Source organism: Hirundo rustica, chromosome 1 (assembly GCF_015227805.2).
Source record: "Hirundo rustica isolate bHirRus1 chromosome 1, bHirRus1.pri.v3, whole genome shotgun sequence".
In the NCBI taxonomy this organism is placed as follows: Eukaryota; Metazoa; Chordata; class Aves; order Passeriformes; family Hirundinidae; genus Hirundo; species Hirundo rustica.
In genome coordinates this window covers 148,239,329-148,305,342 of record NC_053450.1, presented here as the reverse complement: position 1 = coordinate 148,305,342, position 66,014 = coordinate 148,239,329, and the positions used below count along the sequence as shown (strand labels likewise).

The 66,014-nt window shown below is 43.4% G+C and overlaps 1 protein-coding gene across 1 annotated transcript; it reads right to left on the bottom strand.

Annotated features, from left to right (window-relative positions):
* Positions 1-8,496: 8,496 nt before the first annotated feature.
* Positions 8,497-18,363, bottom strand: SHH (sonic hedgehog signaling molecule). The gene is made up of 3 exons (XM_040073124.2): positions 17,846-18,363; positions 12,781-13,042; positions 8,497-9,302 (listed from the first exon to the last, which is right to left on the bottom strand). Exons 1-3 carry the CDS (start codon positions 18,152-18,154, stop codon positions 8,596-8,598), a joined length of 1,278 nt encoding a protein of 425 aa, XP_039929058.1. The 5' UTR covers positions 18,155-18,363; the 3' UTR covers positions 8,497-8,595.
* Between the last annotated feature and the right edge of the window lie 47,651 nt (positions 18,364-66,014).

Below are 66,014 nucleotides of genomic sequence, written 5' to 3'. Positions count from 1 at the left end.
GGTTCTTAAGACTCCCAAAAGCCCCAAGCAAGAAGTCTACATTGGGTGATTGTCAGGGGAAGCCTCCTTCCATGCCTCCTTGCCTTGGGGAGCAGATGGTCTTGGTCTCCTGTTATCTCTCCTGGAAACACATCAATTCTCCCCTTCCACATTGCACACACGAAGGGGAATTTCTTTCCAGGAACAGCTCTCCATGGTGCTCCCTCAGCCCCCCACAGCACTGCGTGTCCCACTGTTGATCACATTAAGCAATGTGATGAGCACCTCTCCCGTGAGCATCTCTCTTCTCCCTTCCTTCCCCCAGGGGAAAAGTGAGTGGGAATAGTTTTAATTAACTACGTTGTATGTGCACGGTGTTTATACCTACGCAGGCAAGGCTGAACAAGTGTGCCTTGCTCTTGGAAAGAGAGGCACGGAGGTTTGTGGCCTCTCTGAAGTTCTAATCCCACAGTGGAGAACCAGCTCCAGAGAAAGCTCTGGGTTTGGACTACGCTGGGCTTACCCCAGCACAGAACAGAGAGAGGGGCGGATGTCTGGGCCCAGAGCTTGGTCACTCTGCAGAGCTAAGGAAAGACTATGTGCACCCCACACCAGGACCACTGGATGAGACAAAGATGCTCCAGATGTAGCCTGGGACCTCAAGGGGAGCCTCTGCAGAAGGCTGATGTGACATTTTAGGCAGGATTCAGAAGTCAGGACAGCTACGTTCAGATGTGTTTGCAGCTGTGTCTGTGAGCTCTGGGTGTCTCAGCTCACTCGTTAGTCCAAAGAGACCTTGTCCAGCCAGACTCCTCCAGGCAGCAGGGATCTCCTCTCCGTGGAGGTGCATGGAGACACAATCAGAAGCCAAAATAATTTCTTAGCCTTGATCTGGCTAAAGCCTTTGGGGTCCTCCTTGTGATGTATGTGTGTGATGCAGAGTTTAACATCATGCAAAAAGCCAGCTGTCCTCTTTTCCAAAGGTGTTTAGAATGGACTTAAAAATCCGGTAGGAAGCATGCTTATTTTATGTATAAGGATGCCTTATACTGGCAGCTGTGAGACATCTAGAAATTAAATGAATTTTTTAGCAATGTATAAATTAAGAAGGCTTTCAAATATTCTATCTGTCAGTAAAGGTTTTGACTAGTCCCTGCATTTCACCATGTGCCCACAGAGGAGATCCCTCAGAGTGGCACATGGGCAGTAGGTGATATCTGATTTGTTGTGTTTCTCATCATGTTGACACAATACCAGTGGAAAACTATCCTCAGAGATGTTTTTCTGCCCATCTCTGGTAAAATCATGGAGACAACAAGCTACTTGTTCAAAGTCAGAAGAAACCCCATCAAAGGGGAAAGGACCAAACCTGGTCCACTCAAAGCCCAGCATTGTTCTGGCAACTTGTTTGTCTGTAATAAGGAATATTTTCTTCTACTCTTTTCTCCTTCCTACAGCTGTTTGTAATTTCAGTTCATAACCACTGGTTAATATTCTCAGTCAAGCATGTGGTCATCCACACAGAAGATGTGACATTCTGCTGTGCTGCCTAAGAAGTGTTGCTCATGATATTCAGGATCATTCTGCAAGGATCAGTGGGGAGCTGTTGGCAGAGGGCAGGAGAGGTGCCCTGATGCCTTGGGAAGAAGCTCTGGGTGAGTTTGTAATGCTGTTGCCTCTCCTGAAGATGCCCCGTGTTGAATTTTCCTGGATATATATATATATATGAATTTAATCCCCCTTTTCAAAGCACAGTGGAAAGTTCCTGAATACACGGGTTAAAACTTACTGCAGTCTGGATCTAAGACTGGTATTTTGTGCCTCCTCCTGTGCTGCTGTGCAGTGACAAAGTTCCTGGTGACTTAAGTGGGAGAGAGGCTGTGTCCTGGGAGACAAAACTTAATTGAGTGTAATACCACAGGGCACGTAAAGTAGGACAACACAGTCTGACCTCATTTTGCCCATACATAACCCTGCTGACATCAGTGGGAGCTGCACATATGCAGTCAGGAGGTGACATGTGCCCACTCTTGGCTGCTCTAGGAAATTCTTGCTCGCCTGATAAATTCTATTATTTCATGGTGCAATATGAGAGCGATGGATACACCAGGTAAAGCTGAGCAAACACAGCTCAGCTCCCTGCCTGTTTGAAGCTGTGGAAAGACTTCTTTTGACGCTGGTGGTTGTTGGATTGAGCCCACAGTACACAGTGATTCATAATCATTTTCCTCAATGAAAGCAACCAAGTTGGTTTGTTGTTATTTGTGGGATCATATACTCTTTATTTGCAAATATTTGAGTGGCAGTTGGACTTTCTGATGCCTGTGAACCCCGCAGCTTCCACTGGCGTTAGCACAAAATGGTTATTCACACAAATACCGTGCCAGAACAGACTTGTTTGATACTGTACATTTATTACACTCCTGTTTCCAGAAAAGCTTTGCTGAGTAGAAAGGGCACCATTTGGCAAAGCCAACAAAGCTTACACTAAACCGGTAACTATTCCAAGAGAATTGTTCATGAGCAATCCTGAGACTAATATTTATTTGCATTCATCACTGTCTAATAATTAAAACCAGTTCTTACTGCTGTAGAAAACAGGACGGGGCTGACTTACAAGGAAGAGGTGAGCTGGGTGAGTGAGGTTTCAGCTCTCTGCTCAGGGCAGGCTGCAGGAGCAGCAGCAGAGCTGGGCAGAGCTCCGAATGTCCCAGATTCTGAGTCTGGGATTTCTTAAAACTAATCTTGTTTTAACTCCTTTGTCTCCTTCCACACAGAATAAATGCAACGAAAATTTAAAGGAAGATTCTTGATAGATAGGATGCAAGGCTGCTGTATTTAGGAAAACTGTTATCTTATTTAAAAACAGCAGTTACCCAGAGGGATGGAGCCCCTCCACCCTTGCAGACATGTGGGACCAAACAGAGGGTGGCCTCCAGCAGCTTGTTCTAAGTGGGCCCAGGATGGGCTGAGATGAGACCTGAGACCACCAGAGGCTGCTTACAGGCTAAACTGCTCAAAAAAGAGCCCATCAGGTGCCTTAATGCTCCAAACTAGCCAAAGCCTGACCTGTATCCTGCTTGTGAATAAGCTTCCTTCCACCCAGTGAAAGCCTGCGACAGGTCTGTGACAGTGTCTGTCTGTCTGTGAGACCAAAAGGAAACGGCTGTAACTGCACACAGATCTATCATCCACTCCCTTGCAGAGAATGCCATCAAAAGTCTCAAAACTTGGAATGATACAGCACTCCCAAGTGTGGTTTCCCTGTGAGCACACCCCCATTCCAAGGGAGACATCCTGGTGTCCCAGAGCCCTGGCAAGCTTTGTCCCAGGGATGGGCTGAGGAAGAAGGGGTCCCTGTGCCATTCCCAGAGTCCAGTGGGCTGGGCAGAGCTGCATGAAGCACACGGTGTTCTCAGAGCATCCCTGCTCCCCTGTCCATGTCCAACCCCTCCTGCCCTTGGGCAGCAGCCTGATGTGAGTTTGGTGGCCACGGAACCCTCTGCGGTCACGCCACACAGAGCATCCCTTGTCACCTCTCCTCCTCAGTAATACAAACGGACATTTGTTCACACCAAGCTGAGCAAATCTAATATTTATTTCACATTTAGGTCACAGGACATCAAAACAAATATTTTTATCCCAATCAGATTTCCCGATCTTGTGGTTTCACTCCTGATTTGCAGTAATATTTGTCTGAAGAGATGTCTTGCTCTCAAAAATGAAAGGAAAAGAATATATACAGGGTCCTGCATTCAGCTTTAAGGTGCACAACTGCCTGTGGACCCAAATCACCTCTGGATGCTGCTCTTGATTTCACTGGAATGAAGACAAGATCATTAAACTCATATTTCCTGGATTTGTTCACTTCTTTTCATCCCTGAAAACCAAAATTGTTTAAATACTTGAGCCTAAACACCCCAAATGCAAAGCATTAAAAATTATATTTAACAATCTTGGCACAAACAGTGGCTGTGGGGCTCCTATCAAATCTGAGACAATCCCATCGCTTGTACAGACGCATTTTTTAAAGAGGCTTTTTTTTCCCTTTCAACTCGTGTAGGCCAAGGATCGTATTAACACTGCTCCTTTGAAAGCTCTGAAGGGCTCTGTACATGGAAAATTGACCCTTTTTTCAGTTAAGTTTGAACTAATTTTAAGGCAGAAACTGCTGAAGAGAGAATTTCAAAAGCTTAAGAAATCTAGTGGTCCCTTATGGCTTGCAGTAATGAGTAAGATAAAATGCTCTTTCTGGTTTCCTTCCCCCTGTAATTGAAATAGATGCTGTACTGGGGCTGCAAAACTGCTGCCCAATTATCGCCCAACCAGGCTGATTTACATCTCCTTCTTGGCCTTGGTATGGTGTGAAATGCTCAGGAGGGCCAGTGTAAACATATTTATATCCTGGTGGGATGTGCTGAACTCCTAATATCAGGATAATAATACTCTATATGTATACATATACGTGCATGTATCTGTCTAAAGATCCAGCTAGGCAAACTTTCCCATGTGAGGGCACAAAGAGCTGCTGGCTGAGGCACAGCACAGCTGCCTGGCTGGGAAACACCTGGTTTACCCCAGTGCTTGCCTTGCTTTTAGTTGCACTGTGGATGTAATCCTCTTTTACTGGAGCATCCAAGGTTCCCTTTGGAGGACTTACCCGGTGTCTAAGCACCAGGGCACTGCTTGAACTATTGGCCAAGTAAACACCAACTAGTCCCAGTCTCATTAGGGTCATTTCTCACATTGGCTTGGTTGGAGGAGGCGGAGAGGACAAGCAGCTGCTGGTGGGCTGCCCTTCAGGGCACCTCTGCCTCCTAACAGAACCCCTCCAAATGAGTTGGCTTTGCAGAGCCACGCAACATTTCACAGGTGAATGGCAGACTGCCTATGTGGCTGTAGGTGGGAGGAGAAGGAGGTTGTGGCCGCCACATGAAGCCGCAAAAGACACAGTTCTGGTGTGTTTGAAGAGTCCAGTACCAAATCCCACAGGATCCCAACTCTGCATTTCAACGTTATCAGGGTCAAATCCTCAGAGTGTGCGATAGGAATGCCATCACACATCAGACATTTCAGGAAGTCTCTGTAATTTCTTTAATTATTCAGACAACAGAGCACAAGGATAATAGCTTCAAGTACATTCTTATACATTATTTTGACAGTAATAGATATGTATTTAGTCATAAACTATTCTGTAGCCACCACTATGTGTACATTTTATACAAACTATTGCCATACTCGGACCCTGAAAATGGAAAGTGACGTCTCCTAGATGTTTTGCACAAGGTTATGACAGTACATCCTTCATACAAGAGCTGTGGCTATGGGTTGGATTGGCCCATCTAAGGAAGCACTTCTAACACACCACGGAGGGGAGATCCTGATGAGTGGCGCCGGAGGGAGAGGTGGAATTCAGACATGGTGAGAGGAAGACATGAAGCTGCTTGGAGTAAGTGCGACGAAGAACATGGCACAGCATTTCTCTGCTCGGTGGAACAGGCTGATCCTGGTGTAAGAGCATCTCAGCTTCTCTCACACCACAAAGCTCTGAGCTCATCTTGGCCTTTAGGTGAAGATTGAATGAGGCAATGTCTGGTGTGGTCCCGTCCGGGCTTGTGCCCTGCCCTGACAGGAGTGTGGGCTCTGGTCTGATGATTCTTTAACATCTCAGTTGTGATTTAGGTTGAAGCCCTCCAGCCAGTGGCTTTAAGTTTGATCATTGACGTCCCTAAACACCTCCACCACCCGACTTCTGGAGAGGGCACCTACCAACACGGTCATTTCTTTGAGTGCAGAAGCCTTCAAAAATGTCAACCACCTCTCAGAGACCTGGTGAGAGAGCTCAGACACCCAGATGCTGCTGTGCTATGGCCAGACTCTTACAGCAGAGACTTGTTACATGATCACATTCTCACATGCCCCAAATCACCCGGGTTTGCAGCCCTCAGCACACCCCAAGGAGAGGGAGGTGACAGAGTCCAAGCTGGGGTGGGCAGCAGGTCCTCAGCACCCACCAGGCAGTTCACAGTCCCCCGTGATTCCTCTCGCCAGGTAGGTATGAGGGTGGCTTGGTTCCTCTCCCGGTGCTGCAGCACACTGCGGTCACTCCAAAGTCTCATAACCCTGGCCATGTCCGAGTTTTGGAGGTTGGAAGTGGGTCTGGGCTAGAGGCTGACAGGAAGGAGAGACCACATCCATCTGTCGGGGCTTCACACAGCAGTGCTCATGCATGGAGCTCGGCCACCAACTCCTGACAGCGCCCCAGAAGCTCCTAGGATTTCAGCATGGAACAGCACGGTCTACACTCTCTGGAGATGGCCCAGGAAGGGACATTCTGGGGGGCTGTGGAGCTGCCATCCTTCCCAGCAGAGAACATGGCTGTGTCCCTGGAGCAAAAGGCCTGGTGGATGAACATCCTAGACTGGTGAGTAATGGAAATCAAAGGAAAGGTGAGAAGACATTCAAGGCAAGCTCCCTTCCGGCACGGTCCCGTCGCAGGCGTGCACACACATGCACACACAATGTTTTGCAAAAATTTTTAAAGGGATCCTGGAAACCCTCCATGGAGGAGCATGCGGCGCAGCAGAACCTCACTGATCAGCACCTGTCAAGGATGGTCCCCTGGGGGTGGGCTGGGGCTGGGGACACAGCGCTGGCCCCACCACTCAGCTCCTAAAACACAACTCCAGCACATTCACCCGTGGGTGGCTCGGGATGGACTCCTGCATTACAGCTAAGGAATGTCTCTCAGAATAAATGAACAAATCTTTATCCTTTTGTTTGTTTTGCAAAGGGTGTTTTGCTCTGTTCTCAGGGGCCCCAAGCCCTGTGCTGTTACTCAAAGCAGCCAATGAAATCTGGTGGCCATCTCCTTCTTCCAGCATCAGCCACGTGAATCCCTCTAACTCACCAAAGTCAATGTCTCTCCCTCAGATTTCCATCTTCTGGGCACCCAGATTGAAGCCCACTGAAATCCCGGTGTTGCCATAAGGTGAAGGCAGATGCCTGCCCTCTCATTAACGTGCTTCAAAGGGAAAACTTGATTTAGCATCCTCAGAAATCAATTTGAAGAGCCATCCACAGTCTCCAGACCAGACTGGGAAGTGGACATGGAGTCGGGGCTGGAGCTGGAAGAGAGGAGCATCCCCTGAGTGGGAATGGGGAGCCAGGGCTCTGGCAAAGGGAAACCCGTCTGCCGGTTGCTCGTGCAAATAAGTGAGGTTCTACTGTCAGTACAAGAGATTCCAGGTTATGCACAGATGTGATGGACTCGTTTCCTTAATTAAAGTACCAAAATTAATTGTTACAAGCAACACATCTAAATAAAATAATGGGCACTCATTTAGGCATCATGTTTCCTAAACCAATAAGCAAAAAGGAAAAAAAAAAAATAAAATGGGATGCACCAGGAACTCTTAGTTATTATATACTAACCAAACTGTGCATGGCACATTTTATTTCTATAAAACTATTAAAACTATTACAAAATATTCAAAAATACATTTTAGTAAATTTACAGCAGTTATTTCTCAATTTATTAATGCAAAACATCCTTTTCCCCCCTCTGTACAAACTACCATCTCCATCGTCCCAGAATTGCCGCCATGTGCGCTTTTTAAAAAATATTATTTTCTAATAAACTTTTTCTGAAGTTAAAAATAACAAAGTTTCTTACGGTTTTTGCAAATAAAAAGTTTGTGTAACAGTCTTGACTTCCATGAACGTGGCCAAATGATGTTTTTACAAAGCAAAACATGGAAAACAATACAGGAAATGATGTTACATTTGAAACTATTTAAATTAAAATAATATATTCTCATATTTTACACTATTTCAAAAAACGAAATGTGATTCAGTTAAGTATTGATCTCTCAAAAAAATCTAATTTACAATTCTGTGTATAAAAATATAATTTACGGACCCCCATGAAGTTTGTCTTTTTTGTGTGTGTTTGTTTGTTTGCTTGCTTGTTTTTTAGACTTGCGGAAATGAAGGAGCAATGTAATGGAGAGATGGGAAAGTACAGAATTTTGCTTTCTGAAAGTCAGGACACACATGACATGTAGAAAAATAGACTCTGCGCAGTGTTGCTTGGCCTCACAAAATAATTTTTTCCCCTGTGAGTACAGTTCACATGATAATAAATTATCAAAGAAACTATTTAAGGCTCTTGAAGGTCCGGTTCATATCATTTAAAACATCTATTCAAAATACCAAAGAAATAAATATCCAGGAGAGGAGAAAAAAAAAAAAAACAAACAAAAACAACCAACAAACAAAAGAACAAATAAAAATATATATATATTTATAAACTAAACAGAACAGAACTTCCAGGGGTCTTTGTTTCCCTTTAAGTCTACTTTGGACTGTCCTACTTAATTATTATTATTTTATTATTATTAATTTTAAGTCTTAATCCGTGCTCTCTTTTAAAAATATGTATTTTTTTCTTTTTTTTTTTTTTTTCTTTTAGGTTTTTCTTTTCTTTCCTTTTTTCTATTTTTATCCTTTCTTCTTTCTTTCTCTCTCTCTCTCTCTCTCTCTCTCTCTCTCCCCCTCCGTGTCTCTGTCTCTCCGTCGGAGCCTGGCGGGCGGCCCGGAGGACGCGGGGTCCCCTCAGCTGGATGACACCATCATGCCCAGCGGGTGCAGAGAGTCACTATCCAGCACCCAGCTGCCGATGCGGTAGAGGAGCCGAGAGTACCAGTGGATGCCGGGGGCCTCGGGATCTCCCATCGGGGACCCCTCGGCGGAGGGGCAGAGGGCGGCCAGCAGGCCCTGGAGCAGGCGGAAGGGAGCGAAGGCCCAGTGCGCCCAGCTGTGCTCCTCGATGACGGCGTAGCACGAGGCCAGCACGCGGTCGATGAGGATGGTGCCCTGGGCGGTGAGCGGGGCGTAGGCGCCCGACGCCTCCTCCCGCAGCGACACGCGGTGCACGGCCGCCGGCAGCAGCCGCTGCCCGCCCTCGCCCAGCACGAAGATCCGCTGGCCCGGCCGCACGCGGCTGGCGAACAGCGCCCGGCTGCTGGCGGGCCCCGCCTGAGACTGGTTCTGCTGGGGGGCCACAAAGAGCAGGTGGGCGGCCGTCAGCAGCAGCCGGGCACGCGGCTGCCGAGTCTCGATGACGTAGAAGAGCTTGTGGGAGCCGTCCTCGCGGTCGAGGAAGGTGAGGAAGTCGCTGTAGAGCAGACGGCCTTCCGTGTCGGCCACCAGCACCCTGTCTCCAGGCCTCAGGTCCTTCACCAGCTTGGTCCCGCCTTTCTCCAGGTGCACCGTGGCCGAGCCGGGGAAGCAACCCCCAGATTTGGCCGCCACTGAGTTTTCTGTGCGAGGAGAGAAGCACAGCAGGGTTAGGGGAGGCACATGCTGGGCTGGGGCATGGGGGCATGCGGGAACTTATCACTTCCCCAGGCACCCCAACCCACCAAGAAAGCACAGGACACAGCCAGACTCCCCTCTGAAATTCCTCCACCCTCATCTACGAACACTCCCCATTTGCACGCAAGTGAGAAGTCCCTTCAGCCGGATTTGTGCAATATCTCCTCTGGGTTAGGAGTTACAAGAGTGATTTGTCTCATAAAGGAAATGAGCCAAAATATTTCCACTGAGGAAACTGTTCCAGAACAAAATCTCTTCTGGAAGAACTTCCCATCTGGCTACTGTTTACCCTGCACTGACACCTGATGCCAGATAACTTTCAGGTTTTCAAAGCTGAGTGGTTTTGCTGGCATAAAGTTTCTTCTCTAAGCAAGTGCCTGTGCTCTTGATGCTCGGGGTCCCCACTCAGCTCTTACTCAAGGAGCACATCTAGGGCAGCAAACCACAGAGAACAGGAGGAGACTTTGGGTGCACACAAATTTTGCCACTGTAAAGCAATAACACAAATTTCCCAAATTCCCCTCCATAGTGCTATGCAAGGCCCCATGCTGCCTCCAGCCTTCCTGCTCCTCAAGGCGGCTGCTGGGGCATATCCCAACCTCATAGAACCCCTGCCTGGCACTTCCATCACTCTGCTTCAATCCTCTTTCAAAAAACCAAAAATCCTCTCCCCCATCTCCTGGAAGAAGGATGCTCTTCCCTGTCTCAGAGTGTGTGGTCCCAGAGCAGCCCTACACCTGTGCCAGGCTCAAGCAAATGCCTCCTCCACCTCCTCCAGCTCTTGGGAGCTACTCAGAGTTTAGAGCAGCTGTTGCTGCTCTCCAGTGCTTCTGGGAGGAGCAACCTCAGACAAAGAAAGCAAAAGTAGCAATGAGACTCTGAGTCTCTCTTGCAAATCACTTTTTGAAAGCTCAGCCACCTGTGGGGTGGTGGTAAAAAAATGTCTGCTGTATTCCAGGCTGATCTCTGTCTCAACAGAGGGACTTGCAGTGTTCCCGACCACTCTGGCTTTTTAAATACTGGGTAATACCCCATAGTGTCATGGTAGCAAGTGTCTTTACCACAGCTGTTGAGATTCCCCATCTCTCACTTGCCTTTTCCTGCTTTCTCCCAGTTACTCCCTATACCAGTTAAGAGATCTGGTGATTTAGCTCCTAAAGATGGACAGATTTTATATTTTGCCTCTGTGGCTGTTGCTGAAATTCCTAGGATTTAAACAAATCCTTGGAGTGTCTCCTAATGACTTTCTCAGGAAGGAGAGGAAGGGTGAAAATTAGACCCTTATTGATTTGCTAATGACTTTATCACTTCTCCTTCAGAAATGAAGCAGCAAGATCTCCAAAGCCTCCCTCTTCAGGGAGGACATGGCAACAAACAAGCTATGTGCTTTATATGGAGGCCTCTGCTAGCAAACTACACCTTCCTACAAGCTGGCGGTAAAGGTCTGGCTAGAGCTTTGTTTGCATATTCAGGGACTTGATGAATAGATGTAGTAGTGTAGCAGCTCTACAAACATGCCAGTGAATTGGCAGAGGTGTGAAAATCTGCCTCTTTGAGCAGTGCTTGTTTGGGTTCTCTAATTAAAATCCAATAAAGGATCAGCATTGTCATTCTGATTCATGTAATAAATGCAGACACTCTTGGAAGAGAGGACACTTCCATTTTTTTCCCAGCTTCTTCCCCCCCTTTTCTCCCCCTCCCTATTTGTTCAGGTGCAGAAACCCTATGTGCCAATTCACACACATACTCTCCAAAAAACCCAAGACCTTCCAAGCACTATTTGCACAGCAGAGCCACTTTTCCAAGGCACTCAAGATCTGTATTTGAATTTTAAATGTAGGAGCTTGCTCTAAATACTTGCTGTAGCGCATTATCAACGTCCCTTTTACCACCCCTGCCTCTCCCTCCTTGTTCTGATGACAATAATTCAGGCCTTGGGGGAACTCTTCTTTGCATTCCAGTCTCCTGGATCATACTTTTTGCAAACAGAGATCTAGATAAAGGATCTTCCTGCTGGCATTATGGGATTTAATCTTCTCATGAGATGCTCTGTCATGAAATGAGGTTTGGACAGTTTAAGATCCGGCTGAGAGAGTGGAATTCAAGCCTGCTCCCTTCAGCCTGCCTCGTACAGTCACACGACCCTGCCTGACACCCTCCAAATATTGCCCCCAAGTCCTTGTGCGCCGAATCCCAATGAGCAGCTTGGGGTGGCTCCTCTCCTATGAAACACCCCCGGGGTGGATTAGGAGGTGCTCCTGGGCTAAGGTCACAATCGCCTTGCGCTACAAAGCCCATCTTGCCCATTGAAAGGGGTGTTTTGGATCTCCACACAGCTGACAGCTTTGCAGGGCCTCTTTTCGGCTAGAAAGGACCCAGGAGCCGAACAAAAGCCGTCGCAGGCTCTGAGGACAAAGCTCACATGGGTCAGGAGAGGAGCTCAGCCCCTGGAGAGCTCCAGGCTGGAGTGGAGGACATGAACCCCTCCTGCAGGTGGGCACGGCAGGGCAGGGCTGGCTTCGCTGCCGTGGGGCTGCTGGGTTCGAAGCAAACAGCTATATTTAAAGAAAGCCCGCTATTTTCTTTTGCAGCCAAGTGCTTCCTGACACATCCAGCAGGTTGCTGGGCTAGAGTATGCTCTTAAAAAGAGCTTTAGATGTCATACATCTGGATGGAGGGAGGCGGCGGAGCTGAGGGCTGGCACTCGCTAGCAGATTTACTTCCCCCAAAAAAGCGTCAAGTGTCAAGAAAAGGAACTCTGCGAGTCGGGGATTTCTTGGGAGCTGTTCCCGGGTTGAGACAGCGTGTGGCGTTGTAAGCACAGGGGAGGGGAGCGAAAAAAAAATATGTATATCCCTATCTGGGAATTTCCTAGCGGCTACCGCTGAGGGAGGCTGGGGACCACGTTACTTATTTATTTTCCTGGCCGGCTCCCACTCGGAGATTAGCGCTCGCGAGTAAGGCGTGCAGCCAGCGGGGCGGCTGGAGACGGCCACGAGTGTTTGTGTTGAACATGCCCCTTGGATGGGGAAAGCATCGGACCCCACGGGGGGAGGAGAAGGGTGTGTGGCTGCGACGCAGCTCTCGTGGGAAGGCTGGCCAAGAAAATCGCCCAAATAAAGGTGCTGTGAAATACTGCTGCAGCTGGCTGGGCTTTTTTTTTTTTTTTTTTTTTTTTTTCCTCCCCCCCTTTCGCCCTCACTCTTTCTTTTTCCCCCACCTCTGCTCCGGCGAGGTCTCTAAGAGGCGGGGGAAGGCCGGCTGTGCCCTCGGGGCTCCGCTCCCATCCCCGCGGGAGCCCCGGCGGGGCAGGCCGGGCGATGGGGACCCTGCAGAGCCCGGTGGCAGAGACAGGGCACAGAGAGCTCTAGGACGCTGAGTCTCCCTACCTCGGCACGTCTCTGGGCAGGCTGCCCGCCTTACCTGCTTTGACGGAGCAGTGGATGTGCGCCTTGGACTCGTAGTAGACCCAGTCGAAGCCAGCCTCGACGGCCAAGCGGGCCAGCATGCCGTACTTGCTGCGGTCCCGGTCCGAGGTGGTGATGTCCACGGCGCGGCCCTCGTAGTGCAGGGACTCCTCGGAGTGGTGGCCGTCCTCGTCCCAGCCCTCGGTCACCCGCAGCTTTACCCCGGGCCATTGGTTCATCACCGAGATGGCCAGAGCGTTCAGCTTGTCCTTGCAGCGCTGCGGGGATAGGGGCAGACAGGGAAGGGTCATTATGGGGGGTGCTGCAGCCAAGGAAACACCCCCCCCTTCGCTATCTATACCCCCTTGGGCCGCATCCTGCTCTCCCTCTCCAGCCAAGGAGGCGGCGTTCCTGCGCTCCCCGCCAAACGCGCCCCAGGATGGGCTCAGCCAGAGCTGAGCATCTTCTCCCCCTCTGCCAGGGAGGGAAGGGGAGGCAGGTGAGGAGGAGGAGAGTGGAACCTGGGGGCACAGGATGAACAGAGGATAAAACACCACGAAGACCCACGGGGTCGGACCTTTCCCCTCCCCTGGCACCTGCTGCGGGGACAGGGGGACCCCCCCTCTGCCGCACCGCCGGGGCTGGGGTGTGAGCGTGGAGATTCAAAGCCACCTGCACGGAGCAAATTCCTGCCGCTAAGTGCCCTGTCCCTTCCCGAGAGCAAAGTTTCTGCCCAGAACAAACACTCGCCATATAGCTCAGAGTCACGGATTCCCCCCCGGAATGTCTCTGCGGGTCTTTTCAGCTTAATTCTGTGTTGAAAAGGGTATCAATACATGTTAACAGCCTTTATGTGCTGGAGGGAGGGGTGGTTTTTTTCTTCTCTCCCTTCGCCCATCACTCATTAGAGCCCTCAAAGCTGCATGGGCTGGGAGCATTCACTCTGCTTCAAACATACATCGGCGCTTGCCTACAAAGCCGAGCAAATCCATACAATAATATAGCTCTTAGTGGGAAGATGAAAAGCAGGGGAGGGCCAAGGAGGGAAGTTAAGCGGAGCAGGGATACTATGCAAGCCAGGAGTCCCTTTGTGTGGAGTGAAACCCTTCCAACTCCGTGGGGAAAGTACTGCAGGGTTTTTCATTGACCCTCCAGAGCTACCAGCCTTCCCGGGGCTGAACTGGGCCCAGCAGCACCGGGAGCACGTAGGGACCGAGTAATGAGTGGCACAGGATGGGGGAAAGTGAGGAAAAGAGGTGAGCTAAAACCCTGAAAGTTTTGGAGAGATTCCCATCTTAGCCAGGTGGGGAATGGACACAGAAGCGACGGGGGAAAAGGCTCTCAGCCCGGCAGAAACAGGAAATCAGCACCGAAAGTATTGAAAAGCGCTTGACTAAAGATACAGCGTTAGGAACACACAGGTTGCCAGCTTTCTTCCTCCTTTTTGAGAGGAAAACAGCTCGTGGATGTAGCCGATGCTGTTCCCTTGCCGCAAACACTGATGTAGCTGTAAGCCACGGCGGGATGCAGTGGGCTGCTCTCCCCACACTGACTGGTGTGCTTGGCCTTCTGCAGGACCATTCTCCCCACTGTGCTCACAGCACAGCCAGTAACAGACCACAGAGCCCCCGTTTCACAGCTCCCAGGAAGGCAAAGCCCCTCCATTACTCCGACGACGCTACTTTTAGTGATGTGACAAGGTTGCTTAGAGAGGAAGTTCCCATGCGTCCAGCAACAGCCATAAAAGTGATTCCAGCAACACACAGGTCCCCAAGAGATATAAAACACACTCGTGAGCTCACTTTGGACTCTCCGGCCTACCGTTTTATGGAGAGAGACGGGTGTTTGGGTTTCGGCACTATTCCCGGCAGCAAAGTGCAGCAGCACAAGGAAGTTGAGTTTGATTTATTTTTATTATTTTCCCCTCTCTCCCTCACACACCTGAGTGGATAGATATGCTCCTTCACTGATTTAAAGGAAAAGGGGGAGAAGGATCAAACATCTCAGCTGCTGCTAAGGGGACAGCACAGCGCGACACGGCGATGTCTTTTCCCGCACGAGAGGAGCGGGCGCGGGCAGGGACGCGGGCAGCGCCCAGGGGCTCTGGCCGCTCCGGCCCTGCCTGCACCACTTCCCGGCGAAATAAAGAAGAAGAAACGGCCTCCTAAAGGACTTTTCTCCCTTTTATACTGCCTGAGCTGGATTGTCAGAGTCAAAAGCCGTGAAGCCCAGACTATTTATTAATTCATCGGGTCGTGTGCCACAAATCAAGCCCAATTCTGTTCAGCCACCGTGAAGCTCAGCAGGGCTGCCTTCACTAACGCTTTGTGTGGAGGCAAAGTTGTTCAACAAGCCCTCTCCTGCCAGCTCCTAATCTCTTCACAAATGAATTGCTTGAAGGAAACACTTAACAGGTACCTGTCAGTGTAAACAACCTGGTGGGCTTCCTAAATGCCAAGGTGATCTCTAAATTCCTCACATCACGCACCGGTTGTGTGCCTGCATTACACGAGATTGCTATTTTATTTCATACAAATTCCAGCTTTATCATACTGACCTGGCCTCCTTATCTCTCTCCCGAATCCAGCCAATGGCCAGGGTGAGGGGGGGGGGGTGGGGGGGGGGGAGGAAAGGGAGGAAGGGGGAGCCCTTAGCAAACTGCTGGTGTCACCTGCAAAGTTGAGAACCTGACTTACCTACCTCTGTTTGCATTCCCCCCCCACCACCCCCGCCCTTCTGGAGTTAATATTAACTAGCGGCTAATGCATTCGGCAACCACTCTGCAAGTTTAACGATTCTGTCCATGAAAGATCTCTCCATGGTTGAAGGGCTCCCGAAGCCGGCGTTTAAAGGCTGGCATTTAACGAGAGGTTGCCGGCCGAGGGAGAGAGGGAAGGAAAGGAAAGCGAGGCAGGGAGGCCAGCGGTACGACCGCACCCTGGGTCGCCGAGGACCCGACAGTGCCCGGGGAGCGCGGAGCAAGGGCAGCCAGTCCGCTCGCTGCCCGGTCCCGCTCCGCTTCCCCTCTCCCTGCCTGGCCCAGGGGCGCCGAAGCCCCGCTCGCTTCCCGAGCCCGTTCCCTCACCTCGCTCCCCTCTTTGCCGCCGGGTACCCGGCCCTGAGGCCTCCCCGGCCCCGCCGCTCTCAGCCCACCTCCCCCCTTTGTGTCTAAGGCACGGGAACAAGCGCTGAAGGAGAGCGAGGGGGCGGGAGGGGGGGGGGAAAGTATTTGTTTTCGTTTCGTTCGTCTGAGGGAAGTTGACAGAAGGTCAGGAGTTCAGACGCTGCCAGCTAATGCAGCGGGAGCGGCCAGCCGCGTAGCCGGCGCGGCGTGCCCCGGGAGAGCCGCGGGGCCGGGGTCAGCGCGGCCCGCCCCCGGCCCGCAGCCCACCGCTCCCGATCGTGCCCCGGCTGCCCTCTCCCCTCCCCGCCGCCCCGCTCCGCTCCGCTCCGCTCCCCTCCGCTCCGCCGCGCACACGCACCGGCGCAGCCGCGCGGGGAGGGATGCGCCGAGCCCCGGCGGGAGCCCGTCTCCCACGGAGCCGCCGCTGCCGCCGCTGCCGCCGGGCTGCGGAGGGAAGGGTGAAACCCGAGCCGCCGCGATCGATACGCGAGGGGAGTAAGTGGAGCTGAAAATGCGAGAGATGCAGCTCCGGAGGCAGCGGGGGCGGAGGACCGCGGGTGCGCGGAGGGGCGCGGGCCGCACCCGAGCGGGGACCGCCACCCGCTCCGCTCCGCTCCGCTCCCCAGCGCGGGGCGGCGGCGGCGGCGGGCGGAGGCGCCGCCGCGCTCCGAGGAGCGGTGCGATTTAAGGTGGTCGGGAGGAGATGGTGGCGGCCGCCGGTCCCTCGCCCCGGGAGACCCGGCAACGTGCGGAAAATCAGGCCGAGGAACGGGGAGAGTTTGGGAAATTCCACCCCCCAGCCCCCCTTCCCCGCGTCCACTCCCCGCCTAGTCCTTCCAGGCGAGTCCTGCTCTAGCACTGAAGGTGGGGCTTAAATGTATTAATATTAAAAAAGCGCTGTTGACCTATATTTGGAGGAAACCCATTTCCAGTGTCTAGATTGCATGTAGTTTCTGAAACTCCGGGATTGGCAGAGCAATTGACTTCACCGAGCTCTCTGTTGAGCATGAATTATAATTACGAGGTGACTCTCGGAGCGGTTCTCTCTCTCTCTTTTTCTCTTTCTCTCACCTTTATCTATTTTTTCTTTCTTTCTTTCTTTCTTTCTTTCCTTTTTCTTTTTTTTCCATAAAATGGTTCCGCAGCCCGATTCCACCCGAAATCCAATATTTGTAAACATTGTGCCATCAGATTTTTAAAAACAGAAGGTGATGCAATGCCGATAAGTTGCAAGTCCCTCCCCTATGGAAGTACCAGAGCATTGGCAGCGAGCATCCTTAAAGAAATATCAATATATTTACGCTCTGATGGTCACAATTGCAAATGATGGTATTGCAATACGAGCTATATAATACGGAATCAGATGAGGAATGGTCGATCCGGCTTCAGCTGCCTTTTGTGAGTGCACGACTGCATGCCTACTAAATTTAGAATATGCTCGCGAGGAGAACAATAATAATAATGACGGTTAAAATGAAATTAAAAGAAAAAAAAAGAGAGAGAAATCAAATAAATATATATATATATATAAAATCAAGTCAGCAGGCGCAGCAACCGCGGACTACGTTTGTAATAATGAGTGGGTGGCCTGGCGGTCACTATACACTTGGGGTCCTCTGAGCTGTATGCAATTCGTTTGATCAAAGTGCATCCTTGGGGACGAATGCAAACAGCAATCTCTAACCAAGTTACAGGGAACGCCATGGCACGGTAATGACTGTAAGTATCACACAGATTCCCCCACCAAATATCTAAATAGCTCCAGCTCCAGCCCCTGCTAACTTGGCTGGATAGATGGTATTTACATTCAATGGGGAAACTAGTCGAGTTTGGAGGGGCGGGGGGAGGAGGGGGAGAGGGAAAGGAGGGGGCTTTCAAAAATACTAAGACAGATGCGTCCTTTAGGATTGCTCAGAGAGGTTAACAAACACAAATACAGGTATCTCCGTGGCTCTACCTGAGTCATCAGTCTGTCAGCTCCCGTGTTCTCTTCATCCTTAAAAATAATGTCAGGGTTGTAATTTGGGGTTAGTTCTTTAAATCTCTCGGAGTTTCTTGTGATCTTCCCTTCATATCTTCCACTGGCCCCTAGGGTCTTCTCTGCCACATTGGGAATAAACTGCTTATAGGCTAAAGGGGTCAGCTTTTTGGGGTGTCTCCTTTTTCCAATGCCCCTGCCTGGTCCACAAGTCAGCCCAGAGGAGACTAAAAGAGCGCAGATGAAGCCCACCAAGAGAATTCTTGTCAACAGCAGCATTTCGTCCATTGAATCCAATTACTTCAAAGCTCTCTGTGCCTATCCCTGGCTGTCTCTCTAGAGCTCTCTCTCCTCCTATGTCCTTGTCTGCTTTCTGAATCGTATACTATCCACCGATCCCTAGCAAGACAGGTGCTGGAATGGCAGGCTTTAGGTCGCTGATAACGGAACACATCGGAGTTTGGTCGGGAGACAGCAATCGAGAGACAAAAAAAGGGTCTGATTTTAATGGTAGCAAAGCAAGACGCTTGTGAGAGGAGTCTGCCTTTAGTTCTATATTATAGCTGCCAGGGCCGAGAGCTGATTGGCCAAGGCGAGACAAGCTTGTCTTCTGATGTTTTAACCCTCAAAAAGGCAACAAATTCTTGAAAGATTTTTTTTTTCCTTTTACCTGAAGGGCTTGGAGCTGAGAGGGGTGGAGATCGTGCTTTCTTGGGATAACATCAATTACACGCCTTTTTTTTTTTCTTTTTTTTTTCTTTTTTTTTTTTTTTTTTTCTTTTTTTTTTTTTTCAATTTTTTTTTTTTTTCCCATTCCCCCCCCCCCCCCCCCCAAAAAAAAACTTTCTTGGCAGAATCGTACATTTGTCAGCAAGAGGAACAGATGCCTCTCTGAAAGAGGGGAAAAAATTAAGATTAGCAGGCTTCTTCAGTGCAGTCAAGTTTCTAAGGGCAGTTGTGGTTAAAAAAAATGCCGAATTATCGGGGAGCTGTGCAAATAGGAACATACTTAGGTAATATTAACGCCCCGGGGGGGAATAATGCCATTTCAGAGCGCACCCACCTAAATGTCTTTGTAACAGGTTTCTTGTCCCTGAAAAGGGAGATTGCTCTCCCTCCCAAAGACATACATTTTTAAACACACTCGCCTTTTAGCTGATAAATGACCACTTTACTAGCAGAAACAGGTCTGATTTGAAGCGGCAGTTAAATGAAGTTAGTGTCTGACTTGCTTATCACACAACTGCAATGTGGCACTATTTATTTGTTTGTTTATTTATTTATTTATTTATTAAAAATAAAATCAGGACTATCACCCAGTTTAAAATAACGTTGTGTCTTCGGACGTGCATGACTAGTCAACTGATTAAAAATAGATAGTCTCCTGAGCACGCTATATTCTTTGTTTCTTTGGTCAAAGTCGGAGAGGAGCGTTTTAGACTCTTACACCTCCTTGCGGGGTGTCATTAAGTTTTTAAGAAAAAGCATAGTGTTAAAAGCATCCGCAAACACAATTAACAGATCGATCCAAGCAAAGTGAATAGAAAGGGGATAAGTTTAATGTTAAATTAATTGTTATCTCATGCAGCGTGGCAAGTGATGTCTTTATCCCGATCTCCAAAAGCTACTAATCAGACAAAGGTGTTGAGAGACGAGCAAAATTGCAGAGATGAGGCTGATAGAGCAGGTTAGACAGAACAGCAGAGTCCCATATGAACAAACACTTTTCTGCCTGCAAAGTGCTCATTTGCTTTTGCTTCTAAGAAAATATTGTCCTAGGATTTAGAAACTTTCAGGAGTTTTTTAAGCGTTCTTAAAAATTCCAGGATGGTGTGATGAAGTATTTCAAGGTCCACTTTCTCAGAAAAACAAAACACATCCAAAATAATAAACTTTATTTAAGTCGTGGGGTTTTAAAAAAGACAAAGAGAAAAACAGAAATAAAAAGAGCTCTTTGGGGTGAAAAATTATATGAGAATTTTCCGGTCTGTGACACTGAGCTGAGTAATAATCAACTTAAACCTTGAAAATGGATCTTAAAATCAGTTTTTAAGTGGTAGAAAAGTTGTATATCCGTAAACTGCAACAAGCAGGTCAGCACGGACTTTTCAAGGGACAAAGTGATCTTTTCAGGTAAATTTTAGCAAAGAGCCGAAAGAAGTGGTCCGAAATGGTCTCACGCCGACTCTAACTGGCTCTTTCATCTTTTTTAGCCTATGCTTTTCTTCTGCTATTTGTGTTTCTTTGTGAAGTTTCAGTGGGTCATCGATTTCTCTTTCCGACCTTTAAATTGAGGAGTTTTGACTTGGAAATGGGTAAAAAGTTAGAAAGTCAGCAGCTTGGCTCCTAGGTTGTTATCAACCAACTTAGTTGCAGAAACAAGTTGTATAACAGCTAAATACCTGCTTCATGCTATTAAAAAACAAACTTAAGTTTTATCTCCCCGTCTGCGTGCATGCGAGAAGACAGATACAAGGAATATATAATTTATACAAAAGAGGGTATGTTCTTTTGATGTGGTTGCTTAAACAGCATGACTTGATATAACAGTTGATTAAACAGCTCCAAGGAATAAAAGCTATTCTTAATGGTGTGGAATACTGCAAAACTTTTATCACCCCTCTTACCTTGTCCCCCTCCCCATGGAAAGAAGATCGATATCCCAGGCACTAGATGGGTGGACATCGCAGTGAAGACGTCTAGAGAATAAGGACAAACTCCCTCATTATCAGATTGCCATATGTACAAAGCAGTCGCCCAAAGATTAACAGGGAAGGAAACGCAAAGAAGGAATTAATTAAATGCAAGTAATAAATGCGAGAAGGGGGGGGGGGGGGGGGGGGGGGGTGGGGGGGGAGAGAGAGAGAGAGAAATCAAGAAAAGTTGTAACTGTGGGAAGCTCGAAATCCCCCTCCTATCAAATTAGATGTGAAAGAAAGCAGAGCTGGGGGAGCGGGCAGGCTCTGCTCAGCCTCAGCGCAGGCTGGAGCTGGCGGCGGCCCCGCCGGGAGCCGGGCGGGGGGAGCCGGGGGGGCGAGGGGGACACGGGGGAAGCCGCGGGAACCGGGCCGGCGCTCCCGCCCGCCCCGCCGAGCCTCCGGGATGCGCCCTGCCTCTCCTCCCCGCCAGGAGCTTTTCTTCTTCCTTTTTAATTATTATTTAAATGCCACAGCTTCTGGGAAAACAACAGCCCCCGAGCCCCCCGCTCCGCACTGCCAGCGGCACGGGGGGCGGGGGGGGGGGACCGGGTCCTGCCCCTGTCCCGCCGGCCCCGGCCCCGGCCCCTGCCCCGGGCTGCCGGGGGAGCCCCGGGCCGAGCCCTGCCCGGCCCTGCCCGCACCTCAGCTACAGCAAACACCCCAAAGCAGCGGCAGCCCCGGGCCGGCACCGACGCCTTCTTTGGAGGGTCCAGAGCCCACTGCCACTGCTGTCGCCACGGGCCGCGGGGTCCCTCAGGGCAGCCCAGCGGGAGGGTGCCGGAGAGGCCCCTCAGCGAGGCCCCTAGGTGGAACTGCCTGGCTCCACTGCCCTGCCCACAGCGCCAGGTCCATTCTGGAGCTGCCCTCAGGCTCCTCATCAGGCCCCAGATCCCTGGTGGAGTGTCGGGCCCTTGGGTCATCCGGAGCCTGATGCGCACCACAGCCTCGGGAGCATCCAGTGCTGACCCCAGTGAGTCCTACTGCAAGCCCCCGCCGAGCCCAGGGCCCAGCACTCCTCGCTGACACAGGCTGCTCCAGGGGCTCTGCAAACTCCCTGGAAGCTCCCGCTGTGGTGGCATGGATGGGGACATGGGGCAACGCTGTCCAGGGCCGTGCCCATCCAGCCTGGGCTGCAGAGGGGCGGTGATGGATGCACCCAGCCTCCAGCGGAGCTCTTTGAGACTCGGACACTATTTATCCTCTCTTTTATGAAATCTGGTTTTGCTGATGGCTGTGTGCTCTGCATAAATCCAAGGAAGGGTTCAGACTGCGCAAGACGAGCTGCTCATTGGCCGTTTGAAGTTTTCAGATTTTCCTTGTGCTGATGTATTATGGTTGATGAATCTCAAAATACAGAAAACCGCACATGCAAATGCTGTATGACTTTTAAATGGATCTTAAATATTTAGCATCCTTAATATCTAATTTGTCCTCACGCTTAATACATATATTTTTTAATAAATTATCAATTTATGGAACATGAAAGCTTCATTCTTGTAGCCTCTTTGCACCTGTGCTGCTTCCTAAGAAATTTGGGATCACAGCGATCACTGCCAGAGGAACTGGAATAACTTAGTGAAAACAGAGGTTATACTAGAGTAAAACTGGCGTAAATGGAAGGAGATTCAGGCAGGATTTTCACCTGAAGTTTTGTTTGATTCTTTTATATACCCCACCCTCCTTCATGGCAGTGTTAAACCATTTTCTTTAAGGGAATTGGTGCACATCTCTGTTGCCCGTCCTTGTGGTTTTGCAATACCTATCTTGAAAATCAACTTTGAAATTCCAGTTCAGAATTACTGTCTAGCTGGCAACTACATCTTTATAATGACAAGAAGAACAAGTCTAGTTCTTTGGATTTTTCTTCCAAAACCCCCCCAAACCCTGGCACCAACAAGAAAAATTAAGCTTGTAGTTTTCCATGCATTTTGGTTTGACAGCAAAATTCAGGGAGCCATGCAGCTGAAACCAGGTATAGCTTTGCTGTGCCCTTAGTCTGGCATTAGTCTGTGAGCATTTTTGCTATAAGAAAAAAAACATTTTGTGTGTATGGAGAAGTAAAAAATATTTGCTTTCCAGAATAACTCTGCATTGATTTCGCAGTTTTCATATCCATTTGCTAGTGGATTAATGCTAATCATTAGCTTGGATATGGTCAATAGAGCCTTACATCATACATACAAAAAATTTTGTTGGCAGAATGATTCATAAGACATTGATATCTAGGTTTTGTTCTGCATTTGCTGTTGAACCAAACTTTAAAGCAGAATTTCCCACAGGTTTCCTTCAGGGGGGCAATATGTAGTGCCTGATTATAGGTTTATAGAGAAACCTTTACATTTCTCTTCTAGGTCTTTTCATTTCTCCTTGAATAACCCAACTGTTTCTCATTCCAAAAGTCCCAGGTGGGTGTGAGTATAGGGTTTGGGTTTTTTTCTTCCTGGATTGTGATCCGCATCCCTTTTGCTGTTACTTCCTTCTGGTCATGAATGGGGAAAATCCCAACCCAGGTGTTTCTGTCCACGGGGACGGTGGGAGGGAAGCAGCCACTAGGGGAGCCCGATGTTGGAAGTAACCTCTGAGCACCTTCCTCACAGCTTACGCAGCTTTTCTGCAGTAGAAATTTGAAAGCAGGTGTTAAGTGGAAAAAAACCAACAGCAACAACAACAACAACAAAATAAACAAACAAACAAAAAAAACCGGCAACATAACAAATGGGCAAGCTTTGGAGCTTTATTTTTCAAATTTTTTTGTAACAGTTATATAGCCAAGTATCCCAAAATTTTTTTCTTGTTGCTCTGTACATTGAATTGTGAGGTGAGAAACGGCCACAACACATCTTTTCTTAGCTTCTGATAAGCCATAAAATGAGGAGGTACTGAAATATACCTGCTTAAGCAGCAGCAATGAGTAACCGCAAGAATATCTGATGTTTAGTCCCAGTTTTAAAGTGGGCTTACTTTCCTGGTCATTGGCAGGTGACTTAGATTCAAAGTTTGCATCACATAAACATTGCTAAGAATAAACCTTCAGAAGAAATCATATCTTTCTCTTGTTGTTGTTGTTGTTATAAAAATTGTTGACTGGATTATTAATGGGCAGTATATTAATCTGGGTTTTGGTTGTTTATCTAAGGAATTTATCTGGACAACTGAGTCAATGATCATTAGAGGCTGTGGGTGTATGAAGAACCAAAATAGATCTTTTTCTCTGTGCAGATCAATACCAGCAGGTTCTTACTGGCTGTCTTTGGGTCCCACCTATTCACAAATGCACCTCTGAGTATGAAGGAGCTATTTATTCTAAAAGACTTGCTTTCATCTTTTTCAGTATCAATGACTCTGGAAGCTAATAAAATGTTTAGTGTAAATAAAGAGCCTATATTTAATAAATATTAATACTCCCCACAAATGGTTAATGAAATAATTCTATTTTAACAAGATCTACATTTCAATGTACTGTTTTCTTTTCAGAAAAGAAAAAAAAAAAAAACAAAACACATGAATACATAAAAAGCATTGGGAAATGCAAGTAATTCTTAGCTGTCTGACTTGCACAGTTCTAGTGTTTTAGGGAAAAAGTGCAGAGTCATATTTTGGAATATCAAGTGATAACACATCTCCCTCTCTATATGATAAGACAGCCAGACAGAGGATGCTAAGAGAAACCTGAAGGCATGAGATAAATTCAAACTTAACTTTCTGGCTCTTGCAGTGCGAGGTTGGCTCGTTCAAAGTACACAAACCAACAGACTGGATCAAGGCCCTCTGTTTGGGCAGAGATCAGAAACAAAGCTTGCCCTCTAAAGTCCACCTCATAGCCAGATCCAGCCATGGTAACCACTGTATTCACTGGGCCATGGTAGCAGGAGAGGTATGTGCATGATTGTCTTAGTTTTTCTTGTTTCCTTACATTTGCAGACTATTTTTGAGCATAGTTTACATGTTTTCTTTCTTTTTCCCTGGCATATTTACACCCCAGCTTTTTAAAACGCTTTGTTCATGCCAGTCAGTTTAGCAATGCGCTTGTTAAAACAGTTCCTAGTATATTGTATATGACTGAAAATGACTTAATTGTTCTATTTCTTTCTGACCCCAATAAAAAGTGTCCCCGATATTGTTTGAGTCACTCCCTGTTCACAAGCGCCTACATGTATGTCACCGGGTGACTTTGAAACATTTCTTAGCTACATCAGTTCAACTGCTCCTATTTATTTATTTAGATTTGTAATAATGACAGTAAATGGCCATCTGAATCAATCTGGGCACTTTGCAGTCATTAATACTGCAGCATCAATATCACATAACGCAATTATAATGCAATAAATTACCCATATGCCTCATCTGTTGCCCAACCAAAATAAGAACTCCCCGTATCTATCACATTGCTCATTTATGCCCTTCCCCTCTAAAACACCTTGATAGCAGAAAAAAGGGGCCGTGAAATGTTCCTGAAAGCTTAACAAAACCCTGTCCTTTCCAAGAGTAGAAGCAGATATGAGAGCTGAGGAAATGGTACGTGGGATGCTCCGTCAGCTGATACGTCCTCATGAGCAGAGAAGGGCCCAATCCTCTGCCAGTCAACTCATAAAGTTACTTGAATTTATGTCAGAAAACCTCAGAACATCTTTCACTGACAACATCTGCAAGTGGATTGTGTGACAGTTTGGGAAGACTTTTGATCACTCATCTCAAACCATGTGGGGCTTCCTTGATTTTTGTAGGAACCCATTCAAACTAAGGCACAGACACAGCTCTGAATCTGGCATGAAGCCAGAACTAGGACCGGTCTGTCATGCTGCACATCATTCTGAGCTTCCATATTGGTTTGAGAAATAATTTAGCAGTGCCCGATTCAGCAGCTTAATCTCCAAGTGTGAAAGGATTTGGGTGTCTGTATGAAGGTTTGCACCTCGACCCCACTATCTGACAGCTGATGATGCAAGGACCTCTCCTGGGCAGCCTCCTTCTGAGTAGCCACAATGATTGTTTTTACCTCAAATGGATTCTGGAGCATCTTTACTGGAGGAACAGAGGGAGGGAAGGAGGAAGGGAGAGAGGGAAGCTTCTTTGTGCAACCATGAAGCTCAGAGCTCCTGTGCTGTTGTGTCATGGGAAGGGGAAAGAACCAACAATTTTGCAGAAGCAGTAGCAGTAATCCTTGGATTCAAGAAATTGAATACTTTTTCCAATTTCCCACAGGATCCCTTTAGAAAACCCATTAGAACAGCAGACTTGACCCTGGTAGGCCTTGATTCAAAGTTCTCTGGATTCAAATGGAGCCTTTCTGTTGTTTTCAGCAGATTTTGCATCACTTTGATGCTAAGTCCATCACATTTATGTTGCTCAGAGCAAACTGCTTGTGTTGCTGTTAACAATTCCTCAGATTCATACATAAAAGCAGGGAGGTAACACTATGGTTTTACAGCATCAAAGTAGCGTGCCCTGCTCTGTTCCCCAGGGAGATTTCTTTGGGTAACTCAACAAGCATCTCTACAGGGTAACAAACTGTGTTTAACTATTCATGCTAGATGTTTTGTCTCCTTCACAATTGCAGCAGTATTACCCAAATCTGCTGCAACGTGACAAATAATCTATTGGTCAAATTTGTTTGTAGAATTAATCAATTCCAATCAGTAATTGCCTTTGGGCAACAGATCAATTATGGCCTCATCTTTTGCTTCTCACTGTTGTAAAAACATCTAAGTAAGTTTTGAACAGCAATTTGCTTCATTTGCACTCAGAATCAGGCAGTGTTGATGTTGATGTTTATTTTAGTCATATAACCACATTTTCTGCACATGGCTTCTTTGTGGGCATGGAGTAACAATGCAGAAACAATACTATAGCACACAGTAAACCATGCTAAATACAAATTAACATTGATAACCAAGGAGGAGTAAGATGCATCCCTCACCCCAGTGAGGGAGTTGTGAGATCTCTGCATCTCTCAAGGTTCAAACAAGAGATGCTGTTTTTATTTCAGCTCTTCCCTGTGTTTATTTTTCTGTATAGAAGAAAAAATACTTGCTGGAGGTGCAGAGTTTTCTTCAGAAGGAAAAAGCACACTCTTGAAATATTCATCATAAAAAAAAAAATAACAACAAACCAAAAAACCCCACGCTCTATTACTTCACTCAGCCTTTCTTTCGGAAAGCAAAATAAATCATTATTTATGCATGGAGACTTGAAAATCAAAATCGTCACAAAGTAGCATAAGGGCAGCCTGACAAAATAAGGCACAGACCATAGGCTAGAAAATTACCCACCATGTAAACAAGGTGACACAGACAATTGGGCACTGGGAGCTTAGTGATTTTTGAGTCAGGGGAAAGCGTTTTGCTAATATAACCTAAGGGAATTTGAAATCACTCCAAAGTGCACTACCTGAAGACAGGCAATTTTTTGGAATGTGTGCATATTATGTCATTATATCTAAATATGCTGAGCAAAGAGCAGGATAATATTTCCCCTTCCTCCATGCTGTTAAAATGAATTCAATTTGGGGCAAAACTGCTCAGCTTTAATCAGTATTTTTGTGCATTAGTATCCAGTTGAATCCCTGGGCAAGCCAAACAAGCTGCAGACACCAGTGCAGCTTGATATTGCTATTTTTATTCATTTCTGTTTATTGCAGAAAAACTTAGAAGCCAAGAGAGCACCACCTTACCCGGCTTTACCCAAACAAATATAAGAACATCTCTTCTTCAAAGAGCCTACCCTTTTATTTGTACTGTTTGTACCTCACCTTATCTGTATGAAGACCAATTGAAGTAAGTGGGACAATTTACAGAATGAGGCATGTTAAGATTTCCAAGCTGATGTAGCAAAACACAGTTTTATAAAAGTCCTCAGCTGCACCTGATAGGATGCAGTGGGAGAAATGCCTCTCTTTCTTTAGCTGAAGGTGTCATCCGTACATTTTAAAGCTTTCTGGCCAAACTCATCTCTAGATATTGCTGAGGCAATTATATTCAGAGTGATTCAAACTGGACTGGATACTTACATAATTGGAGTATCTATGCTGAGCAGACAATTTTAAATGATGTGTGAGCTTTAGTAATTTTGAAAGAAAGTTTTATTAATTATTTGGAGTCAGGAGGAAACTCTCCCTTTAAACACCTTTTTGTGTAAATAACCATTTTGAGGTTCTGCCAGCAGTATTCTCTGGACTTGGCTGGAGCCAAGGGGAAAAGGTTTTAAAGACTCCAGGTGATTTGGCAGCACAGTGATCCTTCTTAAGTGATGAGCTGTGCATCTGCAATACCTGGCACAAAATTGAATTGTGACAACTTCACAAGTCACTGTGAGAGGGCTTCCTCACTTGTGGCAAATGTACAAGATAGGTTTATCACAGAATCACAGAATGGTTTGGGTTGGAAGGGACCTTACAGACCATCTAGTTCTGACTCCCCTGCCCTGGGCATGGACATCTCCCATTAGACTAAGTTGCTCAAAGCCCCATCCAACCTGACCTTGGACACTTCCAGGGATGGGACATCTGCAACCTCTTAGGGCAACTTGTGCCAGTGCCTCACCATGCTCACAGGAAAGAATTTCCTCCTGAGATCTAAACCTCCCTTCTTTCACTTTGAAGCCATTCCTCCTTGCCCTATCCCTCCATGACCCTGTCAGAAGTCCCTCTCCAGCTCTCGTGTGGTCCCTTGAGGTACTGGAAGGTGCCATAAGGTGTCCCTGGAACCTTCAAATCTCCAGGCTGGATAACCTCAGCTCCCTCAGTCTGTCTTCTTTCAGCCTTCTGAGCATCTCTGTGACCTCCTCTGGACTTGCTTCAGCAAATTCATGTCTTTCTTACTCTGGGGACCCCAGAGCTGGACACAGCACGGCAGGTGGAATCTCATGAGGGCAGAACAGAGGGGCAGAATCACCTCCCTCAACTTCCCTCAGCCAGCTGGACACCCTTCTCTTCCATAGAATCCCAGAATGTCCTGAGTTCAAAGAGAACAACAAAGTTCATCGAAATCCAGTCTCTGGCCCAGCACTGGGCAGCCCCAAGAATCCCATCATGTGCCTGAGAGCATAGTCCAAATGCTCCTTGAGCTCTGTCAGGCTGCTGCTGGGACCACTGCCCTGGGGAGCTGTTCCAGTGCCCAGCCACCCTCTGGGTGAAGAACCTTTTTCTGACATCCAGCCTAATAATTTAGATGCTGCCCAGAACACAACTGGCTTTCTGGGTTGCCAGGGCACGGTGCTGGGTCATGTCCAGCCTCCCATCCACCAGCCCAGCTGGATGTTGTGGAACAGTCTAGGCAAGGTCAGGTTGCTTGTAGGTGCAGGAAGCTGGGCGAGCCTGAGTGGCTCGTTATGGTAGGTGAGATGCAGTGTGGTGACTAATTCAGCCTTGCCACCACAGTGTTTCCTTGAATCATGCAGATTCATAGGTGGCTTTTGAAAATGTCACTCAGGTAGTATAATGTTGCCCAAGTTGGCGAACCAAGAATCAGGCTGTGAATGACAAGTCCTACAAAGGAAAGAAGTAAAGAACTCCGCGCCTTTCATTTTTCAAGTCGCAAATACAACGTAGAGAATGGATATCTTTAATTTGTATTCACATTTTCTGATTTGATGTCTTGAAGCTCACTATTGTTTTCCCTAGAAATAAGGATTATTTCAATCTATGCTTATATTATCAGCCTCCAAAAAACCTCTGCTAAGATCTTAATGTTCTGTACATGACAGCCGCTTAGAAAAACAAGATTTGTTTTGTTCTTGCACTGTGCAGTTTTTATTTCCTGTTGAATGCATTTATTGTACATTAACATAATTACTTTAATTTATTACCTTAGTAAATGTCAGCCCCATAAGATGTCAGCGTATTCCGTGTGTTACACTGCACTCATTCTGTTTAACAAACAGCCTCCAACAAATGATCAAACGCAGCGTCACGGTTCTACTTCACGTAGGCATTTTTGAAAGACCATTGTGCAATAAAAAATGTGCACTTGTAATTAAATTCTGCCTTTGTTTATACCTACGTACTCCTGTTGTGACCCATGCAGACTGAGACCTGCAAAGCCATGTCCAGCTGGCTGGGACGCTGGAAAGCCCTGTGTTACTAGTCCTAATCCTAGTCCTTTTAATATATTAAATCCCTCTCACACCCTGAATTTAAGACAGCATTTTTTCCTGTTTGATCTTTTTTTACCTCTAAAGTTTCAAAATGTTAGAACTGTCAAATCTGCTGTTTAAAAATCTCTTAGAATATGCTTAACACATGGAAGAAGAAATGATCCCAAGAAGTTTATCTAACTTTGATTCCTGATCCTAGATCAGGATCACATTCATATTTACCTATTATGTGTCCAGCAACATATTCACACTTATTCATGGCTTCACTATTAAAACCTCAGATTTTGGAGCAAATACATATTAGGGTCACTGGCTACAACACTGTGCATCATCTGCTGTACTTCATCAAGAGGGAACTTGATGAAGAAAACGGAAAGAAGAAGAACGGAGAGCAACATCCCCTTTCTGCTCTTTGCAGATTCCCCAGCAGCAGGTACTTCACAGCTAACTGCTGACTATGCAGTCCTCCTAGAGAAGGGTTGAAGTGTTCTTCTGCATCCTCCTCAGACCCTTGGAGTTTCTGTAGAAGATTTTCTTCCACAAGGAAGGTATGCAACTTCCTGTTGAGGGTTATAGACCCTTATTTTTCCAGAGAAAGAATTGCAAACACCATTCCTGATCTGTATTTGCAGAACGCACTGGAATGACTCCATAGAAGTCATGTTCGGTTCTATATACTGACAATATTTATAAGACTAATAACCTAATCTGGCATATTCACACACTATATGATTTCAAATATTTGCCTCTGATTTTGTCAGTGCAATGCATTGCTCAAAGAAGGCAGAGCTTGTCTTGACAAAGCATCTGTACTCTCTATTTCCATAAAATATCCCCATGAATTTGGAGAGGCCTTCTTAAAAGACTGCATGGTTTCTGAGATCTGTGCCACGGTATTTAAGATATAAGTTATTCATGATTTTCTACAGAACAAAAAAGCTTTATGAGCTGAGAGCAAGGGAGATGAAAACAAAAGCATCTCCAGATTGGAAAGAAAATCCAGTGTTTTCTTCAAACCACTCATCTCACTGTGAGCAGACCACTTTGTGGGAATATATGCAGAATGAGTGGACACCTCTCTGAAAAAACCTGTTTGAGCAGGACTCTTAGACCAGGTTTTCTGTATGTGCACAGCCCAAAGAATGCCCCAAGAGACTTGTTGAAGTCTAATATAGTTTATGAGAGATCATAAATATCTCCTCTCCAAATAACTTAATTTATTTTCGAATTCGATAAAGAGTTCCCAGAACAAATAGATAATCCTTCTAAAATGCAAACATAAACTATAAAGACATGTCTCTAAGAAGCAAAAAATCTACATTTTTTATCCTTGACATAGAAACCTAACAATTTTTTTCTGATAATTTAAAGAAAAACATGATTAAAATTATTGTGACAGGATTTTTTTTTTAATTCTAGATTAAATGAAGAAGTTTATCTCCAATCCTCCCTTTCACAAATTGTTATCAGAATGGCTGAAATCTCCCCATTCATCACATTATAGGCAAGCCAATTTGCACCTGTTAGGTGTCAACTAGAAACCGTCTTCTTGCCAGTGCTGGAGATGCTACCAGTACTCTCAGCTCTGATCATAACTGGATTTTCCTCCTTCACCATTGCTCCTGGGTAAAGAGATGTCTACAGGCAACAACCTTTGCAATGAGTACCTTTGTGGCTGACTTCTCATGGATTTATGAATGCAAATGTACTGTTCAGCTTGTCCAGATTTTTTTTTTTCTTCTGAGAACAATGTTCTATACTTCCTTGCTGAGCAATGCAGATAATATCAACTTAAGACATTTTAAAAAGTAATATGATCAAAAATGTCTATTTTTTCTTTCAGAAGCTAAATAACTTTACTTACTTCTCTTAACTTACTTATTCATCTCAGTTGAAGAATGAGAAGGAGCATTTACCCCTGCTATTTGACAACATTTTCTCTATTTTTAGACTGTCAAGTACTAGACTGAGAAGGATCTCAGTGAGCTGGAATTGTGTTTGGTCTGAAGGCGCAGATCTTTCTTTGGACTTGATGATCTTAGAGGTCTTTTCCAACCTTAATGATTTTATGATCTTATTTTATATTGGGGTCCTGTACCTACTTTTGATAAGAGGTTAAACACGTGAAAGTTCAACCTTGCAAATGTCTGTTGCATGATCTAAGTAGTGTGGAAGGACATGGCTTGGCTTGGATGAGGCCTTCTTCCTTCCATGGACACACAGCCAGGCACAGCTGCCAGTGACCCCAGGAATCTTTTCCCAGGTAGATAAGTTGGAATCTTGGCCTAATGAAATCAGCTAAAATTATCATTTCATCTTTGCAACCTCATTTTGGGGCCAATCATGGAGCAAGAGACTATCACTGAGAATGTGTTGTGGGGTAAGCTGTTTTCACACTTTGATCTCCTTTCTCCTGGAATCTCTTGATGTATCCTGGATCCAAGAAGATGAGCTGGAATACGCCTCTGTTGCCTGTGAAATTTGTGAGCTTAATGTTATTAAGTAGTGTGCCCTGGGTTTTCCTCAGAACATTTTTGAGGGAAAAGAGAATCTCACAAGAATTATTAATGCGCCCCTTAAGATGAATGCCTGGCACACTTCTGGAACCTGTGCTTAGTTTTGTCTTCCTTGTGAGCGTTTTAAGCACCTTCAAGTTTTGGGTGAATGCTAAGACAAATAAGATAGTCATCTTGGTTCTCTGTCTCTTGAGTGAAGTACAGCAGAATTTCTCTTTGCATGAGCTTTTCCGCAGAGCTGGGTCATTAGATTTCAGTCATGAGTGGCCAGCAGCTACGAGGTTTTTCCCTGAGCAGAGACTGCCAATAACATCAGATCTGATTCATTTTGTGACGTGGTTAAGCATCCAAAATGTAACAGGCTGAGACCAATAAACAAATTCCATTTTTAATCTATGGAAGATTTGTGGCTTTTGTGCTGAAATACCAGGGTTCAAAGCAGCTGGTTTCACCACATTCTTGGTGCTGCCCCCTCCTTTAACCCACAGTAGCAGAATCACATGTAACAGTTTATGAGCTCGCGTTCATCCGAGACCTTGTGTTTCTTTGCTTACTGTACCTTTCTATCTATAAAAAAAAAAAATAAAATAAATAAATATGCTTAAATGACTCAGTGATTATTGGACTGGGAACCAGATCTGAGTTTGACAATTAAACATAACACATCCATATTGGTGTGCGGGAAGTAAAGAAAAAAAAAAATTAAAAAAAACCAAAACTTTAACATTTTCACTTGCCAAAAAATCTACCTTTCATGTGCTCTAAATAAAAGAAAAGTAAGACATGTTTGGGAATAAAGACACAGCCTTCAAATTCACTCTTCAAGTATACTCTGTTACAGCAGCATGATTCCTTTTATGATTGTATCCATCATGCTGTCAAAAAAAGAAATCTTATCTTCACTCATTACTAAATATACAAAGAGCTGGGATTTCCACTTGGCAAATGCTCCTGTTTACCTGAAGGCTTGATTTTCCCTGCACTTTGATAAAGTTCATTTGCTGAGATAGACTAAACTTTTTAATCCTTAAACTGCTTGAGATTGTAAACCAAGTTTTGCTCTGAAGTAAGCAGCATGTGCATAGAGTTGCTATTTTCTTCAGGAAAATTAAAGATTTTGTTATGGAAGGAAGCCAAAGGGCCCATCTGGATCTGTCCTGTCTGAGCTGTGAGTTATAGCTCCTGTTTACAACTGCTCTGCAAAACAAAGTATAAGAGAGGATGCCTTCAGTAGTCACTGTCAGCCTTCTCAAGTTTTTTGTCCTCAAGAAAGGTCTGTCAAAAATGGAGACACTCTCGGCCATGTGTCATCTTCAGTATGCTTAGACCTTTCTAAAACTCTCTCTCATGATCAAACCCTTACATTAAATATATCAAAAGAACGTTGCCAGTTTAAAAGACAGAGAACCAGACTCTCACGTGCCATAGGTGTACTTTCCTTTATAATGGATGTGAATAATCCTCTCTGAACATGTTGGTGCAGACAAACTTCCTGAATCTAAGTATTGCTCTGAGTGCCCTGGATTGCTTCTCTTTCTGTTGCACCCTTTCTAAATGAAAATAGCTATTACTATTACTATTACTATTACTATTACTATTACTATTACTACTACTATTACTATTACTATTACTATTACTATTACTATTACTATTATAATGGCAACCACAAACCATCACTGAAATCATGGTCCCTGTTTTTTGAGCTGTGAAATCACTAACAGCTCTCTACCTTGTTATTGAATCAAACACAACAGGGAAAGGGTGTTACAGCAACTCCAGTGCAGAAGTGATTTACACAATAAATGTGACAACTTTGCCTTTGATTTGAGACTTTGTTGTCCACTTTTAGTGGTCACTGCTGTGTTTGTCTCAGGTTGGCAGAGCTCTATATGATACATATTTCTATATCTCTACAAACTCTATTATTGTAGATCACTTGTTCTGTCTGAAACTTGTTGCCTTTGATTTAGTGTCTTGGAGTTATGTGGATTTATTTCCCGCCCCCCCTATTTTTTTCTTACTTTCCATTCCAGCATTGTCCAATTTCCTGTAGGATTCAGTCTCTAAACTTTACTCTGGAGACTCCAGTCATTACAGCAACCTGGTCCTGCTTTGTCCAAGATGGGATTGCTCCAACCGGTGCTGCCACTGAAGGCAGCACTAAAATTCATCTGGATTGAAGAGTTCTGCTTCTTTTTAATACTTCTTTCTTGTTACTAGTATTACTTTCTATTATTTAATCTGTATCATCTGCAGTGCTCAGTCTCATTCATCACATGTTCTGAATCCAGTGAATTCAGCCCAGCTTTGGAGTCCTCATTAATGACTGTCTTTCCATGCACGTACAATCTGGCTCATTTAATCACCTGGTTCATTGTTTCTTTAAGGTCACTGGCATAAAAATATGAGCAAATAAAAATATGAGCAATGATCACTCATACATTAGTTCTTTTGAGTTTTCCCCTCTTATCCTGACCTGATATTACATTAACTTAAACTATAGATGAGTTCCTTATGAATAAAGAGACCTGCCCTTCAACTATTTGTGTGTGAAAAAGCATACACATGCTTTTTCATGGTGCTATATCCAGAAGTCAAGAATTCTGATGTCCTTACGTGATTTTTCTGTAATTATTACTATCTTTAATTAAACAATAGCTTTCTAGGTGTTCCCCTGCTGTGTTCCTGATTAGTGTTTCCAGTAACTTCCCAGTTTATGAATCAAAATCTGCAATCTGTCATAATTTTTATGCTACCACTGACTGAAATGCTTTATCTGTGCTTAAGATAGAACTAAGGTAAGAACTTTCCAAACTCTATGAGATTTCTCTGTGTAATGTGTGTAGTTGCACACACACACAGGGTTCAAATCTGCAACTCACTCCCAGCTTGTTCCTAGCTTCCTGGTAGTGCTCACACACCTTTATCTTCTTAATGTCCAGCAGAATATTGAGTAAATGCTGCAAAATGCAGGAAAACTAAAATAGAAGAAGAGTTATATTTATTTTTTGTATATTTATATTTAGATTATTGATATTTATATTATTTATATTAATATCTACAGTTATAGTTTCAGTTATAGCTATATTTGGATTTGGATTTAGATTTGGATTTACACACAATTATTTGGTTGATTTTCAGTGAAGTATGTGGAAAGCTGTTTTTTTTCCCTGCACCTGGCTATTTCCACATGGAATGTTCTATTTCACAGGGGAGAGAGGCTGTTAGAATGATAATATTCAGCAAACTTCCTTTAAGAATCCTGACATTTTAACCTAGGGAAGGATTAGAGGGTACCTATGTAGCTCTCACACAGAGTTGCATCATTCTCTTTGAGAGCCAGGGTGGTTTTTGGCGTGTGCAGTGGTGCAATCAGGCAGTGATCCGATTCAGAGGAGTCCCAGCATTTCCAGGCATTTCCTGGAATAGTGCATTTCTGTCCTTTCCTCACCCCGTGACCTAGAGTGGGTATTGCTCACTCCTGGGCCCTGCTTCTACCTGCCCTGATGAAGTTTTAAATGAGGAAATTGTCTTTATATATATGAGTTTAGAGCTGGTTTTTTTTCTGAAAGGAATTATATTAAAAGTTTCCTGATTCCCTTCCAAAATTCAGTAATTTTGCTGGCTCCCTGAACAGATGTGAACCCAAATATCTAAATGATGTGAGTCCTCAGTGGCAGGACTTGGACTGAATTTTTCCCACCATAAAGTTTAAAAAGAACTTGAAAGCCTTTAAGCATTAGGGTGAAATCAAGGGCAGGAGACTTTCCACAAATACAAAACAAAATGAAAAACAAAATTCAGCAGAAAAATATGTTTGAAAACAGTCTCCACTTGCACCTGGGATGCAGAAGACTGTGGGATGGCCTTGCTTTGCTTGCTGGAGAGTGGAGACTGAGGGTAGGGTTTCCCATGTTTCCAGGGAGTGAATTTTCCCAGTCACTCCTATGAGAACTTGATCATTTGAATAAATAATTCATCACCATAGGGACAGTATCCACTTTTTTTTTTTTTTTTTTTTTTTTTTTTTTTTTTTTTTTTTTTTTTTAATAATAATCCCTCATTATGTCTCAGCCACTGGAGTATTAAGACTTTCACTCTCTCTTTCCCACATACACACAAACATGTTTTCTTTTGACCAGAACCTCCTCTCTGGCCTTATGTTGTCACTAAATAAGTTGGATTTTTTCATAACCACTGTTTGACTGGCACTGGAAGTTTTCAATGGAAAAAATATTTAGATCAAAACCATTTCTCACAAGGCTTATGCCATCAAGAAAGTGAATAGTGCCATGTCATGTGACCTAACCAGATTATATAATGCATATTTTCAAATTAGAAAGCAAAATGAAGGAGAAGTGTATGGTGGGGATATGTGTGCGTCTATATGGTTGCCAATAATAGTGTTTGTAGACATTATGATTGCACGTTTCCCAACAAATTCTGCACATTTCTGTTTCTTTCATTGGGAATGACAAACATGTAGCATCAAGCAGATGGATGATGTGTACTCTTTGCCTATACTTTGGGTCAAATATGGCTCTTTGAAATTAATTGTTTTGTTTTGCTGTCTTTACTCCTGTCTTTAATAGGACCAAGTATTTAATCCATATTCTTTGCTCTTGCAAGATCCTCAGGGTAAACCAAATTTGGTTCTATTCTCATTGAGTAACATACTCCTTGAGCAATCCCATCAGTTTCTGTGAGGCTATTTGGGATTATCCAATGGGATCAGAACTACATGAGTCTGGCCTCAAGGTATTTACACACTCCGGGCTCAATGGCACCTCAATTTCAGTCAGTGCCTTTGGGTGATGCTGCATTTCAGCCTTTAATAATCAGTTTGTTTCAATTCTCAGAGTCACATTTTAATGAATAATCTCTTCATGTAGAAAGCCAAACTGTGACAGTGCAAAAGTATTCAGGAAAACGTTTTCCTATGGATGTCTCACAGAAGAAGAAAGGATGAACTCACCCCAGCAACTATTTGCTTAGTTCTTGGGGAATTTACGCTTCTACGTCAATGGTTCAAAGGTTGTCTGAACTTGCAGTGGACTCAAATGTTCAGCATTTACATCCAGGAGTTATTTTCAATTGGAGAGAGTTGTGGGTGCCCTGCTGCCTGCTTTGGAATGCTGCTGTGCTCATCATTCTCAGGAGGCTTCTCTCCTTCTGCTCTGTTAATCGAATTGGTCACTATTCTAAAATGAAGCTAGGAACAAGGTTGTTTTTTTTTTAAAGAAGGTGTTTAAACAAGAGTAACAGAAGGGCCTCATAATGGAGAAATCAAATCACAAGGGATTCATCTCACCTAATTTCATCCCTTTGACACTTAGTTATCTTATCTAAAAAGGCTATCAGGAGTCCCCGTTGCCAGTGAAAAGAGAGACAGCAATGAATGGCCTTCTGGAGGTGTTTATGTCTCTCAGTGCTGACTATAGGTGGAGCCCAGACAACTGGTTTATAGTAAATGCCGAACTTCTCATGGGCTACAGATAGACATGTGATAAGTGGATCCCATCCCTAATTTCCCAAAGCCTCATCTTCTTCCATCAGTGACTCAGGAGAAAAATAATAAGCATGTCTACAAGCAAGGAGTGTCTACACTAAAGGAAAATATCAATTTGTAATAGATCCTGGGGGTGGCTGAGGGTGTCTCAGTGGGAGGGAGCAGGAGGTGGTCACTGGGTTCACTAGAGGGAGCTCAGAAAAAACCTGTCAGTCTCATTATGATCATGGTGATCCTTCTGCAGAATTATTCCAGAGAAAGTACTTATGGTAGAAAGGCCTCTGAGGTCTTTTCTCTGAGGTCTTTTCTCAGAGGTCTTTTCTTCTGCTCACAGACATAATGCTGGATTTGTCAAACCTTATTTTTCAGCCAGATTATAACTTCTTGTCCATTTGATCTTATTTTGATTACCTTAACCTGGATAAGACTTGACTTGTGTATAGAGAAAAATGTGGTTGAAGATAAGCACATCTTTGTCTACAGAGAAAAAAACAACAACAACCATCACACCAATAAATCTATCTGTCTGCAAGAATCTTTCTGTCTTGGAAAGACTTTGGACACACAAGAACCTCTAGGGTTATAAGACGTACTTTGCATGTGTGTGTACACGTGTATTCAGCAATAAACGTGCCCTATTCTAAGATTTATAGTTCTGAGGATTAAAAAAAAGCTGAACATTCTCTTTTCTTTCTAAATCACCCATGCCAGCTCATACTTTGAATCAGTGCTTCCCCAGATCTACAGTACTTTCCATTTTGGTGGGTTGAGACAAGACAATCTTGCTACTGAGGTCAGTGCTTTAGTAGCCTCTGTTCTGGATTGCTGGACTCAGATGAGTATGAACTTTTTCCAGGAGCAATCCCAGCTCTGTGGGATGTAGCTGGTTTTTGTGAAAGTGCATGTCTGCCTGCACAACTGATATTGCAAAGCATTTTATTTTTATGACGTGGTTGCTGTGCTAAGATCCAAAATGTCCAGAATTATTTTTACTGGACAAACACGAGCACTAAAATCATGAGGTTCTGTCAGGCTCCAAGATCTGCCAGCTTAACACTTCTTTGTACTTGGCAGGCAAAACTGTTTTTAATATTTTATTTTTACTTTTCTGGTCCCTGCACAATGAGGGTAGTTCTTAGTGACTTTAACCAAAAGGTAGGAAGTATGCAAGGACTATTATGAAACTTTTAATTGAATTAAAACGAATAAAGCATTCTATGATCAATTTTAACAACAATAATGCAAATTTAATTTTGGACCTAAACCTGTATAATTTGCTGCAGCTTGTTAGCCACCTGGATTACCCAATGTGCTGGGTGTCTCACTGTACAGCTCAGCGATTCAGATTTATTTGTGGTGCTGACTGGGGATCAAAACTTGCTCTCTGTAAGCCAATGGAAAGGCCCAAATAATTCCATTGTTTTGGAGGAAGTTGTGTTCTTGGACCTTCAACCCCTTTCCTGCAAAACACAGGCTCAGCAAGGCAGGTTTAGTATTTACTTCGTGCGATGAGAAGGGGGGTGGTAAGGAAGGAAAGGAAAACCTGGATCATCTCCAGCAGTAAAAGAGCTCCAGGTAGATCATTGCCAGGTTCTTTTTTGCAGATAAGCTTAAATAGGTGTCACACCCAGTGAATGCTACTGTGACCTGCAAATGTCACAGTGTGACCGAGCCCCATTAAAGAGGTACAAATCAGAGGGAAAACTGAGAGAAAGATTGTGACCTGCAAAGAATCAGTTCCTCTCTTTTCTTCATAACAATCGTATGAGTTTGGATTAACATTACCAACATTAATACGAGACTGCAGCAGGACTGCTGAGCCAGGAGTGCACTGTAAAGACAAATAAAGCAATACATCCTTTCAGAAGCTGCTCTTGCTAAATACATTTTTTCTGTGATGTGTTTGTCTGCCTCCTGATTATTATTTCCTGTGTGCACCTGACACAGTTGCATAAAAAGCACACAAACGGCCTCAGAGCAGCTTGGTGAGCTCACCATGGCTCAGCAGCAGGGCAGGACTATGGACTGTAATTTACAGCAGAGCCCAAGCTCTGAGCAGCAGATTCAATTTTATAAGTGCCTCTCTAGTTCAGCTTAGGTAAGAGTCTCTGGAACAGACAGCCTCTCCATGTCCTATAAATAGTGAGTGGTTAAATGTGCTCCCTCACTACACATCATTGATTGCCATGCAAAGCACATTCTCAAGAATAGCCAGCCTCACCCCCCTCATCACATACTGGGGTATTTATTTATCCCTTATTGTCATTACAGGCAAATAAGAGGTTTGACCTGATGTGGCAGAGAGGTGGAAGGCTGATTATTTTATTTCCACAGCTGTTGCATTGCCGTGTTTTACAATATGTTTGTAAATCATCAGCATAATGGCACATTATTATAGCTGGCAAGTTATATCTTCAAGGAAATATATTATAATTTACTGAAAAGGAATACCAATAGCTAACTACCTTATCAGAAGGCCTATCTTAAGTACAAGAACAAGGTCCACCCAGATACTGATTAATATCAACTGTATTGATTTTATTACTCATACTTTATAAGCGACACTGATATTCTTGAAGAGTGCAAACATTTGCTTTCTTGTGCTATTGTCTCAGTTGGAGTGTAAATCTCTCACTTTTGTGATTATTGTTCTGGTCATTGTTTCATGACTGGAGGCATTTTAATGATGATTTATGGGGTTATATATAGTTGGACTATAAACTTCTGATTGCAATTAAAAATGAGTTAAATGAAAATTTCCAACTTGAAGGCAGTGTCTGTTTATCACAGAAAACTATAAACAACTATAACATGATATTTTTGGGAAAAAAAAATCCCTTTTCATACCACAAAGCAAAAAGAAACCTCTAGAAATCCATATTTTCAGCATATTTTCCAGGAGAAAAATTTAAAAATATACTAACCTAGCACCCCTGAACAGCTGCACATGGCTTTTTCCATTATTTATATGCATGGCGTGCGTCCAGCTGAGACAAAGACACTTTTTTCTTGTGTTTTGTCAGAAGAACTGTGGACCAACAGAACAACCTGGGGTGCTCCAGAGTGCTCGTTGCTGAAGCAGCAATGTAAATCCTGTGGGTTCTCATGAATGGGAGAATAACTTTGATACCGCAATGAAAATATCTCCTTCCATTTCAAGGTTCTCCAGGCTACTCTCCTCAAATATTCTATTTCCATTTTTACAATTTAGCAGCATCCCAGTATGGCATTGGCCTGAGAGGTTGCTGCTTACACATGAAAAATATTGCCTTCAAAATGCCCCTGATTTTTATTGCATATGACTAGATTGGCCAACATATAAACAATTTTGTTGCTTTTGCGAGGTATGAGCAGAGCAAGCAGGTGCAGACAGTCCAGAGATGCCATCTGAACCTTTGTGTTTGCACAGTGGTGTTACACCATCACACCTCTCTGGCTTATGAGGGTGTTTGAAACCACACTGTTCAGGAATTGTTGTGCAGTCAGTGAAATGAAGTTGTGTACAGCTCTTTGTATAATTGCATGTAGTCTGTTACACACTTCAAAAGTGAAATAATTTAGAATTTTCTGAGTCTATAGAAAACCTATCATCTTATTCATCACATTTCCTCCTGTCTCATAGGTCCAGCTGTGTTGGCCGCTGAATAATTTTGCCACCTATGGGGAGGGCCAAAGGTGAGAGGGTGGGTGTGCCAGGCTGAATTCAGATTTTGTTTGACCTTTTGCTGGTGTATCCTGTAAGTCCTGATAGACCACTGCCACCATGCAGTCCCATATTGTTCACCCAACATAATTCCAGCCTTGTCAAATACAGGGATCAATTTTTAGCCCTGGCAGTTACAGCAGCCAGTGATGGGCAATTTCTAGGGCATATGGACATTTCTGACCTGCAGACAGAACAAAAAAGCACAAATAGGCTGAATTTTCCATTAGTTGACTGTTGCTGAAATCTCATTATTCTATATTTTCCCTTGCAATAGGGATTTCACACAGGCTGGTGTAATTTGTTATATCCCTGCCAAATACTAATGTCCTGTCTGAACAGTGGAGAGGCTGGAGTCATGTCTCTTTCCTCTCTTTCTGTTTTTAGAGGACCACTAGAAGGAGCTTTATATACCCCAAAATACATACATGATTCTTCCACTTCATCTACATGGTAAGAAAATCAAAACCAAGAGACTGTGCTTTTAAAGATGCATCCCAGATTCTAACATAGGTGCTGTATTAAGTATTCCTTGTATCATATTTATACTGTATTTATATTATTCATTCTCAGAAGCCTTTTTAATTTGTAAAATAGGCTTGAATGGAAAGGATCTATGAAGTTAATGGCTACTCAGCTCCTCTGAACCTTGGCAACATGTGCTCTCTTTTTTGGGGAGCTTCCAAAGAGCAAAATTTGACAGTTGTTGGCTTCTCCTGTTGAGTTTTTCTGAACCTTATTTAGCACTGGGCATGGACTGGAAAGGAAATTTTGTGAGATGATTACAAGATCTAACAAGATGTTTGTCAGTGGTATTATATATATAATTATATATAATGTTCATTATATATAATGATATATAACATATTACATATAATATTTTCACAAGCTGGTCTATAGTAACTATACAATAATATACTAGTCTTTAATGAACCAAATTCTACTGAGGGTGAATATTTTGCAATGAGGATATTTTTTGGAGAATGCTACTTCCCATAATTCTGGTTCCTTCTTCATGTACCTAAGGCATTCAGATCAACTTGGATATTGGCCATTTACTGAGGAGTGTTCAAGGACTCTCCCAGCCCTGTGTACATGCAGAAATGTGAATTTCTTGAGGATGTAATGATTACTAAAATAGGCAGTACTAACACATGGCTGAAACTCCTCCCATCTCAGCTTTATTCCAGCTGTTTCCTCCACCTTGGTAAGGTGTTTTGGTGAGCAAATAGTTCAGATGATTGACTCCATTTTCCTGATGATCAATGAGCCAGGAGAGATCCCTGCCTTCTTCACTCTGCTTATGCAGAAGTCACCCAGAGCATATGTGGAGTGTACTGTTAAGAATTCCCATTCTTTATACTCACAGATGAACAGTTGTTTCGTCCTTCAGAGCTGTGGGATTTCTTCATTTCTGTTTGTCCTTACAGTATCTTTCTTTCTAAATTTCTGCCACCTCCAGAAAAATCAGAGTGGGCTCTGTTGAGTGGCTTTCTACTTCATCTGGCCAGAGGATCAAGGGCAGGTTGTTTAGAGCTCCTTTAATTGCAATTTTAGTAAGCTTATGGTTATACAGTCAGGTGTATTTGAAAGTAGTTGAAGTCAAAGCATCTGAGGGAATGAACACAAGAGTGGGGAGATAATTACAAGTAGGATATACTTGAAGGTAATACCTCTGTACTCCTTGCTGCTTTTGGGGGGGCTCTTGGTCGTGGTGTTTTTCCCACTTTAAACTGCCGTGTGTGAAGTGAAGCCCTTTCAATTATTGCTGTGGGAGAAGGACATCAAAATGACCTGAGGCTGTTCTTCACAGATTTTAAATGTAAGAGCTAAAATCCTCCTAGGACATAAAGCAGTTTGATTTTACCTACTACCCTGACTTTACCAAGTCTTAGGAACAAGTTCCTCTTCCCACTGTGGACAAAATAGTAAACCGCACTGGGTTTGATGGTGTTTTAAATATCAGCTAAGAGAGTCATCCAGGTAAGCACATCATCATTTTCCTACCTTCATAAGGAAGAAATAATAACAGAATCGTAGAATGATATTGGTTGGGAGGGACTATAAAGATCATCTAGTTCTTCCTACCCTGCCATGGGCAGGAACACCTCCCACTATCCCAGATTGCTCCAAGCCCTGTCCAACCTGGCCCTGGACATTTCCAGGGATGGGGCGTCCACAACTTCTCTGAGCAACCTGTGCCAGTGCCTCACTACCCTCATGGCAGAGAATCTCTTCCTAATATTTAATCTGAGCCTACCCTCTTCGAGTTTAAAGCCATTATCCCTTGTCCTATATAAACTTTGATGATCCAAAGGAAAACCAGACTAGAATGAAACCTAAGAGGAAAAACCATTAGATTACACAGAAAAATATTTTTTTCTTTATCTGCTGAGGTTTGCAATCCAGTCTTGTGTTTTATGTAGTCTGACTGACGAATTTTAAATTATTGAAGCTGCTGGTACAGTAGGATAACCCCACAGAGGGTAGTTATGAAAACTGACGTTACTGTTTTGGGGTCTGTGGATGTTGTACAACCACCTTAGGACTTTCCAGTGACACCAAAGTGTGGGGCACAACATTTGGGAAGTTACATCCTTAAACTCAGTGGCAATCAGGTACAGGAAGAATTCTCAGGGGCTGGGGCTTTAGCACTATTAATTGTTAACCCAGGACTAGGACCATTTATATTCTCTCCTAAATGCACCCTGGGATGAATGGGTGATGCTGTGGGTCTGCATCTGTACAAGTTTTTTTCTGCTAGAATATTGTATGGTCTTGGGCTGCTTTGTAACAAGCATTTTTAGGAAAACTTGAGAAATAGGCTTCCAGGTCTGTGATGGGTTTGTAAAACTCAGGCAATTTGCAAAATGCAATTTGTCTGATCCTCTTCCTCTTTCAAGTGCAATAGATCCTTCTGACTCCATGGCATTGAAACTCTCTGCATCATCTGCTCTGTTTTGGAATGTCTGGATTTATTGAATTGTTGCTGTCTTCTGGATATTTAGCAATAAATACTGTGAACTGACACAATAAATGAAGAAGTAGATGAAATCTCTTATACAGCTGTGAAAATCTGAAAATTCCGTTTCACTACGGCTATGAATTTACATTAAATTTTCTTAAATAATTGCTCTATGTTGTTATTTTGCGATTAGTCATTGGCTCCTTATAAGCCAGTACAAATGAAACCAATGTAGGTAATGAATTAGGCAACAAATACCTACAAAAGAATAATCTTAACAAAAATGTTAAAAGAACAGTATTGTAAAGAAAGTCTCTGTCTACACAAATCAAACAGGAAATAATCTTGGAAAAATCTGAAAATGAGTACAAGCGCTACTGACTCTTACTCAGAGCAAAGAATTATTGATCCTTGCCTCCTTCTATTGATTTTATGTCACTTCGGTGATTTAATCATGTTTTCTTTGTTATCTCTTTGCAGTCTTTCTTCCATTGTCTGCTATGAAATCTCAGCCAAGGCCTCTCAGCCGCGGTGAATCAAAATAACTTTGCCTTCCATTTGCATTGTTTTATAGAAATGATTAAACAATCAAGCTGAGGTGATCCTTGCACAGGATTGTACAGTATAAATGCATCTCTGAAAAATGAAAATGCCTCCTTCTTTTCCTTCCTCAGGGAGTCAGAACGGTTGGGAAACGCTTCTGAAGACAATCCAGTGTGCAAACCTATGCAAAAGGGTCTAAGCACTTCACTTTTACATTAGTCCATCTATTAGTTTCTTTTCAAAATATTCAGATTGTGTTAGAGTTTTTGGCCACTGAAGTCTATGGGAAAAAAAATTTACAGGTGGGAGAGACAAAACTTGCATTTTATTAAGGCAGTGTGTCTGTGGCATACAAATTTCTTTCCAAGATTGTACTGTGCTTTTACTACAAAGTGCTCGAATTTCACTTTCAGGATAAGGGCTGTAATGAAGAGAAAATTTTGGCCTAATTCTTGACTTATGTTTAGAAATACACATCTATCTTTTCATTATTTTTTTGAAGTAAAAACCAAACCAAAACAAACAAACAAACAAAAACAAAAAAAAAAAAAAAACACAACACCCCCCCACACAAAATAACAAAAAACACCCCCACAAAACAACAAACCAAACCTAGTAAAGTTAATTTGCTTGAAAGAATAAAAAAAAGCCACATATTAATAGGCATGTGCAGTGAGGCAGATATTAATAGGGCAGGATGTAGATATCTACTGCTCTACAGTGAACTGTAGGATATCTGTATTGATTTCTCTCCCAATTTCATTAGAATATGCTTTGCACACATAGTTGCACACAACTGGCAAAACATTGTTGTTCCCTCGCGTGCGCTTGAAATTGTTAACGTTGGATGTTTCTTAATATCTGGGTCTATTTCCATAATGGAGTATGTTTCTCACCCTTTAAGATTCCACTTAGAAAGGGTTCAGAGAGGTTTAATATAGAGCCAGCGGATTTATGAGTGTGTTACATACATAATTATTATAGATGGTTATAAGCACATCAAAAGGAAATGTAATAGATGTTTGTGAGCTCTGGTTAAATGAAACCTGTTGGACTCCAGCTACTGAATCGCCACGTATTAAACCTACCTTAATAATCGATGATAGCCTTATTATGGCTTTTGAAATAATGCTCAATTATTTATTCTTCCATTTGAATCTGGACTTTTTAACCTAATCTGCAAAGGCCATAGTCAAAGGACTCTATTGCCAGTGGATGGGAATTACAGAATATTATTCAGTTCACAGCACTCAAAGGTATACTCTATGCAAATACATATTTTGCCAGTTTAATTCTTTGTAGATCAAAAGGTTGCAAGAATCCATGGGGTCTTTTTGAATACAATGGACCATGCAAAACTTTCAGCTCCCCTTTTGAGCTGTAGTAGAAAATATGCAGAAAAGTGTCTTGGGGATCACTGAACTTCTGCCCATGAAAATGTTTGGTCTTAACGTGATGTGGCAACCCAGTTGCCTTTCCAGTGGACATCTCTGGCAAACAAAAGGTCAAATTGGAGGCGGAAGTCAGAGTGGGTGGGGAAAAAAATCAACACATAAAAATGCCACTGTGCTACTTGCTGCCCTATGACAAAGATAGTGTGGGAGGACAGATTGGAAATGCAAGTGAGACCTTCCCTGGGCATCCATAAGTTGTTCTCTGCATCAGCCCAGCACAACTTCTGTGTTCTGGTTACAGCAAGTGCTGAAAGTTCTCAAATATAAATAGTTACCAGTGACTCATCCAATGTAATTGTTCAGCTATGTCAGTGGGACACGAGGTTGGCCTTATGGGTAAAGGCATGGCTTTCAGGCAGGAAGTGCACATTTTATTCCTGCCACTAGCCACAAGATAAGTCATAAGGAATTTCTTCAATCTTTCCATTTGTAATTTTGTGAAAAAATTTTACCCTCTTCAGAGCAGTATTGTGAATTCATCTGGGGTCAACAGAGCATCCACTTGCCTGTGACAGGGCTGCCAAGGGCTGCCAGGGCCCCACTGTCCACTTTGCTTGTGCCAGAGTCCCAAAGTGCTGGACTGGATGCAATTGCTGGCAGGATGGAGCTGTAGCAGCTTTCCTGCTGGGAAAAAGGAACATCCCTCTTAGGAAGAGGAAGGCACAACTATCCCATTTCCTTTCACTGTTGCAGATCAACAAGCCCAGATCAGCCACTGTCCCTGGTGCATCCATCTTTTCTGGAGCATTATTTACCGTGCACAAGCATCCCTGCCTACCTCATGCTCCTGCCCTTCTTCTAGTTACAAGAATATGTGATTTTACAGGTGGTGGTGCGGAACCTTGTGCTAATTCAGGTCAAATTCTTTTGCATTGTGACCTCTTGAGACTTTAGACTTCCTTGGGTGCTTAAGGGTTGGTTGCATTCTGGAAAAGCAGATGCCATATAAAGTTATCCAGTGGAGATAGGAGATATAGAATATAAGCCTTATTTTCAAACACCTCTGGAAAAGTATAAATTAAATAGCACTGTACAACTGTTCCTCTTTTGCTGGGAAAAGAGGCTTCATTTGTTAGGATTTTACAGCTGCTCATTATACGTGCCTATGATTACTTAAAATTGTGTAGACCACAGGGCAGCATTTGCTTTTAAACCTCAATGTCCTTTTCAGAAGGAGAACGGGGTCACTCAGATGTTGAAGTTAGAAGGATTTTCACTCAGTCTTTACTGCCCTTTGTGTTTCAAAGCCATCATAATGTGGGCCTGAGCGAGCAGAGAGAGCTACGCTCTGCAAGATGATTACAGAGTGAAACCTGAATCAAAAGTTTTGAAGTCAAACCATCAACTGCATCCTTGTCCATTTGTTCGGGGTAAAGTAAGATTTAACATATAAGAATATGGAGATTATAAAAAAATACCTCATTCAGAGCCTTTTAGCTACAGTCATGTTTTGGTTAAATGCAGAGAATAATGGCAGTTGATTTAATTTGCATTTTATTCAAGCTGAGACTCCCTTACAATTGAAATTTGCTTTCATTTTAGGTGTGTGTAGTGTAGTCCCTTGCACATGTCCTCTCATGCCTCACTACTCCTGAAGGGCAAATTCTGAGCTTGGAGTCACATAAGCAGAAAACCACGACCCAAGGAGGAGCTTTGCCTTGTTCCAAAGCAGGGCTCAAACTCCCTCTTGTTTCTTGCATGTTTGATATCAGGTCTTCAGGGGAAGCACTTCAATAGCAACCCACAGCTTACTCCCATATATTCAACAATTAGGTTATTGACAGTGTTAGACTGGGGTAACAGATAAAAAAAGGGCAAATATTTTCACAGTGCAAAAGAGAGTGCAGTTCTATTGTGAAGCTGAACTTCTCTCATGCAGAGGAAAGAAGTGATATATAGCGAGAAAGGCTCACAGTGCATGTATCTTTCTGCCTTCCCTAAAAGGCTCCTCACTTGATGTAATGTCTATATAGTTGCTATTTTTTGCAAGTTCATTTCAGCAGCTACATCCTGGTATCGAGTTCTGTTATATTATACTGCTGCACTAACACTTACACGTTTGTTTTTGCTGATGAACGTCTCCTAATATTGAGTTATGTATCAGGTTATTGCAGGAAATCTGAGTGAAGATGTAATATTTCACATGCTTGCCTTAAGAGGGAAGAACTGCTAATATCATGAATAATTTCTCACAATAGAGATCCAAGCTGTCAGCTCCAACTATAATATCTGGGCCCCTAGGGAACTCAGGTTTTCATCTGGAGGTGTACAGATCCGAAGGAAAATTTGGCAGTGTTATCTTGACAGTGGTGGAGAATTCTACTTCCTTACTCCAGAGTTCCGTTAAATACATCAATAGATATACCATATTATGAATTTTTAAGCACCTCTCCAGAGACAGTACTTAATACAGAATATTTGAGGACTCAGCCACTGCAGGGTTTGTTTGGTGCTTTAGAAATGTTTCTGCTGGGTAAATTTCTGTGGGAGTAGAGTTCGGCCCTTTATTTTAATCTGTCTTCTTTCAAGATGAATGTGTTTGTTCTTAAGGTTCAGGTGACACTGGCAGATTCTTTAGGCATCTCCAGACACCATGGCTGGAAGATACCGTAAATTTGTTTTAAAGGGTAGGTTTTTTTGAGCATTGACCAAGATAAAATGAAATTTTCTACTATTTTCAATGTTTTTACCATTCTCCTTAAAAAACGTAAATCAAAGTTACACAAAGAAATTTTTTCCCTTGTGAGGGAAAATATGAAGACCTTGTGTTCTTAAAGGAAGCACGAGTACAGAAGAAGATACTGGAGCACCACCATCATGGACACAGAAATGCTGTTGTAGGCTGGATTTCTCTGAAATTACTCAGATGTGAACAACCCAAAACTGCTTTCTGCCCTGCTTTCTAACAGGAGACAGGAGAAACCTTCAGCAAGAAATGGGGTTGATTTTGCCTGGTGGGGCGTGCAGTTGAACCTAACAGCTCCCTCAAACACCTCAAAAAGACGAGGATCTGCAGAATGTTTCGTGCTTAGAGATTTTTGCGCTCAGAGTGTTTCAGAGGCAGCGTGGAAGAGTCCAACAGTTGTTGTTATTTGACAGCCCACAAGATACTGAAACCATTCCTGTCCTGGGTACATACAAATACAGAGAACCTCTGTCATTTAAAGAGATTGAAATAAAAAAGAATTTGCTTCACTTGCCCTGGCAAAGGTCTTGCTCTGCAACCTGAATATTGACATATCCTGGCATCTCGATTGGTGAAGGGATTCCTTTTAATTTTGTGACTTAATAGTGTATAAACTCAGCCCCAGCATAAAGCTTAATATATGGTATTAATTACGTCAGAATTCCTTAAAACAATTACATTCTTTCCAGTGCTAAGGTTGAATTAGAAGAACTAGTTGTTAAGGCTGGGGAAAAAGGCCATTTCAAAACTCAATGTCTTATCTCAGTGTTGGGCATTGCTTTGCTTTCAGCCTGTGGGTCTGCTGCACAGCTGATGTAAATGTGGGAGATTTTTCAATTGCTTGCAGCAGCTTATTCTGGAACTAGCTGCTGTATTTAAAAACAAAGCACTGATGATTGTATTTTTGGTGCATGTACAGAGAGCATGTGAAAATAAGCAAAGAAAATGAGCTTGCAGCTAAATTTAAAGAAAATACTCAGAGGGTGGTAAGCAGGAGCACACGGCACTTCTGTGAGGAAAAACTTTGCACTCTGATGTAAAGAACAGCCAAGAAGAAAATGGTTAAAGAGGCAGCAAGACTCATTGGAGAGGCCAGTGACCTGATGACAGAAGCTCAGAGGCATCTCACATATCCACATGACATTTCTTGAGCTGGCAAACATGGCAAGGGCAAAACCATGTTTGCAATTTGCAGGTAAATAACAGATGTATTTAAGAGAATTTATTATCCCAGGTATTCCTGTGTGTCAGTATAAGCTTTCAAGCTGGACTTGGACTGCAAAATCAGATACTGCCAGTAGAGCTGGTGTGTTAGAACTGAAATTATGGTGCAAATTATGCTTCTGTCCACTCAAACCAAGCTCCCTGCCTGACTCATGGAGGTCTTGTCAGCTGTATAAAAAACTGTTTAGAGGCTCAGAGGGTCTAATTTGGGCATGTTAAGCATCTCTGCATAATGATGTCTAGTGGATATTTTCACTCTGGCACAGCTGGTCTGAGTGTTGGGATGAACCTGTGTCCAAGTTTGCATGGGATAATATCAGATATTTGGCCACTTTTTTGGGTATGGCAACACTGTCCTCAGGGTGTCTGGCCAAACAGATGTGTTTGAGCCATATGTTCTGGCTCTTGTTGCCAATCCAGAAATGCACATCTCTGAAAGGTTCAGGTTTTTTTTTATTTGGCCCATCAAAATGTGTTTGATATCATAGCGCTGTCTGTTTAGACTTGCTTACAGGTGATAACTGCACACATTCGCTTTCAAATTAAACCTTGTTTCAGCAGATTTGCTAACAGTTGTGACGTTTTCTCTTTCTCGACATCGGAAGGCTGCTCATGTGTTGGAAAAAGAAAGATGGCCTATGCAAAGAGTAGCTCCCTTATGCAGGGAGGGGTAGTCCCTCAGGAACGGCAAACAGAAGCGTTCGAAAAAGGAAATATCTGTCTCTTATTCTTAAAGCATAGAAGTTGTCCTAAAATGTAAAACCCGGATTCACAGTGGGGAGTTAGAGTTCTAAGCACTATTGATTTAACAGGAAAGAAGGGCTGGTACCTGGATAGATTTAGCATTATGGCTTACATTAAGCAAAACATGCCTAATTGAAAGCAAGTGCCTTATCCCATCGCAATCAGCGGGATGTAAGTACATGCTTGTGCTAGACACAGAGGAAGAGACTGCTGAATTGGTGCCTGAGCAAGGGACAAAAATGGTTTATTTATAAGAACTCTATTTATAGATTTTGCTGTGTTGGAATACACTAATTCATTTTAAGTGCTCTATCTCTGCGAATGAGCTCATAGCTGTCGAGAAGGTGAAGTTTTCTGTCTGTGCTGCCTTTCCTGATGCAGTCCTGCTCTCACTGAATTGGTCTGAACTCCTCACCATGGCAAATGCCACCTGGGAGGTAAGCAAAGAAAGAGTCAGGTTGTGTAGCAACCTGTTATATTGAGAATATTCACTGGAAAGACACCAAGAAGATTTTTTGCCATGGGAGAGCAGGGCCAGCCGGGCAGATGTGGAAAGGCTTCACTGAAGAGATCTTGGTGCAAGAGGAGCAGCTCATGATGCAGGAGCCATCTATGGAAATACACTGGAGGACTGCAGGGTCAGAGTGAGCCCAGGCACCCAACACAGAGCACATCTCCACATCATCTATCACCACAGGTTTTCTGGGTTTAGGCTGAGGCAGCAGAAACTACTCCCTGCCTGCGGCCAGGCAGACACTTCAGAAGAGCATGGAAGAGAACGCTGCCCTGACAGCCCCAAGGCCACCCCAAAAACATTCACAAAAGCCTCTTTGCTAAATCTTTGCATGCACCTGATGATTTGGCCCCCAGATAGCAAGATGAGTAGCCTACAACACGGTTCTGCTGAGCAGGCCTTGCCTGTGAAGGCAGCTTAGAGTAAGGTCAATCCTGGGAGAAGAGCAGCGCCTCGGGGTGAGACTGGCTGCACAGGGGAGGCCGTAAGGACAGCCTCCTGATGGGCAGCAGAGAGAAGCACTTCACCTTCAAGAAGCAGAAAATGTAAAACCAGCTGAAGCTGAGGCTGGAGGAGGTGCAGGGGATTTCAGGATTTCTCTTCCTCTCCTTTAAACAAGAGCTGCACGTGGAGCCATTGTTCACATCCCTGGGGACCTACACATGAATTTCAGGATTTCTACTTCAAAGGACAGGTCCCTAGAAGCAGGAGGAGGTGTGTTTGTGTGGGGCAGGCTCCTGACTTGCATCTCTTTCTGTGAGCTCTGAGTCATTATTTGATCCTGGCAGAGGCGGTTCTGGGTTGCCCTCATGTTTCAGGCTCAACTCCTTCCTCATTTGTGGTCCTCTCCTAAAGGCATCTTGAATTTCCAGTTTGGCTCTTGTCTAAATTTGAAACTGGACCAGCCTGTCAAATCTCATCCCCAAGCCAGGCAACCCCTAAGAAAACCCCACAGTCCTCCTTCTTTATCAGAGGACACATTTTTAGGCAAGTCCTTGTGGACAAGTTTCCAGAGATGCCACCAGACACTCCAGGAGAGGACAAGCAAGTGGAAACCAGTGACAGAATTATATGCAGATTTCATGACACAACCACCATCATGTGTTTACAAATCACACAGCTTCACTTTGGATTGTTTTCTCTTAAGATCTGGGCCCATAAAAGGGAGTAAATTAAATACAGCAAAACATGTACTTTGCCCATTCTCGTTCTTTTTAGAAACAGTGAGAAAACAAAGGTTAAAAAGGGCTCAACATGTATATATATACATATAAGAGTTTGTTGTTTATTTTTAAAAAAATATTATTACAAGTTTAGCTAAAGTGGTCTTTTCTTATGTTTCTCTCTTGAACACAAAGGAAATATTTTCAGGAGCACCGAGGTTTTTTCAATGCAGCCTGCTCTCAGCTTTATCTTTATTTTCTATCAAGTAACTAAAAACGAAACAAAGATCTCAGACATAGGTACATCTTTAAGAGAATTTGCTCACTCTTAACTTTGTTTGAATGGGTAAACCTCCTCACTGTTTGCCCTTAGAGCTATTCCAACAGAGAGCTGTTTTATCAACACTGCCTGCTCAGCGAGGAGAGGCATTTTCTTCCACCTTCAGAGCAGTTTTCTATGCCCCTGTTGGGGGGTGGGAAGTTGACCTTACGTGGACCCTCAAGACAAAACCAGAGGTTTTAAGCAAGTGAAGAATAGGCAAACACTAGCCAGCAGTTGCCATATGCAGAGTACACTGCTCAAAAATCCCAGAAATCTCACTGATAGAGCGTTACCCTGTGACTGGATAGTGCTTCTCCCCTTGTAATTTATACATGTGTCAATAGAAGATTACGCCTGTAAGTACAGACTTGGCAAACTCACTTCTAGTGTTTATTAGGGAATTTTGAGGGAGAAAAACGAAAAGAAGTATTGCAGGTATTTTCGCCAGTCGTGGTGCCTTGGAATGGTGAAACTGTCTCTGGAGCTGTTTTGTAAAAACTGTTAAACAATGAGTTTAAAACAGCAGACTGTTTTCTGAGCTTTGTGGAGAGTGGTTGTAGCTAAAAGCTTAATGCTAAAATTCATAGAGAAGCAAATCTGCAAGAAATGATCTGCTTGTAATTATTAGCTGAACAAGAATTCCTAAATCTGAGTATCTTGGAATTTTACAAGGTGTGAGAAGCAGGTCTGGATTCTTCTGACCCATATCTCAGAATCATCAACAGTTGAACAGTGGGCTTAAAAATAAAGCTAATACCTGCACTGCACAGATGTTTTGATTTGTCTCAAAGTTGTTGGGAACAGGTTCAAGATAAACTGAATTATTAGTAGTTTAATTATTATTAAACTACTATTTAAACTGTACCAAGAATGTCCACAGACCTTTTTGCAGTGATTTAATGGAATAAATTTGAGGGAAAAAGGTATAGTACACTTCCTGGTCTTTTCCCAGGAATGGGTTTGTGGTTGAGGCACTGGAATTGGTTTTAGGAAATCTTGATTCTGTTTCTAGCTCTGCCTAGTCATTTGTTCTCTCTGTGTTTCTATTCTCTTCCATTCAAGTAGCTGCAATTAATAAATTTCTGCTAGGCATGCAGCAAGGGTGAAACCCTGTGTGCTCAAAGACTACATGATGTGGATTAGAGGAAAAACACAAACACGTAGAAGTTTTTCAGCATTCTAGGTGTTACCATCTAAAAGATTCCAAACCCTGGACATTTAAAAGGCTCTGTCAGAAACTGAAGTTGCCAACTGCATGGATATGTTTAATTCTGCTGCGGGAAACTGCTGAGAGCTTTGTTGTACTGCAAATGCCATCCCACAGCAATCCAGGAAGGCCTGGCATCTTGGTGTTCAGATGCCATAAATCAGGGCTATTCACACACTTTCACATAAAAAAATAATCCAGATCGCCATATTTGAAGCTTTCTCATGGACATGAGGATTACTCAGTAAATTCTGTTAGTTTTTCACTGTATTTCACGGGCTCACAAATTAGTTTTAACAAAAAATTACTTATAAAAATAATTACCCCAGCATTAAAAAAAAAGGAAATTCTTTCTAAGTTTATTTAAACATTCAAAAGTTAAAACCCCTGAGATGCTGAAATTTATTTTCATCTACATCGCTCAACCTTTTTTTTTTAAATCTTGAGGCCAGCCTAATTGTTCCCATCATTTAAATTTTTTTCATTACTGAATTCCAGCATACATAATGCAAACATGGCAGTGCTGTGATCTAGAAAGTGCAACTTGCTCTTCATTCAGCTGAGGTGACGTAATGTGCTGCTCAGCCTTGCAGCTGCATTACATAAATATTATTAATGATGAAATGTGGGCTGGGTGCTAAAGTATTCTTTTAGAGTAATCCAAGGCAATATCAGTGACAAGGTTTTTTAGACACTAGCTAAAATATGGCAGATGAGTTCCCCATCAGGAAAAATGTTTCTCGGGAGAGAGGATCATATATTGGTGGTTATGATTTTATTTGATCTGCTGGTCAAAAGTATATAGAGAGATATCTTGTTATATAGAATCCAGCCATGCCTATTTGGGGATGGGAATGTGGTTTGCTGCAAGGTATTTCCATGCAGAAATGAATATAATACTTTTTTCCCCAAAGTTTGCGTAATATTACAGATAGTCATGCAAACATAGGCTCTACTGCCATCAAAACTCTTAATCAAGGGCCTTATAAAAGTCTCCTCAAAGTCAAAGGAGTGTAGAAAGCAGTTCATCTCAGCCTGAGCTAGACATTTACAATACACCAGATGAACTGGTCCCTTTGCTCCTGGAAGCAGGCAGACAACAGGTAAGCTGTGCATTGTGTCTGAACTGGTTTGGTGGGAATTTCTAGCTTTCAGGTCTTCAATGTGAACTCTTGCTCCTGCAGAAATTGCTTTATGGTCTTTGTTGACTATATGGAGGAAATGGGATCTCAGATCTAAAGGGCTCATTTGAAAGGCATGTATATGCTCAAGTATTCACACATCACACACACAGGCAATAAAATCCAAAGTTTGAAAACACATTTTCAGAGCCTCCGCCATCACAGTATCACTGAAAAGATGCTGTCAGCTCACGTACTCTAAACCTCAGTGTTTTATCTCTCTGGATTTACAAAACAGAAATAATGCCAGAAAAGCATACATTTGCTGTTAGATTGTATTATTTTGTTTAGTTGAGACAATGATGAATAGCAGAATCCTCTGTCTTTTTGTTCACAATCTTTTTCAGTCACTGCAGATTTTATTTCAGGCTGCACTGGGTGGTACTCCTTCAGACCAACTGCTTTCAATGCGATTTTTTTTTAAGTCAAATCACATCTATTGATTTAAGAATTTGCCACAGTGGGTTGCCGTTGTTTTTTATTAATATAAATCAAATTGGTAATGTCCCCTTAGTGCTGAGTAGAGAAAAAAAAATCTTTGTTTTGAAACCGAGCTCAATCAAACACAAATCCCACTATGAATTGAGGAACGAAGGATTACAGCAGCCATATGTTTATAAATGAGTAATAACCTTTACATCAGCAGAGTCCTTCACCAGGAACATCACAGATGGCGATATTTACAGTAGTTCTCTCTGAAGGGCTGACACCTAGGGTGGGTGAGCCTCCCTTAGCACAAGCAATCTTAAAATGGCAATTTTTGACCTTCCAGGCCGGACAATGGAGGAGTTTCATTTTTCCGGAGATTTTTTGCCTCCCTTTGGTCATCAGTTTTGCCACGTTGTTTAGTGACCTTCCGGCACTTGACCAGTCGGCGATTTTCAGAATGCAGGAAAATGTTCATGGGAAACAATGCCAACCCAAGTGCCAGCTTTCCTCAATACCCTGCTTTTGTATCTGTACAATCCAAAACCTGTAGGAGTAGGAGAGATATAACGCCGCAGCAAGTAGGACTCTAAAACAGCTATTGAAAATTCATATGTTTTGATGAGATAGCACATAAAACAGTGACTGGCATCAGGCCACAGCATGATTGCAAATGTTCATATTTGTTGGCAAAAACGAGTCTTCTGTGACCTCCCAAGGTCACCTCTCCAGATTTCTCTCTCTGATTCATCAGTAGCAGTTTTGTCAGTGTGTGCAAGCACACAACTATGAGCTCTTCTCTTTCTCCTCTCCTGGCTGAGTGCCACTTCTGAGCAATAAAGTTTCCGGAATTGTTTCTGCATATTGCCTGTGACACTTGCCCCACTCTGGCTCCCACTGCTTGCAGAGAGATGGCAAGAGAGTGAGCAAAAGCTCACCCACATGCAAGATCAGAAAGCCAGCCGGCAGCTGGAATGCCATGCAGTCTACAAAAATGCTGTGAATTTGGGCGTCTAAAGATCAAGGAATTCTATCCCAGGAGGAACAGTGTATTCTGAAGAGGGAAGGGGATCTGGATGTGCTTGAGGCAAATCAAGATGCCTGGCTTTTTGGAAGATGCCTGAGGTGTTTGGTCTTGTTCGGATCAGGTTCTGCTGAGGTCCAGTCTCAGTGCCCACCAGGGCTGTGTTCTCAGTGGACAGCGGCCAGGGGCATTTCTGAAGACTCAGCTCCCCATCCTGCACTTTTGTTGCCTTTGTGGGCAGGTCCATTTTTCTATCCAGTCCTTGGAGTGTCCCTTTTCAGTGCTGGTTACCTTGTGATGAGGTTTTTTTCAGAGGCACTGAATGCAAATAACAAGGTGGTTCCCAAAACCTGGGTCAGCCAGTGGGCACAGACCCTGCCTGGACAGTAACACGGTCTGGAGTATCCAACTTGAACCATCCATTTCTCTGCTGGAGCTGGGCTCTCAGGAATTAAATCATGGCTTTGCCCTTTTTCCCAGACACTGCAGCATTTTAGCCAAGGTTCTTCTCTGATTTAACTCTCTTTTTAAGTCCATTGGATGCTATTTACACCTTCTCTCATCAGTGACATACCATTTATCTCCCCTTCACCATGGTGATGGGATCAGAAAATGGACCTTGTGACTGCAGCTATACATTTCCATAGTCATTTCATCCACATTTAATCCAGATCTGGGTTCCTTACTCTCCTCTGCGCCTCAAGGTAAAGCACTGGCCCTTTCCAGTGAAATCAGCTAAGTAGAAACACCATAACTGCCACAGGTCCCCTGATGGTACCTTTGACTCCTCCTGCAGGGTTTCAGATTTAATGACTTGGAATGGGTAGCAGATACTAATGGTTTGCACATCTGTTACACTGCAGCTGGAGAGTGTGTTCCTGTGTTAGAGGCTTGTTTTCATGTACTGAAAGTAGATGGACAAAAAATAAGGTCTCATTAAATATTGAAAAGAAAGGTATATATTTTTTTTAGTCAGAATCTTTATGCCTCTTCTAAAAATCAAAGTTTATTAAAAAAATATCTTATGTCATCCTTCTGATATGAAATGATTCTCTTTACCAGCGGAATATGTCTGTGTTTTTTCTGGTTGTCTCCATTTTTGACTTCAGCCACTCATCGAACTATTCCACATTGTTGATTTTTCTTCTGTCTTTTCTCCTTACCCATTTTGCTTGAAAAAACAAAGCTACCTTTACTCCTGATGTATTGGAGGATGTAAGGAGACATCCACAGAAGTTTCCTTTACAGTTTTTCCAGTCATCTCAATACAGAGATCTTATATGACTTCCTCCATCTTGTGGTACTATAAAATACTCTGGAGGACTTCACTGACAGGAAATTCAAACATGTGCTGCCCTTTTCTGCTATTCCCATTGATCCAATTAAAAAAGTGCTATGTATCTGTTGAAACCTTTCAGGTCTAGAATGTACCAAACAACAAAACATTTCTAAATCACTGCCCAGAAGAAGAGGCCCTCACTTTCTCTGTTCCTCGGATGAAAAGAGAAATCATTGGGTTTTGCTTTGTATTTTGAGACCTTGTAGTGTTATCTTCTTTGAACCTTCAGCACTCTTTGTTTTTTGCCATTGAAGTGACACTTCAGGGACAGCTGTCCTCGCTAAAGTTCTCATTTTCCTACTATTACATCATTGTGTGCACAAAGAGAACCTAAACATATTCGAGAAAGTGGCTTCTCTTATACTGGGTATGAAAGGGAAAGAATGAAAATGAAGCCAGATCCTTGAGAACCTGCACTGGAGTAAACAAACACAACAAAATATTACCGTGACAATCAAGGAAGGCAGCCTGAACACAGCGGGAGCTATCCACATCCATCTGAGCACAGGCTTTGACTTGCCTTAGCAGCAAACTTTAGAGGTAAACTTGACCTTGGAAGTTCAAGGGTGTTCTGATTTAAAGTTCCAGTTGGAGCTCATCTGCACTCACAACAGCACAACAACAACTTCTGTTTTCCCCTCTTTGTTAAAAAAGTTAAAACTTGCCTTGGTTTTCAAAAGTTTTGTTCTTTTCTTGCAAGAAAATATGTAGATAAAAATAGGAGAAAAGAGAATTGCAAATGATAGAAAATATAGGTTTTATGTGAGAGAAAATAATGCCTTATCACAATAGCCAGTTTTCTTTCACAGATCTTGTTTGTTTTTTTTTCCTTCTGTTTGTACAGCAGTCAGAAGATGGAATGGGGCTGACTGTGAACAGGAATATAAAGGTATGCACAGATGTAGGACTTTGTGAACTGCATGGGGTAGGAGTCTTGATTAGTGTTGCTGAGTAACAGATTAATTCCTTTAGCACTTTCCCATAAACATATCTGTCTGTTTATGCAGGCAGGGGCTTTAAACTGAATGCATAACTGGAATTCTGCCTCTCTTCTCCATGTGAGCTGACATCATGTGTTTCTTCAGCCCAGTTCTTTTTTCTGCTGTACCTGCCCCTTCCCTCAGAGGGGATTTGTTCTCCAGAGTGCCTTGCAGGACCAGTTTGCAAAGGCTGTGTGATCACAGCAGAGCTTTTCCTGTGTTTGCTTCCATCCAGAGATCCAGGGGCACAGCGGGTCTGGACGGTGTCGTGGAATTGGACGCTGAGCAGCCGCTCGGGTTTCCAGTACTGAAAGGGTTAGGGCTGCCTCCATTTCTGCCAACAGGAATCCTCCCATTGATTTTTCACTAGGAGCAAGTTCAGGCCCTTCTACAGTAAGTTACTGACACAAGTATCAGTGTTGGTAATAGTGGCCCTGCAGCAGATGGAGAGCTTCAATTATCTTGGGCCCATGGTGAATGAGTGCTATTGACAGCTGCTGCAAAATCCATAGCAGACTGAGGATGCACAGACAATTATGATATCCCTGGTAAACATATGGCAGGATTGGATCTCTTAAAAAACTACAAACTCAGGCTCTGCTGGCCTTGGGTTTGGTTCAGAGCCAAGTTCTATGTTGGACTTCAGTTACACAGCAAAATCCCGCAGGGGTGACCAACCAGGGTCTTAGGGACTTGGTATCTGGAGCTCACTCTGCCTTTGTTGCATATTGTCTCTGGGTGTTATTTGTGTTCATTTGGTGTGAGGAAAAGGAAAATTTGTTTTCCTATACTGCTGCTAAACTGTATGGGTGTATTCCTTTCAGCCTATTTAATTCACCTCAACACATACAGTGCTGCCTACAGAAAAGTCTGGGCAGGTCCATCAGGAGCATGTATTTCTCTGCTGACCAAGCCAAGGAGGCAGTAATATCTGTTATTTTAGTCCAATGTGTGCAGTTCATATACCAGCCAGTGAAACAGGAAAGCAGAGTTGGTTTTACCAGCTGTTCTCTTGCTGATTCCCATCTCTCCTTTACTGCAAAATTATGGTGGCTTTGGGAGTACCCTGTGGCCTTTTGCAACCATCCCCCACTTGCTTCATCTGTGATTCTCAATATTCCTGGAAAGGATGCTGAGGTAGTTGCACACCCACTTTCAACCCCCATGGTCCCTTTGGATGAACTTGTGGCTGTACCACTGGAGTCTGGAGGGCTCGGGACCGCTAATCCTTCACCAGGTCCAGTGCCTCGCAGAGTTCTGCCTCACTGTTCTTTCCAGACTCTAAGAAGGTGCCTCACAGACCTTTTGATGAGCTTTTATTTCACTCAATCTAGAAGAACAAATATAAGGGAGTCTCTTTTCCCATCTTTTTCTTTCTGGAGAGGATAGTTTTTGAGTTGCTTTGGTACACAGTTGCTCTTTTCCTTTGGCATTATTAACTACATATCATGATTAACAAGTAAGTGTCCCATCAGCTCAGGGAATTAAAAAAAACAAAAACAAAAACAAAAACAAAAACAAAAACAACCAATCCAAACCAAACCAAACCAAAAAAAAAAAAAAAAAAAAAAAAAAAAAAAAAAAAAAAAAAAAAAAAAAAAACCAAAAAAAAACCCAAAAAAACCCCACAAAAACAAAACCAACCCACCACACTGGATAGCTACTTTTTTTCTCTATTTGTTGAATTCACAATTTTAGCTGATCCTCCTGCAACAGGCCATATTCAGAAATCTGCATGTACCTTAGACAGCTGAGAGCAAAATTTGCCCTTCACATATACTTTAATCTCCTATCACTTCACATCTCAGTGCCTCCCTGGAAAATGCACCGCTTTTCATTCTTGCTGTATTGTCTGTAACACTTATTTATCTATTGTCAGCTGGCAAAGTTATGAGATCAAAGGCTTGAGTGGGCAACTACTACTCTAAAATATTAGAAAAATAGCCTGAGTGATCTTATCCAATTCTCTATTGTTCAGTAATTTGGGAGAGACCTTTGGATCCTGTTAGCTCTGTTGTCATTTCATTTTTTTAATGCCACCTTGTTTCTTAAACATGATAAATAATGTTACCAGGTGCAAGCATTTCTCTGCACAGACCACTCTCCGAAACACATCTTTAATTGTATCAGATTATGTTTTTATTTTGTTTTTAATAAATAAAAATATGTGAACACACCTACACAGGCAAAGGATGTATGAGCTTGTTTGCTTACTTTGAAACCCACTTACATGCTGAGAGTTCAAAAGCTTGAGTCAGACATCATTCTCTGCTTGGGGGAAGCTGAATAAAGAGGTGATGAGGGGTCAAAGAGGGAAAAAAAATCCAACCAAAATGGCTCTGTAGATGACCACAGTAGATGTGAGAGTGTGTATTTGCACTGGACTCATCAGAGATATCCCTCTTTGTCTGGACTGAGCATTTGATGTTGTTTAAATACTGGTACCTTATCTTGGCTACTAATATGTGGCATCTCTTTCCCCTTTGTTCATGGCACAAGGCTTTCCTTTGGTTGAAAACAGGAAAGGGATTACTGACAGACGAGAACTACATTTAAAGACCAGAGAAAAAGGTTTGTAAATTCAAGCAGTGTTTGATAGAAGCTCTTTTCCAGCCCAGACCATCAGCCACGTCACTGTGGAGCACAAGACAATTCCCTTTGCCTGCAAACTCAGAAGGGCCTTTTTGCCGTACAACTGCATGGTCAGGTTTGTCCTCCACCCTCTGTGAGGCTTGTTCTCTCCAGCCTCTTCCAAACAACAGAGGTGTGGGCCCAGCCTGCTCTAAAGTATTTTACAGACCTTTCTTTTTAAGAAAAGGAGAGTGCGGGGGAAGAACAAAGGAGTAGCCTGCTTTTTGGGTCTGAGTCCTGTCACACTGAAATTTGAGGAAGAGCGTAGACTATACAGTGTTTTCAAAATGCAGTAAGTAGATGTGAAAAAAACCAAAAGAAAGCAACAAACAAACAAACAAAGCCAACACCCCCCCCGTCAAAAAAAAAGCCCCAATTTAAATCCTCCAGCCAACACAATCAATATAAATATATTAAGCATTTGCTAAAACCAACTCAGAACCAGAAGAACTGGGGACAAAAGTGGGAAAAGATATGCCCACAGCACTGCTTCCCTGCAAGGCAATGCCTGCCTCTTGTTAGCATTGTGCATCATTTCCATTGTGGCTCATGGCTTATCTTCCTCTTAGGAAGCATGAAGGGATTCAGCATAACTGATTGTTTGAGATTTGAGATTGTTTGAGACTGTTTGGGGTTTGAGATCCTTACCAAAGTTGTATTAAAAAAAACACCAATCTGATATAAAAAAATGTTCTGTTCCATCTGGGGTCAGATTGCATTTGTTATCATTTAAATTTAAAATGAGGCTAGAGAAGATATAAAACCCTGATATTCTAGGAACTGACACAGCCCCAGGTCTGACTTTGAACAATTTATCGCAGAGACTAGAGTTGTCAAGGGATCAGTCATAGCCTGTAGCTGAAAGACGTAGACTGTGTGCAGGAGAAATCCAAATATGCAGAAGGAAAAAGAAAAAAAATTTCATTATACTCCATTTTTTCTGTAAATATAAGATTTTTGTCCTTGTAGAGTTGTTTGCATTTCACCAAAACTCACTTGGAAAAACCAATCAATTATGCCCAGATAGCAACCTGGGACCAGCAATGCATTTTTCTTGATTATTGTGAATTTTTGTGGAAGGATGCTTGTATTTAAGATGGACACTGCATCCACTTGATACTTAAGATACATTTTCCTTATGAGAGCTGTTTTTGCCACTCACTAATGGTCTTATCACTTAAATGGTCACAAAGGGGTTTAGGCATAATGTCCCTATTAAGATGTATGAAAGACGTTCAAACCCCTGCTGGATTTTCTTTTTTTTTTTTTTTTTCTTTTTTTTCTTTTTTTTTTTTTTTTTTTCTTTTTTCTTTTTTTTCTTTTTTCCCCCCAACCCGTCTGGTTGTAGATTCCACCAGGTTTAAATGCATTGATTTGCAGAGCACAGACAATCAGGACAACCAGAAATCATTTGCACTTCAGGGCATATTTTCCCCTTCAAATCCATTAACTTTAGGAAGACTTTCTAGGTGGGTAACTTCAGGGGAATAATAGACTTGTAAACTTTAAAAGAAGTTAACTCCTTGCTGAAGCAGTTAGCGAGGTGCTTTAAAACCCAGGAACTGAGCAAATGCTTTCAGTTTGGATTGACTGTAAGAGGGAGAAGAGAGGTCACACCATGCCAAGCCACGGCCCATGGAGATCGGTCGTGCACCTTGTCCAGCCCCAGCACAGAAGGTGGTGTCTCTGCAGAGTCCAGGACATCTTCTCAACCCACCACCGTGGTCCCTGCACCTCTGAGGATGCACTTCAGTTTTAGCAGGACCTGAGCTCCTCCAAAATGGGTGGAGTCTGCAGCAGTGCCTTGGTGAATTCATTGCCAGAATCAAGTTGTTTTTAACAATAGGCCATTTGTGTAGCTTATCCGATGCACAAATGATTTTTTGTGTCACAATAATTTGCTTTGGGATATGTCTTTTAACCTCTCACGTGCTCAGAGGGGCCTGACACAGTTTCTCCTCAGTCTCAGCCGCTCCCCCGTGGATGAGTGGGAAGGGGATCATCAGAGCTGGTGTGCTCAGCTCAGAGGATCCCAGCTGGGTGCTCCTGCCTGGCCTTCTCCCCATCCACGTGTCTGGACATGGGTGGAGATTCATTAACTCTGTGCTTCTGTTGGAATTCCTCTGCTGTGCCAATCTCATGCTATCTGATCATTTCCAGCAAATTTATCTGGCCAGTCAGGTAAAATTACAGCAAACTCTGACAAACTAGGGCATACCATTTATTAGACTCCCAGATGAAACAATTTACCATTTCTACTATAATTTAAATACAAATTGCTTTTCTTGGATTCTGGTGGAAAACAAGGTAAGCTGCTAGAAATACATCAATGACATATACAACTCCACAGATTGGGTTTATGTCTCTTACGAAATGATGTCTTAGAAAGATTTCTGCGAGGATTTCATTTCTTAATGTGGTTTATGGCCCCAGAAGCCTCATGAGCCAGTGAGCGTGTAGCCTCCTTTCTACTTGACAGTGCAAGACTGATACCCTTTACTTTACATTGATCAGCTCTTGTTAAAACTGATATCCCTTCTATTGCAATATCTTCTTACCTTATGACTGACAAATCCTCTCTGACTCAATTTTTGTTTTTCAGCCATCACAAACGCTGCTGGATTCAGTTCCAGTTTTTTCTTCCTTAACTTTATGAGTAACTACCTATTCCCGTAGCAGAGGCTGCAGAAATCCCTCCTCAGCCCAGTGCTGCTGACAATGGCCTGTAGTAGATATTTCGGGGAACAGTGTAAAAGCAGAGCAACCGTAGAGGGATACTTTATTCTGGCACACCCTCCCAGCAGTCTGTGCCTTAGGGGCACTGTGAGCCAGAGATTGTATCTGCATCTTTGCGTTTTGTAATGCTCGATGAATTTTTCAGCCAGGAATTTGTCTAATTGCTTTTTGAGCCCATTTATTCTTTTGGCCCCTACAACATCCTGTGGCATTAGGTTCTGCAGTTTAATTATGCAGCACGTGGAAAAAAAAAAAAAAAAAAAAAAAAAAAGAGAGAGAATAATAATTTATTTTATTTTAAATCTGCATCTTAATATTTTTATGTGATACCCTACCTTGATACCCCCTTTCTTGAACAGTAACTCATTTAGACACACTATCCTTTTCTTGTATTTAGAATGGCTTCTCTTTATATCTACTATCCTGTATTTATCAAATAAATTCCATTTGACTGTTTTCATCAACTGGTCACTAATTAACATAAAAACCTTCAGCCATATGTCATAATTAGGTTTTCCTTTAATTTTGGTGGCAGATTTTTCAGTCATTGGGGGTTTTTTGGTCATGTTACATCTCAGTTCCTTTTCTAGATATTAATATTTTGAAGAGCAGAGGCCCAAGGATGGCTCTCTGTGAAACTCCACTGATAACCCCACCGCAGTAAAACATGACCATACATTTCTACTCTCCTTTCCCCCTTCTGTCTAGTTACTGGTTCACACAAGAATTTCTTTACCCACAAGTGTTCACTTTCCCTAAACAGTCACTGAAGGACCTTGTAGGAAACATTAGGGATCTAAGTGCAATATGGGTCTATTATAGCCATAGTGGGTCTAACTTGGCCACATGCAAAGCCATACTCTTGTTCCACTTTCTAGGTAGTCTCGCTGCACACTATGCCTTGGGGGGTATTCTTTTTCATTTTTACTATACTCATATTGCATGCTTGCTTAGAATTTCTGGTTTGTAGGTACAGCCAAACCTGTTTAGCTTTCACTTTTGAAACAAAATAGATTTTCAAATCAAAGCCATGAGTTCTCCTTCATCTCCCAATAGATTTTGGCCTTTTATAGAAACTGTTTTCAGGTTCAGGCTGTTTACTGTCTGGCTATTCAGAGTAACTTCCCTGAAAAGACAATGGGCATGAAAAGGGATTGTTTCTAGATACGCTGTGTATTCATACTAGGGATGAAAGGAGCGTCCTAAAAAGCATGTCAGGCAGCAGTACAGTGTCTACTCCTCACAGACTTTGGAATGATGCAGGAGAACATTCAAGAGGAGAAAAAGGGAGTGAGGTATGGGTCAGGAGAGGAGGAGAGCTCTTCAGAGAACAAGGGAACAAGTACCGAGGAGACAACATGGGCCCAAGAAGTAGCTCTTTTGGGGAGTTGTGTAGCAGCTACTTCTCTTTATATGTAAGTGGAATGGCTTCCTGTGTCTCTTTTGCACCCTGGGAGTGAGGACTGGCAGTGACAGGCTGCGGTAAAGTGGC

Excerpts from the sequence above, each read along its gene's own strand:
- SHH (XM_040073124.2), bottom strand. The coding sequence starts at position 18,154 with ATGGACGAAATGCTGCTGTTGACAAGAATTCTCTTGGTGGGCTTCATC. Across the intron at positions 13,043-17,845 it reads CTGACAGACTGATGACTCAG|CGCTGCAAGGACAAGCTGAA; the intron begins GTAGAGCCACGG and ends CTATCCCCGCAG. Across the intron at positions 9,303-12,780 it reads CCACTGCTCCGTCAAAGCAG|AAAACTCAGTGGCGGCCAAA; the intron begins GTAAGGCGGGCA and ends CTCCTCGCACAG.